Here is a 51728-nt window from a genome sequence, read left to right as displayed (position 1 = left end):
TAGGTCAGAGGAAACAAGTAGTTACAAAGACAAACATCACTGTCTCTCTTCAGGAGCTCTGCACAGGGGACCTCCATGTGGCCCAACTGCTGGCTGTTATTCATGCTCCGCACTGGGCCGCTGCCTCTCCTTTGGAGGTTGGGAGTGAAAGGCCAGGGCTGAGTCTTCAAGGCTGAGGGAAGGGCGAGCAGGGCAGACAAGGGGGAGAAATGGAGGAAATGAACAGGCAGAGTGGGTGAGCTCTGGATGGAGCGTCTTACTTTACTGCCATTACTGAAGCATAAAATTCTTACTTCTACATTCAATTTCCATTGTAGCAAAAGATAGCATTCCATTAGCCTTCTCTATTGCATGCTGTACCTGCACATTAACTTTTTGTGACTCATTCTAGAACACCTAAATCCCTCTGCACCTTAGACTTCCACAGTTATCCTCTGTACTCTGCTTTTTCAACTTCACGTTACATTTAATCTGCCAGAATGAATCTCCTGACGGGGGAGGCAATGGCCTAGTGGTGTTATCACTAGGTTGTTAATCCAGAGACCCCTGGTAATGTTCTGGGGCCCTGGGTTCAAATACCCCCACGGCAGATGGTGGAAGTTGAATTCAGTAAGAATTTGGAATTAAGTGTCTGATGATCGTCACAAAACCAGTGTTAGGAATACCCATTTTGTTCACTCATGTCCTTTTGGGAAGGAAACTGCCATCCTTACCTGGTCTGGCCGACATATGGCTCCAAACCCACAGCAATGTGGTTGACTCTTAACTGCCCTCTGGGCACTTAGGGATGAGCAATAAACACGTGCCCAGCTAGTGACACTCAGATCCCATGAATGAATTTTTAAAAATTAATTTTGGGGACGTGGACTGGTTGCACAGAAGGGTCTGTTTCCATGCGTATGACTATATACATTCCTCTGACAGTGCTAGCGGGGCTGTGGAATTAATTGGATAGACTTCCAAAGAGCGAGCCCAGGCATGACGGCCTGAAGGTTTTCTGATCTGTGCTGTATGGATCTGTACGACAATGGATAGTCATTACTTGGGGATGCAGAATGTACGAGAGAAGGAACGGCTAATGTGCAATTGAACACAATCAGAGTCAGCACTTACAGGGGTGGAGAGAGAGGCACCAATGGGAAATCTTTAAAGCTCAGCAGATTTCCATGGAAGACTAGTGGGTTGCAATCACTTTTAAGACATGAATCATTGTGGAGCATTCCTTCATTAGGATTCAAGTCTACTTTTAAAATTCATAGTATCACTAGTGTGGAAGCAAGGCACACAGCCCACCCCAGTCCACACCACCCCTCCGAAGAACATCCAACCCAAACCCACCCCCCTACCCTAACCCTGTAACCCTGCATTTCCCATGACTAATCCCCCTGGCCTGGCCTGCATATCCCTGGCCACAACGGGGCAATTTAGCGTAGCCAATCCACCTAACCTGCACATCTTTAGACTGTGGGAGGAAACCGTAGGGAACCCATGCGGATAGGGGGAGAGCATGCTAACTCCACACAAACAGTCGGCTGAGATGGGAATCAAACCTGGATTCCTGGCACTGAGAGGCAGCCATGCTAACCTGTGTGCTTCCCCATTCATTTATCTCAATTGAGTATCGAGGAAAGAGGGGAGGACTTACAGGTGGGGTGGGTGATGTAGTTTGTTTTTCCACTGAGACCATGGTGGGAATCTGAAAGAGTGGGAGAGGCAGGAACCCTCATAACATTTAAGAGGGACTTAGAAGCCAAAGGCTGTGGGACAAATGTTGGAAGAATGGGCTGAGAATAATTAGGTGCTAGTTTTTGACTCAATGGGCTGAATGGCCTTTTTTGGTGTTGTGGATCTCTCTGACTCTGTTTGATGCTCCAGTGGTGCTACTATGACCCAGCATTCCCCTTTGAGTATGAAGACCCTCAAACACAGAAATTGCAGGAGAAACTCAGCAGGTCTCGCAGCACCTGTGCAGCAAAAGGCAACGGAAATGCTTCGATAACAATGACCCTTCTTCACAACTGATGATAGCTCGGAAAAGGTGGGATACATGCCACAGATGGGGAGGGGTGTTGTGGAGAAGTGAGGAAATGGGCAGAAAGGGAGTACGGATTGAGTGAGACAGAGACAGATCGACAGGCAACGGGATGCTGAGGAGACAGAAAAGCCAATGACAGGGGAAACCATAAGAAAGTAAAAACAGGCTGGAAGCATTCCGTGCCATTGATCGGGCCTGGGGGTGTGGGTAAAAGTTGGAAGGAAGTGTTTGTGATGTAAAGTCACTGAACTCAGTATTGAGTTCTGAAGGCTGCAGGGACCCCAAGTCAGAAAGTGAGGATCTGTGAAATTTTACAGGACAGGAGGCCATCAGCTCATCATGTCTGTACTGGCACGCGAAAGAGCTACCCAGCTCCTCCCACTCTCCAGCCCTATCTCTGTAACCCTCTGAATTTGGCATTTTCAAATGTTTATCCAGCTCTTTCGAAACCTTCAATAGAACTCGCCAGCACCACTCTCCCAAGCAACGCACCGAAAATCCTAGCAACTCTCTCGGGAAAGAGGTTTCCCCTCATCTCACTCTTGGCTGTCTTCGCTGACGAAAGGGAAATCGTGAACCTCCTGCCCCCACTAGTTACTGACATACCAACTGGAGTCATACAGCACGGAAAAACACAACCTTGAGACAAATCAGTCCATGCTGGCTATACTCCCAAAATAAACTAGCCCATACTTGTAATCTTCCCTGTGTTCACTCACACTATGATCTTTGTATGTTATGATCTGCCTGTACTGTACCCAAAACAAAACTTCTCACTGTACTTAGGTATATGTGACAAGAACAGATCAACTCAAACTCAATATTCCTCCAAACATTTCTGATTCATGTACTGATCCAAATGTCTTTGAAACATTATAACTCTGATTGTAGAATTCCTCCAGTGTGGAAACAGGCATCCACCACTTCCTCTGGAAAGTCACTCCACACACTAACCACCTGCAGTGCAAATCAAAATGCCCCATGTCTTTACCAAAATCTTGCTCCTCTCACCTTAAAAATATGCTCTCGAGGTTTGAAATGCCCCACCCAAGGGAAAAGACACCTGCCGTTCACCTTGCCTATGCCGCTCCTGATTTTATTAATAGAATATAGAAATTATATTCTATTTATAAAATCTAGAGTGACACGGTGGCTCAGTGGTTAGCACTGCTGCCTCACAGCACCAGGCACCCAGGTTCAATTCCTGCCTCGGGCAACTGTCTGTGTGGAGTTTGCATGTTCTCCCCGTGTCCGTGTGGGTTTGCTCTGGTTTCCTCTCACAGCCACAAAGATATTCAGGTTAGGTGAATTGGCCATGCTATAGTGTTAGGGGGTAAATGTAGGGGAATGTGTCTGGGTGGGTTGTTCTTCGGAGGGTCGGTGTGGACTTGTTGGGCCGAAGAGCCTGTTTCCACACTGAAGGGAATCTAATTATAGAAACGATACATTCTTCAAAACTCTGTCAAAATTCTGAACACAGCAGTTCCGGCACCACTCTAATCTAGACTCTGGTTTCCAGCATCTGCAGTCATTGTTTTTACAACATTCTGAACACACCAGTGAGGTCATCTTTTCATCTCTGCTGCAATTTCTGTTTCTCTAATCCTGCCCTGTATCTGAAACTCTCCCGTTCCCACTGTCACTGCTGGTCAATCTCCTGTGCAGATCAGGAAAGTGGGGGGCGGGGGGGGGGGGGGGTGGTGAGGGAGGAAAGTGGGGTGGAGAGAGGAGGGGGAAAGCGGGGGGAGAGGGAGGAAAGTGGGGGGAGAGGGAGGGATGAAAGCGGGAGGGAGAGGGAGGGATGAAAGCGGGGGAGAGAGGGAGGAAAGTGGTGGGGAGAGGAAGGGAGGAAAGTGGGGGGAAGAGGGAAGAAAGTGGGGGGGAGAGGAAGGGAGGAAAGTGGGGGGAGGGAGGGAGGAAAGTGGGGGGAGGAAAGTGGGGGGGAGAGGCAGGGAGGAAAGTGGGGGAGGGAGGGAGGAAAGTAGGGGAAGAGGGAGGAAAGTGGGGGGAGAGAGAGGAAAGTGGGGGGGAGAGGGAGGGAGGAAAGCGGGGAGAGAGGGAGGAAAGTGGGGGGAGAGGGAGGGAGGAAAGCGGGGGAGAGAGGGAAGGAAGTGGTGGGGAGAGGGAGGGAGGAAAGTGGGGGGAGAGGGAGGGAGGAAAGTGGGGGGTGAGGGAGGGAGGAAAGTGGGGGGGAGGAAAGTGGGGGAAGAGGGAGGGAGGAAAGTGGGGGCGTGTGGGAGGGAGGAAAGTGGGGGGAGAGAGAGGAAAGTGGTGGGGAGAGGGAGGAAAGTGGGGGGAGAGGGAGGAAAGTTGGAGGGAGAGCAAGGGAGGAAAGTGGGGAGAGGGAGGAAAGTGGGGGGAGAGGGAGGGAGAAAAGTGGGGGGAGAGGGAGGGAGGGAGGAAAGTCGGGGGAGAGGGAGGAAAGTGGGGGGAGGGAGGGAGGAAAGCGGGGGAGAGGGTGAGGAAAGTGGTGGGAAAAGAGAGGGAGGAAAGCGGGGGAGAGGGAGGAAAGTGGGGGGGAGTGGGAGGAAAGTGGTGGGGAGAGAGAGGAAGGAAAGTGGTGGGGAGAGAGAGGGAGGAAAGCCGAGGGGAGAGGGAGGAAAGTTGGGGGGAGAGGGAGGAAAGTGGGGGGGGAGAGGGAGGGAGGAATGCGGGGGGAGAGGGAGGAAAGTGGTGGGGAGAGAGGGAGGAAAGCGGGGGGAGAGGGAGGAAAGCGGGGGGAGAGGGAGGAAAGTGGGGGGAGTGGGAGGAAAGTCGGGGGGAGAGGGAGGGAGGAAAGCGGGAGGAGGGAGGGAGGAAAGTGGGGGGAGAGGGAGGGAGGAAAGTGGGGGCGTGAGGAAAGTGGGGGGAGAGAGAGGAAAGTGGTGGGGAGAGGGAGGGAGGAAGGTGGGGGGAGAGGGAGGAAAGTTGGAGGGAGAGCGGGGGAGAGGGAGGGAGAAAAGTGGGGGAGAGGGAGGGAGGGAGGAAAGTGGGGGGAGAGAGAGGAAAGTGGGGGGAGGGAGGGAGGGAGGAAAGCGGGGAGAGGGTGAGGAAAGTGGTGGGGAGAGAGAGGGAGGAAAGCAGAGGAGAGGGAGGAAAGGGGGGGAGTGGGAGAAAAGTGGGTGGGAGAGAGAGGGAGGAAAGTGGTGGGGAGAGAGAGGGAGGAAAGCTGGGGGGAGAGGGAGGAAAGTTGGGGGGAGAGGGAGGAAAGTGGGGGGATTGAGGGAGGGAGGAATGCGGGGGGAGAGGGAGGAAAGTGGTGGGGAGAGAGGGATGAAAGCGGGAGAGAGAGGGAGGAAAGTGGGGGGAGAGGGAGGAAAGTGGGGGGAGTGGGAGGAAAGTCGGGGGGAGAGGGAGGGAGGAAAGCGGGAGGAGGGAGGGAGGAAAGTGGGGGGAGGAAAGTGGGGGGAGGGAGGGAGGAGAGAGAGGGTGGGGTGAAAAGAGGGGAAAGAGAGGGGTGGTAAGTGAGAAGGAGGGAAGGAAGGAGAGACGGGGAGGGAAGGAAGGAGAGATGGGGAGGGAAGGAATGAGAGAGGGGAAGGGAAGGAGAGAGTGAGGGAGAGAGAGAGGAAGGGAGAAGGTGAGGGTGGGGGAGAGTTTGGAAGGGACTGAGGAGGTAGTGAGAGCGAGGGAAGGGGAGGGGGTGGGGGAAGAGAGACAGGGAGGTGTGGAGAGAGAAAGGAGGGTGGGGGAGGGGTGAGACAGAGGGAGAAATAGGAACTGGAGGGGAGAGAGGAATAGAGGGTGAGGGAGAAAGGGGAGGGAGGGAGAGAGAAGGAGGGAGCGAGGTGGGGAGAGAAGGAGAAATGGGAAGGGGGAGACGGGAGGACAGTAGGGAGGGGGTTGAGAGAGAGGGAGGGTGAGGGAGAGAGGAGAATTGAGGCAGTTTTAGATGTGAGGCTGTTTCCCAGAAAGTCCCCGTGTACGTACTGCCTTTCCGTCCGGCTCATGTCGGGTGCAGGGGTTGTGAGGGACCAAGCTCTGAGGAGTTCTCAGGTCGCCGTCTGTCCCTGACGGCCCTTGAGTCAGTCTTGAATCACAAGGTGCAGGATGTGTGCGAGAGAAAGAGAAGGTGTGGGAGGGGGAGAGTTTGGAAGGGATGGAGGTAGGGAGAGGGTGGGGGAAGAGAGACAGGGAGCTCCATCCTCACGTTTACCGATCCACCTCACCCCCCCCTCCCTCCTCCAACTCTACCCTAGCCAATCTTTCAGCTCAACCCATTCTGTTTGTGGGTGTTCAATTCCTCCCTCTCTCTCTCTTTCTTTGTTTCTGAATCTGTTTGACAAGGTAATCGCAGACGGTGGGGGGGGGGGGGGGGGGGGATGTGAAGTTAACGAGGGCGGCTGGATATCTGGGCATGGAAAGAGCGAGCGTGGCTCACACCGGGGAGAGACCGTTCACCTGCGCCCGAGTGCGGCAAGGGCTTCGCTCAATCGTCCAGCCGGCTGAGGCACTGGCTGAGCCACACCGAGGACAGGCCGTTCGGCTGCCCGGACTGCGGCAAGGATTTCAAGAGCTCCGGGGAGCTGATACCTCCACCAGCGCGTCCACACCGTGGAGAGGCCGTTCCGGTGCCCCCCCCCCCGCTGCGGGACAGGGTTCAAGTGGTCTTCGGCGCTTGCCGAGCACCAGCGCATCCACACGGGCGAGAAGCCCTTCTCCTGCGCCGAGTCCGAGCACACGTTCACTCGCCTGTCCACCAAAGTGTGGTGCTGGAAAAGCCCAGCAGGTCAGGCAGCATCCGAGGAGCAGGAAAATCGACGTTTCGGGCAAAAGCCCTTCATCAGGAATAGAGACAGGGTGCCTGCAGAGTGGAGAGAGGGGGTTTGGGAGAAAGTAGCGAGGAGTTTTCTTAATCAGCTGCCCGTTGAGAGTCTGAAGCCTGAATGCAGGTTGAGTTAGAACAACTGCACAGGGAACCATTTTGTCTCTCGCTGCAATAGTCACACAGGGCATGGGTCTTGAGTCTCCATGTTCTAACTCAGCCTGAGTTCAGGTTTCAGACTCTCACCCGACACGTCACTCCAATGAGTTCACGTTGAGGAGGGGCCTTTGGCAACCCAAAGTAAGGGGAGTGATGTAGAAACCTCAGTGATTTCTGATTTCAGTTGGATGTGTTCTCACTGGGGAGAGACCGTTCAGGTGCTCTCTCTCTCTCTCTCTTTCTCTCTCTGTTCAGACTGAGTTCAGACAACCATCTGCCCTCACTGTAAATACCAGTGAGTTCATACCATGGAGAGGCTGTGTTCACCTGCTAGATGTCCCACTTTCTGAGACACCAATGAGTTCATTAGAGACTGCGAGAGTGGGATTCGCTGTTAATCACATCGTAGGCACATCCACGTTTCATTGGGCCTTCTGACTGATGTCAATAAATTTCAGACCAGCTTCGTGTGTGAACATTCAGAATAAAATTCCTGTAAATTAATTTCGTGTTACAGACAGTGTGTTGAGTCTGCTTAATATCTCTCACACAAGTGAGTCCCTTTTGAAGGAGAACATAGAACATAGAACATAACAGCACAGTCCAGGCCCTTCGGCCCTCAATGTTGCGCTGACCTGTGAATCCAATCTGAAGCCCATCGAACCTACATTATTCCATTATCATCCATGTTTATCCAATGACCATTTAAATCCCCTTAATGTTGGCGAGTCCACTTCTGTTGCAGGCAGGGCTTTCCATGCCTTAACTGCTACTCTCAGTAAAGAAACTACCTCTGACATTGCCCTATATCTATCACCCCTCAATTTAAAGTTATGTCCCCTCGTACTAGCCATCACCATCCAAGGAAAAAGGCTCTCACTGTCCACCCTAACTAATCCTCTGACTATCTTGTATGTCTCTGTTAAGTCACCTCTCAACCTTCTTCTCTCCAACGAAAACAGCCTCAAGTCCCTCAGCCTTTCCTCCTCGAACCTTCCCTCTATACCAGGCAACTTCCTGGTAAATCTCCTCGGAACCCTTTCCAAAGCTTCCACATCCTTCCTGGCTCTCCCTTGATTCCCTGACAACAGGTGTGAGGAGCTCTTTTACCCCAGGGTGGGGGAGCCCAAAACACGAGGGTGTGGGTTCAAGGCAAGAGGGGAAAGATTTAAAAGGGACCTGAGGGTGGTGCATTCATGGAATGAGCTGCCTGAGGAAGTGGCGGAGGCCGGTACAATTACAGCACTTGAAAGGCATCTGGATGAATTGGAAGGGTTTCGAGGGATCATGGGCCAAGTGCTGGCAAACGGGACTAGATTAATTTAGGCTATCTGGACAAGTTGGACCGAAGGGTCTGCTTCTGTGTTGCATGACTCCAGGCGCATCATCACCACCAAGATTGAGACAATATGATCAGCGGTCTCTGCTGCCCCCCCCCTCCCTTCCACTAGCTCACTGGGTCAAACTGCCTGTGAAGCTTTCTCCAGTTTATCTCCTGTCAGAGTTAACCGTTCACTCTTCTGATATTGTCCATTAAACCTTCATATTCACTGATCCTTTTAAAAAAGAAAACTGTGATTCCATGGTGTCTAAAATAGGTATCTCTCCAATGAGCTATCCTTAGTCCCTCCTATTTCTCATCGGCATACTGCCACTAGTGGACGTCAACCAGAGAGCAGTCTGTTAGTTTTCATGTTTTCCCTGTAAATGCCTCCAGGGCACTCCTACACTTCTCCTTGCCTCTGTCACCACCTCCAGTTTGTACATCCCTCCCGATCCCTGTAATCTGTTCCAGTCCTGACATGTCTCCCCATCTCAGTATCGTCTACCAGCAGCTACATCCCTCCCCATATGTGAAAACACTGTCACCTTTTCCAGCTTGTATATCCCTCCCTATCCCTGTAATTTGTTCCAGTCCTGACGTCTCCCTATCTCAGTATCGTCCTCCTGCAGCTACAACCCTCCCTATACGTGAAAACACTGCCACACTCTCCATCACTTAATATCTCTGTAATGTCTTGCATCCCCAACACCACTCTCTATCTCTGTCACCCCCCTCCAGCCCATACAGCCTTCTCTATCTCTGTAACCTGCTCCAGCTCTAACACCCCCTTAATCTACATAATCTTTTCCAGCCCTTCCCTATCTTTGTAATGTCCTCCAGGAACTACAAACCTCCCTTTTTTGGTACGCTCTGCCTTGTCTCTGTAAACTCTTCGAGTCCCTACATGCCTTCCTATCTCTGTCACCTCCTCCAGTTACCACATTCTTCCATATCCCTGTATCATCCTCCCATAGCTAAATTCCTCCCTTTATGTGAAACCGCCTCCGCCATCTACATCATTCAATATCTCTGTAACATCTTCCATCTCCTACACCAATCTATAGCTCAGAATACAACAGCAGAGACATACTGCTGAGGCTGTATAAGACTCTGGTCAGACCACATTTGAAACATTGTGAGCAGTTTTGGACTTTGTATCTCAGGATATACTGGCATTGGAGGGCGTCCAGAGGAGGTTCACAAAAATAGTCCCAGGGATGAAGGGCTGGTCACATGAGACGTGGATAAGGACTCTGGGTCTGTACTTGATCAAATTAGGATGGCGGGGTTGAGGAGGAGGGTGGTGGTAGGGGAGGATGGTATCACTGAAACGTGCAGGATACTGAGAGGCCTGGATTAAGTGGCTTTACAGAAGGTGATTCCACTAGTAGGAGACACTAAGACCTGAGGGCACAGCCTCAAAGTGATGGAACAGGCCTTTAGAAGTGAGGTGAGAAGGACTTTCTTCAGCCAGAGGGTGGTGAATCTGTGGTGAACTCATCGCCGCAGAGGAGAGCCAAGTCGTTGAGTATATTTAAGGCAGAGATCGATAAGCTCTTGATTTGTAAGGGGATCAAGGGTAACGGGGAGAAGCTAGGAGAATGGGGTTGAGAAACATATCAGCCATGATTGAATAGTGGAGCAGACTCGGTGGGCCCAAAGGCCTAACTCTGCTTCTATATCGTAGTGTGAGGCTGAACCATGCTGTTCGTAATTTCACTCACAGATCTAACCTCAAGATAAATTTCCAGCCACAAAACCACACTACCTCTGACACTGGATGTTTCAATCTCGATAATGTCAGCCATCTCAACCCCAGCTCATTTGTTGAAACTCTTGTCTTTGAACCTGACAATCCCAGTGCATTCCTGATGAGTTTTCACATTCACCCAGGCCCCATTCCAGAAATGTGAAATCCCCCAAACCTCTGTTGTCCAGTTCCTATTTAATATTCCCTTTGAGCTGTGTGTGTGCAGTACTTGGAGGTCTGCACAGCCGGAATGAAAATTAGAGGGGATGCTGGTCCTGTTCACTCATCACCCTCTTTGTTCCCTGACAGCAATCCTGCTCATTTCCTTTTGGGGCAATACTACAGCTTTATGAGTTCCCTTTTGTCTTGGTTTTCAGAAGAAAAGTTTTAAGACAGAGGTGTCAACATGTCTATTAAAAACCCATAACTCGTGAGGCCTTGGGGTTTTGTTTTTGGAACAATAGATGCAGCCTGGGTGGGTGTGGGTGTGGGTCCAGCTCTCACAGATCCAGAGATTTTCAATTTCTTAGTTTTTCAGTAGCAGTTCTTGTTGCGGTATATCTCTCCCAGTTTCACTCTCTCTGAGTTCTCCTGGGCTGCTGGAGGATGCCAGTCCATGGTTTCTGAATTTGACTTTTACTCGGGGTGTGTTTATTAGATTTTACTATATTGGAAGTTGATTAGTAACAGCGACTGTATTTATTATTCTCTTAAGTTTTCCAATAGAGTTGTTATTTTAACTATTGTGGACGAATAAAGCATGTTTTGCTTTGAATCCAGTAGTCTGACCAATTGAATGGAACTGGAATGCAACATTTACCTTTAAAATAAGAAAAAGAGAAGGCGACCTTCTTAAAATAACTTTGAGGTGGTGTGATCTGGCCCATAACACTTTCCCGTGCAGAACTCTGATGTCTGTTTGTGGGAGTCATTGATGATCGCAGAAACTTGGAAGTTTCATTGGGTTATTTTCACCTCTCCTTCCACTGAATCTGTAAATCTTAGCTCCACACATCCTAGTTCTTCCCTCAGCAGAAACGCGAGTGCTTAGTGCATTTAATCAATTGCATTCCTCCGCTCCCGAAGTCTTTCTACCCTCTATCCCGTCTGGGTTGGATTCTCCATACCTTGTGTGTGGACTGAGGCCAAAGTCAATGAGGTCAGAACTGCCTCTCATGCTCATGGGAATCTAGCAAAATGTGGAAGAATAGGTGAATGATTGCTCATGTGCATAACGTTTGGACACCCTTTCTCCAGCTGAACGTGCTGATCATGCAAGTAATCGTTTGAACTTTCAAAGTTTGTAGGTTTGGAAGAAGGAAAATTGAATAATTCCTTTTGCAGTCTCAACTATCAGAATGGCCTGTCTCCTGTTTGTACTGTTCTGTCGGGAAGTGGGGATGACCAAGCGAATCCCTTTCCACAATTAGCTAGAGTATTCTCTCCCAGTTGTGATTACACCCACGATAAGCAATAACTGTTGTTAAACTCGAAAGTATTCAGAAAAAAATTTACAAGCATGTTGCCAGGGTTGGAGGGCTTGAGATATACTGAGAGGTGACATTATAAAATCATGTGGGGCAAGGATAGGGTGAATAGATAAGGTCTCTTTTATTGCAGGTGAGGGGAATCCAAAAGTAGGAAACATAGGTTTAAGGTGAGGGAAAAATATGCAAGGGACCTAAGGAGCATCGTTTTCACACAGAGAGTGGTGTGGATATGGAATCAGCTGCCAGAGGAAGTGGTGGAGGCTGGTATAATCACAGCATTTAAAATAAAAAGAGGTGACCTTCTTAAAATAACTTTGAGGTGGTGTGATCTGGCCCGTAACACTTTCCCGTGCAGAACTCTGATGTCTGTTTGTGGGAGTCATTGATGATCGCAGATATATGAATAGAAAGGGGTTAGAGCAACATGGGCCAAATGGGACTAGATTAATTTAGGATAGCGATTGTTGAGAAGATTTGTAGCTCAGATTGATGATACATCTCTAAGTTAGTTCGCTGAGCTTGAAGGTTTGTTCTCAGACGTTTCATCACCATACATCATCAGTGAGAGTCTCTGGTGAAGTGCTGGTAGTATGTCCTGCCTCTCTATTTATAGGTTTTGATTTCTTAAGTTGGGTGACGGTCATTTCCGGTTCTTTTTCTCAAGGGTAGGTAGATAGGATCTAAGTCGATGTGCTTATTGACTGAGTTCTGGTTAGAGTGCCTGTCTGAGAATGTGTGCGTTACCCCAGTCAAAGTGGTGTCCCTCTTTGTCTGCATGTACGGAAACTAATGAGTGTGGGTCACGTCTTTTGGTGGCCAGTTGGTGTTCATGTATCCATTGGCAAGTTTCCTGCTAGTTTGTCCGATGTAGTGTGTTTAACTTATGGTTTTACATAAAAAAGTGGAAACTTAGGTGATCCCAGATAACCAAGGGGCTGTTGCCAGAAGAATCTCACCTCAGAATCACTGAGCTGGAAGCTGAAATACATCAGGGAGAAAGGTAGCTGCACGGTTAGTTGACAGTCACACCTCATGATGTATGGTCGTCTTATTTGGACAACATTCAGGGATGTGAAAATATGACTCCAAATGAGGAAGGTTTGGGGACATGTTTATGTTTCTAAGAATGGCATTTTAAATCTAAATACGTATGCAGGCTGAGCTGGATAAAGCAAACTGGGAAACAAGGTATAAAGTTTGACAGTAGCGGTACAATGGCAGAGCTTTAAGGGTATGTTTAATAATTCGTGGCAATGGTTTATCCTGGGAAGGAAAAAAAAAAGACTGACAGATACATTAACTGTGGGAAAACAATTAAGGACAGCATCAAGTTGAACAGAACAAAAGTGGCTCAGTGGTTAGCACTGCTGCCTCACAGTGCCAGGGAGCCAGGTTTGATTCCACCCTCGGGTGGGTGCCTGTGTAGAGTTTGTGCGGTCCCCCCCCCCCCCCCCCCCCATCTGCGTGGGTTTCCTCCCACAGTCCAAAAGTGCGCAGATTAAGTGGATCGGCTATGCTAAATTGCCCAGAGTGTCCCGGCTGGATGGATTTAGCCCTGGGAAATGCAGGGCTGGAAGGGTTGGGTGGGATGCTGTTCAGAGGGTCGGTGTGGAATCCATGGGCTGAATGGGCGCTTGAGGGATTCTGTGACTATATTGGAAGGTTAGTTACAGGTCAGAAGGTTGGACAGACTTTCGGGGACCAGCAAAGAATGACAATACAAAAGACGTTAGAGGGCATGAAAGCTTACTAGACAACAATAAGAAAACAGCAGGACCATTTATGAGTATTGATGTAACACACTTGAGGAAATGCACTGATTCTCAAGCTTCACTACTCCCTGGGTCACCACAAATATAAATGATCTAATCAAAGTACATAAAATCCCTGATTGTTTTGCTTTTATTCACTCATGGAACATGGGTGTTGCTGGCTGGCCAGCATTTATTGCTTGTCCCTCGTTGCCCTTGAGAAGGCAGTGGTGACCTGACTTCTTGAACCGCTGCAGTCCATGTGCTGTAGGTAGACTCACAAAGCCCACGACGGAGGGAATTCAATGTCGCTGTCTACTGGAATCAAGCGAACAGAAAAAAAAAAACCCAGGTCTGCACCGCATAAGAACTCCTGGTTATTACAAATAAATACTTTATAATCACCAGTAAACAGCTATGAATTATCAACATGCGGCTTCACTGTTTTAAACCCCCTTTCAAAACCCCTAAACACACACAGACAAACAAAACATTTTTTTCCCCCTCTCCATCCAAGAAAAAAGCAAACTGGAAAACACAATTCACCAGTTCATATGGTTCACTGAGATAATCCTTCTGGCTTGCCAAGAGTTTCTGTTAGTCATTTTTTTTTCTCCAGGTTCTTTCGCCTCTTCACAGGAGGCACACGGTAATTGGTATCCTAACCGCCAAGTCTCTTAGGCATTGATTAGAGGTAACAGCTTACAGCAATTGTGGGTGAAAATAATTGGTTTTCTTCAGGCTTCGGGTATTTTTGGTGCAGAGAGAGAGAGACACACACACACACAAAACCTGCCCTTCCAGATGTTCGAAGGCTTCCCAACATATCGTCCACGCCCACAAGCTGTTCAGCCACCCAGGAACCATTCAGAGAGTTGTCGTCATGATGATTTTGGCCATCCACAACTAGTCACATTTTCACCAACCAGTCAGCTACTTGTTGCCGGATGAATCTCAGCCTGCATTTGCTCCCTGGTGTCAGGCCACTAACAAAATGGCTTCTCCTCTCTGTTTGAACAAAGCAGCTGTGCAAACACCATACACAATGAGCTTCAGTGATCTGTTTTTGAAAGCACAATTCCTTCCACAATAAAAATATGGAATTAAGTCTATTAATGACATGAATCCATGGTTGATTGTCAGTTAAAGAAAAACCCAGCTTCATTAACATCCTTTAGGGAAGGAAACTGCCATCCTTACTTAGTCTGGCCTGCAAGTAACTCCTGACCCACAGAATTTTGGTTAACTCTTGTCACGGGGCAGCATGGTAGCTCAGTGGTAAGCACTGCTGCCTCACAGCGCCAGTGACCTGGATTCCATTCCAGCTTCTGGCAACTGTCTATGTGGAGTTTGCACATTCTCCCCATGTCTGAGTGGGGTTTCCTCCAGGTGTTCCGGCTTCTTCCCACAGTCCAAACTTGCACAGGCTAGATAGATTGGCCATGGGAAATGCAGGGTTACAGAGATAGGGGAGTGGCTCTGCTTGGGATGCTCTTTGGAGGGGGTGGTTTGGACTCGATGGGCTGCATGGCCTGTTTCCACTCTGTCGGGATTCTGAGTATAAGAGGGAAACATTCACAGGGATAAAGGATTGGATTTTTATCAAGAAAGCAGAAGTAAATGGATCTTTTGGGGATGAAAAGCTATAACGAGTGGATTGTCATAAGGTTCAGCAGTGGGCCTTCAACTAGTTATAATCTATATCAATGACTTGGATGTCGGGGACCAAATACACGACAGCTAAATAGGGCGCTGCGGCACAGTTGAGATCTAGAGTAGTTGGTGAGCACAAGTGGGTCTCTGGTGATGGATGGTGAGAGGGCATCACAGAGGAGACTGAACCCAGTATGGGAGTAAGATCGAGCCCTCGTGGGGAAATCTCAGTACAGAGATCTGCAGGTCCATGGCGAGAGAAGGAACGCGATGCTGAATTCTTAACTTTCTTTCCTTATTTTTCCGCTTTATATACCTAAGATTTTGCACCTGGGTACCTTTGTACCCAAAGGTGGCGCCGGGAATGCACACTTTTCACTGTACTCCTGCACTTGAGTACATGTCACGGTCAAACCTAATTCGAAACAAAACATTTGCTGATGACACCAAGACAGGTCGGAAAGTAAATTGTCAAGAGAGTCTGCCAAGAAGAGTAGGTAAGTGAAGTGCATGGCAAACATTGGGCAATGGGGTATAATTTAGGAAAACGTTGGTGGAAAAAACTCAGAGGTACAGGAGGAGCTGAGTGCCCGAGATCATAGAACCCTTACAGTATGGAAGTGGGCCATTCGGCCCATTGAGTCAAACACGGACCCGCTGAAGAGCATCCCAACCAGACCCACTCCCTAACCCCATATTTCCCCATTGGCTAGCCTGCACATCCCTGGGCATTGTGGGTAATTTAGCACGGCCAATCCCACCCTAACCTGCACATCCCTGGGCACTATGGGTAATTTAGCACAGCCAGTGCACCCTAACCAGCACATCCCTGGGCACTATGGGTAATTTAACACAGCCAATCCACCCTAACCTGCACATCCCTGGGCACTATGGGTAATTTAGCACGGCCAATCCCACCCTAACCTGCACATCCCTGGGCACTATGGGTAATTTAGCACAGCCAGTGCACCCTAACCAGCACATCCCTGGGCACTATGGGTAATTTAACACAGCCAATCCACCCTAACCTGCACATCTTTGGACACTGGGAGGAAACTGGAGTGCCCGGAGGCAACTTACACAGGCACCGGGGAAGAGGGGTGAAAGTGCAAACTCCACACAGTCACTTGAGAGCGGAATTGAACTCGGGTCCCTTGTGCTGTGAGGCAGCAGTGCTAACTACTGAGCCACCGTGCCGTCCCTAATACAAGCATAGGCTTAACAGACAATCAATTCTTCAATGTATAATTTCAGTTACATCACACTGCAAATTTTTGCTATAAATTCTGTGTTACGATCGAGCCCTCCACAATCACCTGATGAAGGAGCGTCGCTCCGAAAGCTAGCGCTTCCAATTAAACCTGTTGGACTATAACCTGGTGTTGTGTGATTTTTAACTTTGTACACCCCAGTCCAACACCGGCATCTCCAAATCATGACAAGCATTGTGAGCCTAGTTTGTTCAATCTTGTTGTTGAAGACTGGGCCCAGTTCGTGGAAAGAATGCGATTTTTTTTTTCCCTGGGCAAATGACACTGGGGCAGGTGATAAGCAAAACAAAAGGTACAAGAGTCATACAAAGTTAGTCTGCAGGTACAGCCGCTGATAGGTGGACAAATGTTGTCATTTATTGGAAGGGGATTGCAAGATAAATGCAGGGATGTTTCACTAAGTTGCATACAGCACTTGTGGGGCCACATCTTGTGTGCTGTGTACGGCTTTGGGTTTGGACGAATGCAAGGGGATTCATTGAACACGGTTCTGTTCTTGCGCAACCACACTTTATAGTAAATGATGCTTTTGAAACAGAGCGAAAAGTGTTGGTGATGTAATCGCTTTCTGCATTTCTTTTTTAAAAGTTTGCGCTTGAGAATCAGCGTTGCCAATTCATTTATCATGTCACAGCGAGTTCGCGTTGACGAAATGTGTGCGGCAGTGGAACGATCTGTCTAAGACTTTAAGGGAAAAAGGCGGCTGGCTTTCAGACAGAGGGTGAGGATCTTATTGAGTCGTGGTCCTCCCCTCCTGGAATTATTTGTGGACCCGCTGGTGCCTCAGCAGAGTGGACGACTGGGTGAAGGCCTTCCCGCACTCGGAGCAGGTGAACGGCCGCTCCCCGGTGTGCGTCCGCTGGTGTTCGACGAGGTCAGACGCTCTCCGGAAACCAGAGCCGCAGTGGGAGCACCGGAAGGGCCGCTCCTCGGTGTGGACGCGCTGGTGCAGCAGCAGCTCCCCGGAGCTCTTGAAGCGCTTCCCGCAGTCCGGGCAGCCGAAGGGCCGCTCCTGGGTGTGGACCCGCCGGTGGATCTGCAGGTGGGAGGACTGGCTGAAGGCCTTCCCGCACTCGGGGCAGCGGAACGGCCGCTCGCCGGTGTGGACCCGCCGGTGGACGGTGAGCTGCGAGGACTGCCTGAAGCCCGCCCCGCAGCGGGGGCAGGTGTACGGCCTCTCCCCGGTGTGCACCCGCTGGTGTTTGGCCAGGGCCGAGGACGCCTTGAAGCCTGCCCCGCAGCCGGGGCAGCGGAACGGCCGCTCGTCGGTGTGGACCCGCCGGTGCGAGCGCAGGTCCCGGGAGCTCTTCCAACGCTTCCCGCAGTCCGGGCAGCCAAAGGGCCGCTCCTCGGTGTGGACCCGCCTGTGCGAGAGCAGCACGGACGGGTCGGCGAAGGCCTTGCCGCACCGGCGGCAGGTGAACGGCCGCTCCCCACTGTGCGCTCTCCGGTGCCTCCGCAGGCTCGACGGCTCGGTGAAGCCCTTGCCGCACTCGGGGCAGGCGAACGGCCGCTCCCCGGTGTGGACCCGCCGGTGCCGCAGCAGGTGGGAGGACTCGGTGAAGCCCTTGCCGCACGCCGAGCAGCGGAACCGCCGCTCCCCGGTGTGCGCCCGCCGGTGCTTCTGCAAGCCGGCTGCCTGAGCGAAGCCCTTGCCGCACTCGGGGCAGGTGTGCTGCCTCTCCCCGGTGTGGCTGCGCCGGTGCGACTCCAGGTAGCACGGGTAAGGGAAGCTCTTGCCGCAGTCCCCGCATTCCCATGGCTTCTCCCGGACGAAGCCTCGTGCGGAGCTCTCCCCTTCCATCTTCGACAGCCGGGCCGCGACAAGGTTCACTCCCTTCGGCTTCCCGACTCCAGGTCTAGTCCCCTTTCTAGTCACCTGGAAAGTTCATCGAAACAGGGCAGAAAGGGAAAAAAAAAAAGGGAGTGAGAGCGAACCCAGAAAGGTGGTGGGTCGAAGACCCCTGATCTCCACCCCCCCCCCTTATGATTTTAGAAACCTCAACCTCCTCTGCTCCAGTGGGAAACGTCCTCGCTTAACGTGTAACTCCAGCCCTCCATTCCTGGCCACACCCTGGTAAATCTTTTCTGAACCCTTTCCAATTTAATAATATCCTTCCCATAACAGGGAATGGGGAGGGGATGGCCCAGTGGTATTATTGCTGGAGTCTGAAGCCAGAGATGAACGCATGGCGCTGGCAAAGCACAGCTGGCCAAGAAGCCGGTGTAGTGGCTAAAATGCTGAAGTCCATTTTGCAACAGTACCAGACCCGCCAACTTTAAGGGCATTTAAATGGTCATTGGATAGGCATATGGACAAGAACGGAGTAGTATAGGTTAAATGATCTTCAGATTGGTTTCACGGGTCCTTGATGTTGTGCCAATCTCAGGGTCTGTACTGCGCTGTAACGTTCTATGTTCATTGTAAAAGATTTAACTTTGATTACAAGAGCAGGAGAGGACAGAGACAGCAGGGAAAAGGAAATCATAGTTGACAATTCTACTGCAATATCTTGGGGATGTAACTAGTCGAGTTGATAAAGGGGGAACCAATGGGTGTGGTTTGCTTGGATTTTCAGAATAAGGTCACACATTAAAGGGATCAGCACATGGGAAGTATACTGACATGGACAGAGAACAGCAGACAAGAAACAAACAGTAGGAATAAACAGGTCATTTTTCGAGTGGCAACTAGTGACTAGTGAAGTATCACAGGTATCAACTTGAACAATATATATTTTGATGATTAAGATGAGATTAGTTACAGTGTGAAAACTGGACCTTCGGCCCAACAAGTCCACACCGACCCACCGAAGCGCAAACCACCCAGACCCATTCCCCTACATTTACCCCTTCACCTAACACTACGGGCAATCCACCCTGACCTGCACATTTTTGGACTGTGGGAGGAAACCGGAGCACCCGGAGGAAACCCACGCAGACAGGGGGAGAATGTGCAAACTCCACACAGACAGTCGCCTGAGGTGGGAATTGAACCCAGGTCTCTGGCGTAGTGAGGCAGCAGTGCTAACCACTGTGCCGCCCATGTGAGGAAACATATCTCCCAGTTTTCAGATGACACTAAGCTGGGCGGGAGGGTGAGCTTTGAGGTAGACGCTGAGATTTGTACAGGCTGAATGAGTGGGCGAATGCATGGCAGATGAAGCATAATGCGGTCAAATATGAGGGCAAAAACAGGAAGGGAGATTAGCTGAACAGTGATAGATTTGGAAACGGGATAGTACAATGAGACCTGGGAGTCCTTGTACACCAGCCACTGAAAGTATGCATGTGAAGAAAGCAAAAGGTTTATTGGCTTTCATAGTGAAAGGATTCGAGTACAGAAACAGGGATGCCTTGCTGCAATTGTTCAGGGGCCTTGGTAAGACAACACCTGGAGTATCATGTGCAACTCTGGTCTCCTTCACTAAGGATGGGCGTCCTGGCTGTAGATAAGGTGAATGGCAGGTGCTTTTTTTTCCCCTATGTTGGGGAATTTCAAAACTAGGGGGCACATTTTTAAGATGAGAGGAGAAAGATTTTAAAAAGACACAAGGGGCAAATTTTGTTTTTACACGGGCAATGGTTTGTGTGTGGAATGAATTTCCAGAGGAAGTGGTGGATGTGGGTACAGTTGCAATGTTGAAAAGGCATTTAGGGAGGTACATAAATAAGAAAAATTTGGAGGGATCACGCGCAGGTAGGTGGGACCAGTTTCGTTTGGGATTATGGCCAGCATGGGCTACTTTTGCTGAAGGGTCTGTTTCTGTGTTGTGCGACTCTATGGCTATGGAGGGATTGCAACAAAAGTTTACCGGACTTTACCAGATGCATGGGAGGAGTCATTTGGCTGGGTATATGAATAGGAAGGGTTTGGAGGGATGTGGGCCGGGTGCTGGCAGGTGGGACTAGATTGGGTTGGGATATCTCGTTGGCATGGACGGGTTGGACCGAAGGGTCTGTTACCATACTGTACATTTCTATGACTATGACTCTATGACAGGACTGACCCATGAAGTGAGACTGGATCAGTTAGGAGTAGATTCGCTGGAGTTTAGAAGAATGAGGGGGCCAATTCTGACAGGACGAGACAGGGAAAAGGAGAAAGTGCGGACTGCATTTCAGAGTGGAAAAGTGGCACTGGAAAAGCATAGCAGAGATCAGGCAGCATCCGAGAAACAGGAGATACGATGTTTCAGGCATAAGCCCTTCATCAGGAATATGGGGGGGGGGGGGGGGGGGAAGGTTGGAAGAGGGCGGAGAGATGAACAGGAGGGGCTGTGGGGCTGGGGAGAAGGTCACTGGGAAGGCGATAGGTGGATGCAGGTGGAGGTAGGGGTGATGGTGGGGAGGGGAGCAGATAGATGGGAAGGAAGATGGACAGGTCAAGAGTGCGGTACCGATTTGGAGGCATCTGGCATGAGTTGGGAGGGGAGGGGAGAGAAAGATGTTGTGAAACTTGAAAGGGTTCAGAAAAGATTTACAAGGATGTTGCCAGGGTTGGAGGATTTGAGCTTTCGGGAGCGGCTGAACAGGCTGGGGCTGTTTTCCCTGAAGCTTCGGAGGCTGAGAGGTGACCTTACAGAGGTTTACAAAATTATGAGGGGCATGGATAGGGTAAATAGGCTTTTCCCTGGGGTCGGGGAGTTCAGAACTAGAGGGCATAGGTTTAGGGTGAGAGGGGAAAGATGTAAGAGACCTAAGGGGCAACTTTTTCACACAGAGGGTGGTATGGGTATGGAATGAGCTGCCATAGGAAGTGGTGGAGGCTGGTACAATTGCAACATTTAAGAGGCATTTGGATGGGTATATGAAAAGGAAGGGTTTGGAGGGATATGGGCCGGGTGCTGGCAGATGGGAATAGATTGGGTTGGGATATCTGGTCGGCATGGACGGGTTTGACCAAAGGGTCTGTTTCCGTGCTGTACATCTCTGTGGCTCTATAAGGAAACTAGTGAAATCGACGCTGATGTTGTGTGTTTGGAGGGTCCCAAGGCAGACCATGAGGTGTTCTTCCTCCAGGAGTCAGGTGGCTCGGATTTAATGGTGGACGAGGCCCAGGACTTGAATGTCCTTATCAGGGTGGGAGGGGGAGTTGACGTAGACACGGAAAACAAAGGAAGGATGTCCCCAATGACGTGGGGAGTCCAGAACCAGGGGCTTACAGTCGAACGATACTGGGTAGGACGGGGCTGAGGAGATTTCTTCACCCAGAGGGTGGGCGAACCTGTGGTCATCTCTGTCACAGAAAGCGGTCGAAGCCAAAACATTAAATGATTTCAAAAAGGAGTTAGATACTGGGATCCAAGGGCACGGGGGTGTGGGAAGGTGAGGGACAGGGGGCTGACTTGGATGATCAGCCATGAATTGAAAGGTGGGACAGGCTCCTGCTGCTCATGTCCATGCACTTGCCAATCTGATTGAGGTCCCTCCCAGTCTCACTGGATGTTCCCCTACAAAGATGGCGGCGGCCGAACGCGCTCCCTTACAAAGATGGCGGCGGCGCACGCGCGCTCTCACTTCCCGGTTCCCAACAAGATGGCGGCCGTGAGCCCAGCGCCGGAAGCTCCGGGAACGATCCCGTCAATTCTTCTCAAAGCCTGCCCCTTTACACCCGGTTATTTTCCGCAGACTTTCCCCTTCCCCGTCCCGAGCTCCGCTCCGGCTCTCTCGGCCTCCGTCTCACCGGGTTTTGGATCCGAGCGAGAGCCGTCCGCCATCGCGGGCTCCCATTCCCGCGCGTGCGCCGTGTCCACCCCACCCCGCACTGCGCCTGCGCACCGCCCTTGCCCTGGTCTGAATGGGCCACATGCCCCCTTTGCAGGCACTGATTCAAGCCAGAGGGGGAATCCACCCTGAAACGTTCTGCACTTCAAGTCTATCTGCTGTGGGGTTTATGCAACATGCAGATCAAAAAACTGAAATTCAGCACCAGAGGCAGAGGCTCTGTGAACAGACATGGTCTTTTCCCCCAGGGTAGGGGAGTGCAAGTCAAGGTGAAGGTGAGAGGGTAAGGATTTTAAAAAGGGACCTGAGGGGCAACTATTTCACAAAGAGGGTGATGCATATATGGAACGAGCTGCTAGAGGCGGGTAGAATTACAACATTTAAAAGATATTTGGACTGGTGCTGGATTGGGAAGGTTTAGAGGGATATGGCAAAACCCGAAACATTGCTTTTCCTACTCCTCGGATACTGCCTGACCAGCTGTGCTTTTCCAGCACCACTGTAATCTAGACTTAGAGGGGTATGGGCAAAACGTTGGAAAACAGGACCAGTTCACTTGGAAAACCTGGTCGGTGCGGATGAGTTGGGCTTTAGGTCTGGCAGCATCTGTGGTGAGGAAGGGAGTCTGGTCACTTTTCATCAGAACTGTTGGCAGTTCGGAAAGAAAAGCCGTGCTTATGGCTAAATATGAGTCTGGGTGGTGGGGGAAGAGGTGAGTGGATAGGTGATGTTGGAGCTTGCCGGGGTGGGGGGGAATATGCAAAAGGGTAGCAGACTGATTATGTGACAACAAGAGCTAGGAATAAGCGGGAATGGGTGAGCTATACTAAAATCAACACATGATTTGAAGAAGGGCTCATGCCCGAAACGTCTATTCTCCTGCTCCTTGGATGGTGCCTGACCTGCTGCGCTTTTCCAGCAACATTTTCAGCTCTGATCTCCAGCATCTGCAGTCCTCACTTTCTCCCCTAAAATCAACACATGTAATGTGATGATTGCAGAGAACCTAGTCTTGAAGAAGGGTTAATACCTGAAATATTTACTTCTCCACCTCCTGATGCTGCCTGGCTTGCTGTGTTCTCCCCGCCTCCTGTGTGTCTACTAATGTGATATAGGCATAGGAGAGAATGGGTGCCTGTGCTAAAAAAAAAAACACTGTGGTTAGCACTGCTGACACACAGCACCTTGGACCCGGGTTCAATTCTAGCCTTGGGTGACTGTCTGTGTGGAGTTTGCACATTCTCCCCGTCCATGCATGGGTTTCCTCCCACAGTCTAAAGATGTACTGGTTAGGGTGGATTGGCTATGCTAAATTGCCCATAGTGTTCAGGGATGTGTATGTTAGGTACATTAGGCAGGGGTAAATGTAGGAGAAATGGGTCTGGGTGGGTTACTCTTCAGAAGGTCGGTGTGGACTTGTTGGGGCGAAGGGCCTGTTTCCACATTGTCGGGATTCTAGATTCTAGAACAACCGATGTCATAATGAGACAGGTGTGGGGTGGGTAAAAAGAACGTGGAAGGATGTAATATGACAATATCAACAGTGACAGAGCTCCAACTGCAAATCAATCTTTGGTGTTCAGGCTCTGAAGTTATTGAACTATTTAGTCCTAGAGGCTGTGGGGACATGAAGCAGAAATCGAGATGTTGTCCTTTGAATTTATGCGGAGGCTACAGCAGGCCAGCGACCGAAACGTTGGTCTGGGAACATGGTAGTGTGTCGAAGTGGCAGGCAGCGAGAAGCTTGGGGTCATTTTTGGAGTTAGAATGTAGGTGTTTGGCAAAGCAGTCGCTCAGTCAGCATTTTGTCACTCTGATGTAGAGGAGACCACATTGTGAACAGTAGACTAGATTGAATGAAGTACAGATGAATCACCTAGAAGGTATGCCATAGAGTCACACAGCACAGAAACAGACTGTTCGGTCCAACCAGTCCATGCCGACCATAATCCCAAACTAAACCTCTCCCACTTGTCTGCACTTGGCCCACATCGCTCCAAACATTTCTTATTCATTTACTTATCTAAATGCCTTTTCAATATTGCAACTGTACCCACATCAACCACTTTTTCTGGAAGTTCATTCCACACACATGTTCATTCTACACATTGTCTGTGTAAAAACAAAATTTGCCCCTTGTGTCTTTCAGAGAGAGGAGGTGAATAGGAAGGTATTAAACCACTGCGATTGCATGGGACGGTGCTGTGGGAGCTTGAGGAGATGTTGGGAATGGAGGTGGAGTGGACCAGAGTGTCCCAGAGGGAATGGTCCATGTGTAATGGTTACTAGGCAGGGGGAGGGGAATGGTCATGGCAACTCGTTGGGAGTGTCAGGAACGGCAGCTTCCAATCCGTTGGACATCGAGGTGGGTAGGTGAGGAACTGGGGGTCCTGTCATTGTTGTGAGAGTGAGAGGGAGAGGAAGGAGGGAGAGCGGATATGTGGGAACACATGTTTTATAAATTCTCAAGGATCGGGTTCGCAGGAGAGTAGTCTGACACAGACCAGGAGAAAAGAACTGAGAGACGAGTTTGCTAGAATATAAGTATTTTATTCCCCGCAGTGTCGCCTCAACCAGGTCTCGTACTTACAACGGGTCTGGTTTATACTCACTCTACATGTTACCGGAACTGGGAGCTGTCAGTTCTCGTAGAGCGGTTGCCAACAACCCACGCTCGGCGGTTAAATGTAACCCGGAGCAGACTCTACCGAACTGGGGACTTTCCCAGCTTATATACTCTTTCGAGATCTAAACATTCATGCGAACAACAGGGCAAGACTCTTTACGAGTTTCAGCTGGAACCAATTAAGCTTGCAACATCCTGGTTGACAGTATCTGTTCCTTATCAAGGCTGGTAGCATAAACACCATAAGCAACACCTTCCATTCCGGTAACATATTCATGATAAGATTCACACATGTATTGGGACATAATTTTAACCCTTTCACCACATTCCACTGATTGGCCCAATACATGTGTTACATCATGCCCATATATATTTTTTCCAACAAGCGTCTACGTACACGCCAAATATACAAGCAAGTCAGGATATTACAGCATGTTACGATCACCAGGACTCCTACCAGGATCGATGAGGGTGGGAATAGGAACTTCCCCGCAGTGGAGGACATACCACTCAACATATCCCACCAATGATGAGCTGACTCTACTTCCACTACATGGGCAGCGTGTACTACCTCCTGTCCATGTATAAAGGTAGACACTGTAACCTTGGTGACATTGGTTTGATGCTTTCGTAATATCTGCTTAAGCTCCTCGGATCGGTCCAATGCTTGCTTAAACCGATCCAGGGAAATGTTCCAAGGATTCATCAGCACTTTCCACTGCACCTTGGTAAAGTGGTGAGCACTGCTATAATTGGTTAACAGATAGGTCTGATTCTGCCATTGCCACTGATAGACATTTGAGAGGCATCCCGAGAACGGTACTGTGGGAAGCGTAGGATGTGGGTTATTGGTAGCCACACAGAGCGTGTGTGGCCCAATCTGCCACATCATGTCCCTTGGAGTTTCAACAGTCCATTCGCACAGGGCCGTTCCCTTAGTCAAGCAAGGGTCCCGATATCTGTCCATCAGTAGGCAAGTTTTTCCCTGATCAGTCTGTTCACAAGCGGACAGATCATAGGTAATATTGGTATCTGGGCTAAACCACTGCCCCTTTGTTTTCAGGAAATAGTATCCAGAAGACGTACTCACCGGTAATACATAATATTGACAGACCGTAACAGTTCGAGTTACATTCATGGTAACAAAATGCCCTCTACACATAGTTGTATTACACCATGTTTTCTCTGAATGTGTCATCATCCACAGTTTCTCGGATACATTCCATATTCCCCTCCAAGCTTGTACATTAGGGGATGTTACCGTGCGCAAGAATCGTTCTTTCTGCATCTGTGCATGCAACATGTTAATATGACAGGCAGTCCAATTTAACTGAGCTGTAATGTTCTCAAACAGTTCCTGGGTGGCACCCCAGACATCTAGTTCCCATTGCAGGGATTGTATCAATATTTTAGCTGTTTCTCCTTGAGTCATCATTACGGATGGCATCCATCTTCCAATAGTGTGTAGTCCTTGTGAGGTGGCTTGTCCCGTGTTAGAGAATTTAGTACGGGTTACCTCAGAGTCAATAGCATTAGAGATACCCATAACAGTTCCTGCACCTCCCAGCAGAGTGTCATACCATGCATGCCGCCTCCTCTTATGTTGGCATTCTGGGATAGCCGGCAGCCGCACCTGCCAGTGAACATCAGTGTGCAGTACTGCCTGGGCCATCTGCTGACAAGTTGACATAATGGGAGCCAACTGTGTGCGGTGCGCGTCAGAGACGTTAGGGCGCACCAAGATCAGCCATAACATTCGAGTCCGGTTTTGAATAACTGTTCCATTGCTGATCCAGATGTCCTCATCTCCAGTCGTGATGTTCCATCGTGTCCCGTTTGAGCTTTCACATTCACGAGCGGTTATATTCCAATGACACATATTCACCGTTGCATTCAACATCAATGTACAGTTAGGGGTTATCAAAGTTACATTTCTCCCCTTATAACATCGTACACAAGTATACATTTGACAATCACTCGTGAGATCTAAAATTGTACACCATTGATTTGCCGCGCACTTAAAATCATCTTGCTGTCGTTCCTCACTACTAATTTTCCAACCTACATTTTGTTTCGATAAGGGTACCAACGACTGAGCTGGCACACTCCTCCAGACTGATTCCCCAGGATACATAATGGTGACCAGACTGTCTTTTCCTTGGGCTATGATCTCTGCTGGTTTGGGGGGACCAGTTGTCTGGCGTACCCATACCTTGGCACCCTTAGTGTCAGTAGACCCAAATCCCCCCGTCCCACGCTCAGTAACCTTAACGGGAGCTCCCGTCTCTTCCACCGTTGTAAGGTTACATGGTTTAATAACTAATTGTGCTATTCTGCCTCCCTTCTGTATCACATAAGGTTCAGATGTGATGTTGACCGGGACTACTCCCAATTCTCCTTGGTAGTCCGCGTCAATTACTCCTGCCATTACATCAATCCCCTTTAGTGACAATCCCGATCGCGGGAGGATATGCCCATAGGTTCCAGGGGGACAAATCAATCCTAATCCGGTCTTAATCACCGTAGGTTTTTTTTGGACCAAAGTCTGTGTAGTTAACGCTCGTAAGTCCAGTCCAGCCGAAGCCGGTGTGGCCCTTACGGGAATATTAGCTTCCTTAGCAAATTTCCACATTTTAATAGGCCTGTGCCTTTGGGGTATCACACACCCGTATCATCCGATTCAAGGGCGTCACCCCGTTTCCCAATGGGCGGTTATTAATTTGCTTTACTACCCGAATCAATTGTTTCTTCCAACCTGTTAAATTATTACATCCTCCTGCCTTTCGCAGGGAGGATTTTAGAAGCCCGTTCATTCGTTCAATAAGTCCCGCAGCTTGCGGATGGTAGGGCACGTGATAAATCCACTCCACATGGTTATCATGACACCACTGCTTCACCATCCCTCCTGTGAAATGGGAGCCATTGTCACTCTGGACCTGTATGGGCAATCCATAAAATTGTTCGATCAAATCTAAACACCGTAAGGTAGCCTGTTGGTTGTTATGTCGACAGGGATGGGCTACCAAAACCCCAGACATAGTGTCCACAGCTGTACATATATGGTTACATCCTTGTGAGGAAGGTAATGGACCCACAAAGTCCATTTGCCAGCTCTGTCCCGGTCCCTCTCCCCGGTGTATATGTCCCATCATATGTTGGGGCACTCCCTGCCGTTGATGCTGACACTGCTCGCATTGATTTACTGCAGTCTTGACATCATCTACCATAAGATCTATTCCCCGATCTCGAGCCCACTGCAAGGTTCCTTGCACTCCCCAGTGTCCGGCCTTAAGGTGTGCCCATCTAGCCAAGTCCACTGAGGTGCCCCTTTGTACACTCATGGCTCGGACAATGCCGTCTACATATCGGTTATGTAAAGCTTCCGCATCATTTCGGGATGTATGAACGTCTACATGGGTAATATATATATCTAGATGTCGAGCCTTCTCCCATACATCTTCCCATAATTGTTTACCCCATACCTCCCTATTCTGAATCATCCACTGATTGGCCTGCCAAGTTGGCATCCATTGGGTCATGCCATTAACCACTGACCAGGAGTCAGAAAACAAATAAACTCCCATGACCCCCGCTTGCATGACCACCATATGTACTGCTTTTAATTCTGCCCACTGACTACTTTTCCCCTCGCCTAGTTCTTCTAGGGTTATACCTTGTTTCGGATTAAAAGCGGCAGCTTTCCATCTACGTTGTCCTGCCTTCCATTGGGCTGACCCATCTACAAACCAAGCCGTGGTTTGTTCATCCAGGGTCAGTTCATCATACCGTTTGCCCATCTTGACGGGTGATTCTTTATACTCAATCACCTCAAACTGCTTTTCCCCTTCCTCAGGGGCCTCCGCCACTTGCTCATGCAGGACTGACACTCCCTTTTGTCCAGTCCGCACTCTTTCTGACACGTACCATTTCCATTTGATAATGCTGCTCTCTTGGGCGGTTCCTATCCTGTGGGTAGTGGGGTCACTGAGTACCCACGGGAGGATAGGAATAGCTGTTCTCATGATCACTTCATGTCCAATAGTTAGAGCTTCAGTTTCCACCAAGCTCCAGTAACATGATAACAATTGTTTCTCAAAGGGGGTGTATCGTTCCCCTGCCGGGGGCAATTTCCGGGACCAAAATCCCAATTCCGCAGGAGGCTGAGCCCGCGGTAATTCATGCATAATTGCCTCCCCCTGTTCATTCCGTATGGGATTCCCTTCCCCATCTAACATTACTTCCCGCTGCACCGGGAGGCGTCTCTGGACTTGTTTTCTCCTAACTACTGGTTTAGCCTGGAGTACGGGTGGGTCATCTTCATACTGATCATCTGAATCTCCCCAAATGTTTCCATCCCAATGATCGATATCCCACCGATCCCCGTTATTTACTGGGTCCGGGGTTCGAGGGACCTTCCTTTTCTCTTTCCGTTTCTTAGCAGACAGATACATAATAGTTCGTCCTGCTAGTTCAGTTAATGCTGTCAATTCAGCCTTTAACTTCATAATTTCCTGCCTCAACATAGAGGCATCTCCCGAACTGAGTCCCTGCTCATGTTTCAGGAGGGCTAATTCTGCTTCAGCTTTTTGGCGCTTGTCTGACTGTTGTCTACAAGCCGCCGCACATGCCCACATCCTCCGCTGTACCTCAGGCAAGGGGTTCTTCGGCAGGACTGAGATCTTCTCAAGGGTGGACAGCAGCGACACTGGGGTTCCTACGCCCTCGGCTTCCCAGTTTTCCGGTCGCCCCCCACCATTTGCCCACATCCTCCGCTGTACCCCAGGCAAGGGGTTCTTCGGCAGGACTGGGATCCTCTCAAGGGTGGACAGCAGCGACACTGGGGTTCCTATGCCCTCGGCTTCCCAGTTTTCCGGTCGCCCCCCACCATTCCTCAAACAAACTGCCACGTCATGCCACGGTCCCTGCCATCCCGGGACGGTTGGGACCTCCACAGTTTGTTCTTCTGGTTTCTTAGTCCTTTTCCCAAACATTGTTCTGTATCAAAATCTCTCCCCAATTGCGATTGATCCTGCCGACTACGCCAAAATGTTTTATAAATTCTCAAGGATCGGGTTCGCAGGAGAGTAGTCTGACACAGACCAGGAGAAAAGAACTGAGAGACGAGTTTGCTAGAATATAAGTATTTTATTCCCCGCAGTGTCGCCTCAACCAGGTCTCGTACTTACAACGGGTCTGGTTTATACTCACTCTACATGTTACCGGAACTGGGAGCCGTCAGTTCTCGTAGAGCGGTTGCCAACAACCCACGCTCGGCGGTTAAACGTAACCCGGAGCAGACTCTACCGAACTGGGGACTTTCCCAGCTTATATACTCTTTCGAGATCTAAACATTCATGCGAACAACAGGGCAAGACTCTTTACGAGTTTCAGCTGGAACCAATTAAGCTTGCAACATCCTGGTTGACAGTATCTGTTCCTTATCAAGGCTGGTAGCATAAACACCATAAGCAACACCTTCCATTCCGGTAACATATTCATGATAAGATTCACACATGTATTGGGACATAATTTTAACCCTTTCACCACAACACAGCTAAGGGCCCTGTTATCCACACCACTTACATCCTCAGATGAAGAAGAATCTGCAGTGAATTTCAAGTTGATTAATGTTTCTTTCCGAGATACCTGTCATTAAAAACCCCAAAAGGCATGGTTAATAAATTTGTGGATGACATCAAAATTGATAGTATACTGGACACTGAGGAAGGACATCGAAGATTACAAAAACATCTTGGTCAATTGGGTCAATGGGCTGAGGGGTGATAGATGGAGTTTAATCGAGATAAACATGATTTATTGTATTTTGGTAAAACAAACAAGGACCTTGCGTAGTGTTGTCGAACAGAGAGACCTGGGGTTCAGGTACATTAGTCTCTGAAGTTTGCATTAGATATAGACAGGATGGTTAAGGAGGCATCTAGCACGCTTGCTTTCATTGCTCAGGCGTTTGGGGAGACGGGTTAGGACGTCATGTTGAGGTTGTACAAGATTTTCTTTTTATTCATTCACAGAATGAGGATGTTGCTGGCTGGGTCAGTAATTTATTGCCCATTCCTAATTGCCCAGAGAGCAATTGAGAGTCAACTATATTACTATAGGTCTGGAATCAAATGTAGGCCAGACCAGGTCAGGATGGAAGATTTCCTTCCCTATAGGGCATTAGTGAACCAGATGGGTTTTCCTGATAATTGGCAATGGATTTATCTCCTATACATTGGGGAGACAGGCCGCCTACTTGCGGAACGTTTCAGAGAACACCTCTGGGACACCCGCACCAACCAACCCAACCGCTCTGTGGCTGAACACTTCAACTCCCCCTCCCACTCCGCCAAGGACATGCAGGTCCTTGGCCTCCTCCATCGCCAGACCATGGCAACGCGACGCCTGAGGAAGAGCGACTCATCTTCTGCCTAGGAACCCTCCAGCCACAAGGGATGAATGCAGATTTCTCCAGCTTCCTCATTTCCCCTCCCCCCACCTTTTCTCAGTCCCAGCCCTCCGACTCAGCACCGCCTTCTTGACCTGCAATCTTCTTCACGACCTCTCCGCCCCCACCCCCTCTCCGGCCTATCACCCTCACCTTAACCTTCTTCCAACTATCGCATTCCCAACACCCCTCCCCCAAGTCCCTCCTCCCTACCTTTTATCTTAGCCTGTTTGGCACACCCTCCTCATTCTTGAAGAAGGGCTTACGCCTGACACGTCGATTCTCCTGCTCCTTGGATGCTGCCTGACCTGCTGCACTTTTCCAGCAACACATTTTTAAGCTCTGATCTCCAGCATCTGCAGTTCTCACTTTCTCCTAAGTAATGGATTTATTGTAGTCATTACGGGCAGCACGGTGGCACAGTGGTTAGCACTGTTGCCTCACAGCGCCACAGACCTGGGTTCACTTCCCGCCTCAGGCAACTGTCTGTGTGGAGTTTGCACGTTCTCCCCGTGTCTGCGGGGGTTTCCTCCCACAGTCCAAAACAAATGTGCAGGTTAGGTGAATTGACCGTGCTAAATTGCCCGTAATGTTAGGTGAAGGGGTAAATGTAGGGGGACAGGTCTGGGTGGCTTGCTTTTCGGAGTGTCGGTGTGCACTTGTTGGACCGAAGGGCCTGTTTCCACACTGTAAGTAATCTAATCTAATTAATTTCAGATATTTATTGAATTCAAATTCCACCATCTGCCATGGTGGGATTTGAACCCAAGTTCCCAGAACGTTATCTGGATCTCTGGATTAACGTTGAAGAGTGTGGTGCTGGAAAAGCACAACCGGTTAGACAGCATCCAAGGATTAGGAGGATCGACGTTTCGAGAATAAGCCCTTCATCAGGAAGGAGGCTTGTGGCCCAAGGGGGCTGGGAGTTAAATGGGAGTGGGGTAAGGTAACTGGGAATGCGATAGGTAGATGAAGGTGGGGATAAAGGTGAAGCCCTGATGAAGGGCCTATGCTCGGAACGTCGATTCTCCTGCTCCTCGGATGCTGCCTGACTGGCCGTGCTTTTCCAGCATCACACTCTTCGGCTCGGATTTCCAGCATCCGCAGCCCTCACTTTCTCCACTCTGGATTAACAGTTGAGCGATAATATCACTGGGCCTTCATCTCCTCATGTGGTACTGTGTCCAGTTCCGGGTTGCCCTGTTCTAGGAAGGTTATTATTAAGCTGGAGAGTACTCAGAAAAACTTTGCCAGAATGTGGCCAGGAGTGGAAGGCTCGAGTTACAAGGAGAGGTTGGGCCTTTTTTTTCCACACAGTTGAGTGGTGAACTTATAGAGGTTCATAAAATCATGAGGGGTGAATGGCAGGGTGATACGGTGAATGGCAGGTGTCTTTTCTCCAGGCGAGGGATTTCAAGACTCGGGGGCATATTGCTAAGGTGAAAAGGGCAAGATTTTATAAAAGGCATGAGGGGAAAGTCTTTTTACACAGAGATTAGTTCGTATGTGCATTGAACCTCCAGAGGAAGTGGTGGATGCGGGCACAGTTACAACATTTAAAAGACATTTGGGTAAGTGCATGAATAGGCAAGGTTTGTAAGGGTATGGGCCAAACGCAGACAGGTGGGGCTACTTGAGTTTGGCATTATGGTTGGCATGGACTGGTTGGACCGAAAGGTCTGTTTCTGTGCTGCATGACTGTGACAGCGATGGAGAAACTCAAGTGTCGCAGTACCTGTGGAATGAGAGGAACAGAGTTGACATTTTGAGTCCAAATTTTTTTTATTATGCACTCTTTTTGTGCTTTGACAGAGCAGACATTGACTCAAGCCTCACCCACTTTCCCCGTTGTAATCCGAGGTAACCTTCAATTGTTTTAAAAAATTCTCAAGGTCAGGTTCGTAGGAGAGTAGTCTGACACAGAACAAACGACCAAGAGGCAAGTCTGCTAGAATATGGGCATTTTATTCCCCGCAGGGTCGCCACAACCAACGGGTCTGGCTTATACTCACTCTACATGACCGGAACTGGGAGCCGTCAGTTCTCGTAGAGCGGTTGCCAACAACCCACGCTCGGCGGTTAAACGTAACCCCGGAGCAGACTCACCGAACTGGAGACTTTTCCAGCTGATATACTCTTTTCCAGATATAAACATTCATGTGAACAGCAGAGCAAGGCTAAAAAACACATTCCATTCTGGTTACATACAGATAAGAAGATTCACACGGGGAGGTGTGTAATAAGATTCACACGGGACTAAGCAACACCTCCATTCCGGTTAGATTCACACATGTATTGGGACATAATTTTTAACCGTTTCACCACATTCCACTGCTTGGCCCAATACATGTGTTACATTATGATTCACACATGTATTGGGACATAATTTTACACCACATTCCACTGCTTGGCCCAATACATGTGTTACATTATGCTTAATTCAGTTCAATTCGTTTCAGTTAATTTCAGTTCAGTCAATTCAGTGTAGTTCAATTCAGCTCAGTTCCATTTTGTTCCGTTCAATTTGATTCACTTCAGTTCCACTCAGTTCAGTTCAGTTCAATCCCATTCAATTCTGTTAACTCCGCTTCAGCTTTTTGGACATGCCCACATCCTCCGCTGTACCCCAGGCAAGGGGTTCTTCGGCAGGACTGGGATCCTCTCTCAAACAAAGTGCCACGTACATGCCCACATCCATGCCATCCCGGGACGGTCGGGACCTCCACAGTTTGTTCTTCTGGTTTCTTAGTCTTTTTCCAAAACATTGTTCTGTATCAAAATCTCTCCTCAATTGCGATTGACCCTGCTCGACTACGCCAAATGTTTTAAAAAATTCTCAAGGTCAGGTTCGTAGGAGAGTAGTCTGACACAGAACAAACGACCAAGAGGCGAGTCTGCTAGAATATGGGCATTTTATTCCCCGCAGCGTCGCCACAACCAACGGGTCTGGCTTATACTCACTCTACATGACCGGAACTGGGAGCCGTCAGTTCTCGTAGAGCGGTTGCCAACAACCCACGCTCGGCGGTTAAACGTAACCCCGGAGCAGACTCACCGAACTGGAGACTTTTCCAGCTGATATACTCTTTTCCAGATATAAACATTCATGTGAACAGCAGAGCAAGGCTAAAAAACACATTCCATTCTGGTTACATACAGATAAGAAGATTCACACGGGGAGGTGTGTAATAAGATTCACACAGGACTAAGCAACACCTCCATTCCGGTTAGATTCACACATGTATTGGGACATAATTTTTAACCGTTTCACCACACAATGCTATCCACTAGATCTCCAATTTTGGTATCATCTGCAAACTTACTACCTATACCTTCTATGTTCATACCAAATCATTTATATAAATGACGAAAAGTAATGGACCCAGCACCGATCCTGGTGGCATTCCACTGGTCACAGGCCTCCAGTCTGAAAAGCAACCTTCCACCATCACCCTCTGTCTTCTACCTTTGAGCCAGTTCTGTATCCAAATGGCTCGTTCTCCCTGTATTCCATGAGCTCTAACCTTGCTAACCAGTCTCCCATGGGGAACCTTGTCGAACGCCTTACTGAAGTCTGTATGGATCACATCCACTGCTCTATCCTCATCAATCCTCTGTTAGTTCTTCAAAAAACTCAGTCAAATCAGTGAGACATGACTTTCCACGCGCAAAGTCACGTTGACTATCTCTAATCAGTCCTTGCCTTTCCAAATACATGTACATCCTGTCCCTCAGGATTCCCTCCAACAACTTGCCCACCACTGACGTCAGCCTCCGTAGTTCCCTGGCTTGTCCTTACCACCCTTCCTTAACAATGGCACCACGTTAGCCAACCTCCAGTCTTCCACACCTCCCTGTAACTATTAATGATACAATTATCTTAGCAAGGGGCCCAGCAATCACTTCCCTAGCTTCCCAGAGTTCTAGGGTAACCTGATCAGGTCCGAGGGATTTATCCACTTTATGCATTAAGACATCCAGCACCATCTCCTCTGTAATATGGACATTTTTAAAGCTGCCACCATCTATAACCCTGCATTGTGTTTCTTCCATGTGTTTTCTCCACAGCAAACACTAATGTAAAATACTCATTTAGTACCTCCACCATCTCCTGCGGCTCCACACAAAGGCTGCATTTGTATCCTGAAACATGAAGCTGCCAGTCCTTTCCATCCCTGAGCCACGTTTCCGTAATTACTATGACATCCCAGTCCCATTCCTAACCATGCCCTGAGTTCCCTGTTAGGCCTCTTGCATTGAAGTGCACGCAGTTTATCAGTCCAGCCTTGTTCTCTGCTTTGTCCCTACCTGCTCTGACTATTTGACTTGCTTCTTTTCTCTACTGTACCATTCTCAGATTTGATGTCTTTCCTCACTATCTTCTGGGTCCTACCACCACCACCCCAATCTACTCTATCCTCCTGTTCCTACCCTCACTAAATCGTAGCACCAGGAATAGTCCAGATATTACTACCTTCAAGGACCTCCTTTTAAATTCCTGCCTAACTTTCTATATTCTCCCTATAGTCTCTCTCTTCTATAGTCTCATCCTTTTCCCTTATGTTGTTGCTTCCAATAACCTCCTGCTGGTCCCTCTCCACTTTGAGACCATTCTGCACCCTCTCTGAGACATCCTTGATCCTGGCACCAGGGAGGTAACGTACCATTCTTGTTTTTTGCTGCTGGCCACAGAAACATGTGTTTGTGCTTCTGACTAGAGAGCCCCCCTAACACAATCGATCACTTGGAATCTGGCAGACCCCTCATTCCGCTCGACCCTGTCTTGATACCAGAAACTTGGCTGTTCATGCTACATTCCCCTGAGTGTCCATCACCCCCGAAATCTTCCAAAACGTGTTTGAAATGGGGATAGCCACAGAAGACTCCTGCACTACCTGCCTACCTCTCCCATCTTCCCTGGAGTTAAGTCATCTACCTGACTGTATCTGCAGCTTTTCTCCTTTCCTATGACTGCCATCCATCACGTCCCCTTGCTCTTGTAAATTCCTCATTGCCTCTAACTGTTGCTCCAACTGATCTATTCAATCTGATAGGATTCACAATCAAAGTCATTTATTGCAGACTTAATCCTCAGTAACACCTAACCTCTCTGTAACTTCCAACGAGAAGGCCATATCACTCTATTAAAGGACGTTTTTGTTCCTTCACAATCTATAGACTGAGGAAATAGCACCGTCTTATTGCTCAAAAAACATTACCCCAGGCTAATTTAATAATTGTTGTTTATATTGTTACAATTTAATCAAGAGAGTGATCTCAATAGAACATATAATCAGGAAAGAATCTACTCTTACTCACTGTTGTGTTAAGAAATAAGTTTAATAATTCCTTCAGTGTTGCTGGATCAAAGTCCTGGACCTCTCAGTGGATTGACCTGCAGCAGATGGACTACACTAACTCATGGGCAATAAATGCTGGCACAACTTGCGCATGCTCCAGATCGCAATGGGTGGCGGGGGGGGGGTGGGATCCGGTTGATTGACGGCACGTCCTGGCCGATAGGAAGAGGGGCTGGCGCTGTAACCCCGCCCTCCGCCGGCGAGTGTGATCCTCTAACCAATCAGAGCGAGGGGGCCGTACCAGGTTGACTGACCGCCGCTGGGGACCAATAGGAAGCTGGGGAACGCCGCTGGAGGACCAACCTCCCGGTCCTCCAAACCAATGGGAGCGAGGGGGCGGGCCCCGGCGCGGGCACGCGACCCGGACCTGGCGCACGCGCAGTATCGCGGTGACCGCGCAGCGCTCGGGAGTGCCGCTGCTGAAGGATGAAAAGGAGACGGTGGAAGGTGAGGTAACGGCGAGCTGAGGATTGACTGGAGCGTGACCGTGCCCGTGCGGATTTCGTAAACGTTTGAGGCAGGTGTGTAGCTGTGGATCAGAAGCTCGCATTCCCCTATTCGGACCCTCCCGGTGGATGGGCTGCGGGCCTTGAGCGGGGCTGGGCCCAGGCTGAGCGTCGCCATCTTTGTCGGGGGCGCTGTTCGACCGAGCGTGTGCTGGGCAGCCATCTTTGTAGGGGGCAAAGGGCACTGGGGGCTGGTGGATTCCCAAAGAGCAAACTCAGAAAGTGAGGGCAAAGAGGGGTTCGAGGTGGACTGTCTTTGGGACCAGTTTGCGAACAAGTGAACAAAAAAGAAAACTTGCTGCTGCTAAACTTTAAATGCTCAAGTGTTGTTATTCCTGGACAGGCGACTTTTGTAAAAACCCTTTTTGTTGGTTTTTGAAAAGGAACAACTTTTATACACGGAAAATTCAAATCGAACTTCACATCCAGACCTGACCGAGTCGGTCCATTCATCTGGACCCAATAATCTTGGAACTTTCTGGAAGTAGAAATATATCCTTCTGGTTCTTCTTCTTCGAGAAATCCAGCGCATCAGGCGAACCGTCGATACGCTCACACCCAACACTGACTGTGATAAGAGCTTTCAACAGTTGCATGGCCTAAGAAAATCATCACAGCACTTACACTGCGGAAGAAGCGCTGCATTGCAGACGAGTGTTCAATTTGATTATCTAACATGGAAAGACAAAAGGACACAGGCGCTACAGAGAAACCGTGGAAATGCGGGGACTGTGGGAAGGGATTCAGTTACCCGTCCAAGCTGGAAGCTCATCGACGTAGTCACACCGGGGAGAGGCCATTCACCTGCTCCGACTGCGGGAAGGGGTTCACTCAGCTCTCCACTCTGCTGTCACATCAGCGAGTTCACACTGGGGCTCGACCGTTCACCTGCTCTGTGTGTGGGAAGGGTTTCGCCAAGTCCTCCACCCTCACTGAGCACCAGCGAGTTCACACCGGGGAGAGGCCGTTCAGTTGCTCTCACTGCGGGAAGAGATTCGGACGATCGTCCAACCTCACTGAGCATCTCCGCATTCACACAGGGGACAGGCCGTTCACCTGCCCTGTGTGCGGTAAAGGATTCACTTGTTTAACCAACCTGACGTCACACCAACTTATTCACACCAATAAGCGACCCTTTCAATGTTCTGACTGTGACTCCAGCTTTAAAAGCACCAGGGACCTGCTGACTCACCAACGCAGTCACACTGGGGAGAAGCCCTTCATCTGCTCCGAGTGTGGGAAGGGATTCACTCATACGTCCAACCTGCTGGCTCACCAGCGACGCCACACTGGAGAGAGGCCGTTCAGTTGCTCCAAGTGCGAAAAACGGTTTCGTCGCTCGTCTGACGTGCTGAGTCACCAGCGAGCTCACATGGGCAGGATGCGTTCAGCTTCTCTGTTTGTGGGAGGGGAGTCATTGAGTCAGCCCACCTCCTGACCTACCCATGAGTTCCGAAGCTATTATCCTGCTCCGTGCGTGGGAAAGGATCCACTGATTCATCCAACCCACCAGAGTATTCACACCGGAGGCACAATGCTCCTGCTCTGAATGTGGGAGAGAATTTACTTAATTGATGTACCAGTGAGTTCACACTGAAGGGAGATGCTTCACTTGCTCATTGTTTTGGATGGGATTCACTCAGTCATCACACCTGAGACACTAGCACGTTCACGATAAAAAAGACAAACAGCGACTTGCACTTTGCTCTTGGTCACATCCAGGACTGAATTATCTTAGAATCCCAACAGTGTGGAAGTAGGCCATTTGGCCCATCAAGTCCACACTGACCGTCCAAAGAGCATCCCACCAGACCCATCCCCTATCTCTAACCCTGCATTTTCTATGGGTAATACACCTAACCTTCACATCCCTGGATGCTGTGGGCAATTTAGCATAGCCAATCCACCCTAACGTGCACATCCCTGGGTACTATGGGTAATTTAGCATAGCCAATCCACCTAACCTGCACATCCCTGGGCACTATGGCCAATCCACCTTAATCCGCACATCTATGGACTGTGGGAGGAAACCCACGCAGACATAGGGAGATGTGCAAACTGCACACAGACAGTCGCCCGAGGCTGGAATCGAACCTGGGTCTCTAGCGTCGCGAGGCAATGGTGCTAATCACTGAGCCATTGTGCTGCCCAATTGAGCCACATGCTGTGAATTATGTTATTGGGGTTTATTTCTGCTGTTTTGAAGGAACTCCAGCCCCAGGTGCGGGTGTTAGTTTTCTGGAAGACATTTCCTCTCATCAGTTTTGTGTTAAATACAGTGTGCCTATTCTTTTTCCTAAAGGTCTCTAAAACCTGTCCATATCCAAATGCAGACGATATCTCTGCTTGGGATGATAAGTGACAAGTAACATTTGTGCCACACAAATGCCTGGCAGTGACCATCTACGACAAGAGACAATCTGACCATTGCGTGCAAAGGCATGAGGGTTATGACCTTGCTGAATTCCCCCACTGTTGAGATGTCAGGAATTACCATTGACCAGACACTAAAACTGGACTTGCCATAGATGTACGGGAACTGGTCAGAGGCTGGGAATCTTGCAGTGAGTAACTTGTTCTCCACAGCTCATCCGCGATCTACAAGGCGTATTTCAGGAGTGTAATGGAATGCTCTTCACTTTTCTGCATGCATGCAGCTCCATCAACACTGAAGAGGCTTGTACCATGTAGGACAAAATGTCTTGCTTGATTGGCACCACATTCCATTCACTCCACTGGCGCGCAACAGCAGCAGTGTGTGCAATATGCACTGCCTAAATTCCCCAAGGCTCCTTTAAACAGCACCTTCCAAACCCACGGTGACAATTACCTGGAAGGACACGGTCATCCAGTACGCCACCTGCAAGTTCCCCCATCCAAGCCACTCCCCGTGCTTCGGTGTCACTGGGTCAAAGACCTGGAGCTCCTTCCTGTTTAGCATTATGGGTTAATACACCCTCCAGAATTGACTACCACGGTTCAAAAAAAGACAGCTCACCATCGTTTTCTGATGAGCAATAAATGGACCTCCTCGAAATTTCAATTTAACGTTGATCTCGCTGTTTGCCCACCTTCACTGCAGTCATGACATTGTATTCGTTACTGTGTTCAATGACTCTAATGCGTTTTGTATGGTGCAGTCTACCTGTACTGCACACAAAACAAAACTTTTCACTGTACCTAGGTACATGTGACAACAACAAATCAAACAAAAAAAAAAAAATGCTGACCCAGCCAATGAAGCCCACATGTAACGAGTGAATTTAAAAAATTTAAAAAAAAGTTGTTGAATCCATTGAAATGGAAATGGCGCGCTGAGGAAATTTTAAGAAAAGTCTCGAGGTATCTAAAGAGACTTGAGGTTGCTGCTTTTCCAAGATAACTGGTAGGCTGCGTGCCGCCCAGCCTGGACTCAGCAGATTCTGCAGAGGTGTGCTGTCGTGGTGCCACCCTCGCAACCCAGATCGGATTTGTGCCGTTGTTGGCCGGAGATCAGGCCGGTTCCGAGAAGGAGAGGAGCTTAAATTTCTGCTGAGGCCATACAGCACAGGAACAGACCCTTGGGTCCAACACGTCCGTGCCAACCAGACATCCTGAATTAATCTAGCCAGCATTTGGTCCATTTCCCTTTAAACCCTGAGGAAGACACCGTTTCAAGGACCTTGTGCCTGAGAATGCTCACTAAAATCTGAACGGACTGTTGGGCCAATACATTGACTCTGTTGTATCTGCCATTCAGTGGGTAATTTAGTTTGTAACTGACCACGATTTGCCTGTTCATGTGTTTACCAGATGCTAATTCTTAGTGTTTTTTTTTATTGAGGGATTTTTAGTGTTTGTCTTATTGGTTCTTGTGTATAGTTAAAAAGAAACACATTGGTTTAAAACCCATGGAATCTTGTAGCTGCTTTATCGTATTTAATAGTAAATAGCCTGGATTTCACGTTTGTCTGTGTTAAAAGATGCTATTGATATTTACCAGGATCGTAATACTGTGTAAGAATCAAAAGGACTGGGTGATGCTGCCAAACAGGAACCAGCACAAAGTGCAGGGAAGTTCAGCATCTGTGGGGAGAAATCAGAGTTTATGTTAAGTCAGTTTCTGAGGAGAGGTCACTGGACCAGAAACGTTAACTCTGCTTTCTCTCCACGAATGCTGCCAGATCAGCTGAGCCTTTCCAGTAATTTCTGTGTTTATTCATAATACTATCTAATTGCTTAGCGCAGTAAGTGCACTGGGACACATTTTCTTCGGTTTGTGTCTGTGTCTATTTATCTGCCCGGACGGCCCGGTGGCTCAGTGGTTAGCACTGATGCCTCACAGCGCCGGAACCCAGGTTCGATTCCAGCCTCGGGTGACTGTGTGGGTTTCCTCTGGGTTCTCCGGTTTTCCCCCTCAATCCAAAGACGTGCAGGTCAGGGTGAATTGGCCGTGCTAAATTGCCCGTGGTGTTAGGTGCATTAGTCAGAGGGAAATGGGTCTGTGTGGGTTACTCTTCGGAGGGTCGGTGTGGACTTGTTGGGCCGAAGGGCCTGTTTCCACACTGTAGGCGATGTAACCTTATCTGTTGTTCCATTCGCACTGAGGTGTAAAGTCCTTTCTTTCAGATGGAACAGACAATCATTCTCCTGATGATTGTCAGATCCCAGGTGAATCAAGTAACTCTGTCAGATCCTGACATGCTGTTTGGTTTGGATTTTGGGTAGTTAAAAGCACAATGAAAGTTGCCAATGACTGGGAATCCAGACCAGGTTAAAAAGTTTAAGGATACAAGGTGTCGGCTGTTTAGGATAGCGATGAGAGGAAATTTAGGGTCACCGAGATGTACAACACGGAAACAGACCCTTCGGTCCGTGTCGTCCATGCCAACCACTTATCCGAAAATAATCTTGTCCCGTTTGCCAGCATTTATCCCATATCCCTCTAAATCCTACCCGTTCATGTATGCAGCCAGATACCTTCTAAATGTTCTAATTGTATCAGCCTTGATCACCTACTCTGGTAGTTTGTTCCATACACAGCAGCAGCTTCTGCGTGAAAAAGTTGCCACTTAACTCCCTTTTTTTAAATCTTTCCCCTCTCACCTGAAACCTGTGCCCTCTAGTTTTGGACTCCCCTACCCTGGGGAAAAAAAAGATCTTGGTTACTCACCCTATCTATGCCTCTCATGATTTTATAAGCCTCAGTAAGGTCAGCACGGTGGCTCAGTGGGTTAGCACGGCTGCCTCACAGCACCAGGGACCCAGGTTCGATTCCAGCCTCGGGCAATTGTCTGTGAGGGGTTTGCACATTCTGCCCGTGTCTCCGGTTTCCTCTCACAGTCCAAAGATGTGCAGTTCAGGTGAACTGGCCACGCTAAATTGCCCATTAAGTGCATTAGTCCGAGGGAAATGGGTCTGGGTGGGTTACTCTTCAGAGAGTCTGTGTGGACCTGTTGGGCCAAATGGCCTGTTTCCACACTGTAGGGAATCTAATCTAAAGGTCACCCCTCAGCCTCCTATGCTCCAGTGAAAATAGCCCCAGCCCTTTATAGCTTTTCCCTCTCTCTCAACCCCTCCAACCCTGGCAACACCATTGTAAATCTTTTTTGAACCCTTTCAAGTTTCACAACATTTTCTCTATAGCAGGAAGACCAGAATTGAATGCAGTATTCAAAAAGTGGCCTAAACAATGTCTTCTGTAGCTGCAGCATGACCTCCTTACTCCTATTCTCACCCTCATCCCAATATAACCCTGGGTCAACGAATTCTGTACGCATTGCGACATTGAACTTTTCTTCCTCCACCTCTGTGAGGCTTCCACCCACCCTCTGAAGACCCCTTCTCCCAGCTCCAACATACTCCATCCTCTGCGACACCCCATGCTGGCCTCTTACCGTTTCTTGACCTCTTTGTCTCCAACTGCCATTGTGACATTGACTGCCTCAACCTGTCTACCCCGCTCACTCACCGCAACCTTTCACTCTCACAACATGTAGCCCTCCGCTCCAACCCCAACTTCAGAGGGGGGGGGGGGCGCTGTGGTAGTTTGGCGCACCAACCTCTACCTTGCTGAAGCCAGACACCAACTCACGGACACCTCCTCCTACTGCTCCCTCGACCACGACCCTACCTCTCATCACCAAACTATCATCTCCAGGGCCGTCCACAACCTCATCAGATCAGGGGATTTCCCATCCACAGCCTCCAACCTCCCCAACCCTGCACTGCCCTGTTTCACCTCTTACCCAAAATCCACAGATCTGACTTCCCCGGTCGACCTATTGTCTCCCTCTGCTCCTGCCCCAATGAACTCATCTCCTTATAGTTCAACTCCATCCTATCTCCCTTGGTCCAGCACATCCCCACATATGTTCGGGACACCACCCACATCCTCCATGACTTTCGATTCTCCGGTCCTCATCTTCACCATGGATATCCATGTCCGATACATGTCCAACCACCATGGCGAAAGCCTCCAAGCCCTCTCCTGCCAATCAGTACCCCTCCACCGATACACTCATTCAATTGGCAGAACTGGTCCTCCCCCTCAACAGCTTCTCCTTCAAATCCTCCCACTGCCTTCAGACCAAAGGGGCAACCATGGCCACCTGTGTGGGACCCAGCTACACCTGCCTCTTCTACAGTTACCGTCGGCAGCATCCTGCACCTTTTCCTCGGCTATATCGATGACTGTGTTGGCACCTCTGACTGTGCTCTCAGAAAGAGGTTGAACAGATCATCAACTTCACCAACACCTTCCACTCTGACCTTAAGTTGACGTGGACCATTCAAGAGACCTCCCTCCCCTTCCTGGACATCTCCGGTCACCGACTCGACATGGACATCAATTTCAAACCCGCCGACTCCCACAGCCACCTTGACTACACCTCCTTCCACCCTCTTCCCCCCCTCCCCCCCCTTCTGTAAAAATGTGATTCCTTATTCCCAATTCCTCTGCTTCCATTGTAATTCCACTCTAGGACATTCCAGATGTCCTGCTAATTCAGGGACCAAAGTTTCCCCTCCCACATGATCAGCAATACCCTCCAGCAGCGTATCTCCTTCACTTCCCGCATCTCTGCCCTCGAACTGCCCCACCCAACCACAACTAGGATAGAACCCTCTTGGTCTTCACCTTCCAGCCCACTCTTCTCTGGATACAGCACATGCATGTCCACCATTTCCACCACCTATAATCAGACCCCACCACCAAGGATATATTTCCCTCCCCACCCTTAATGGCGTTCCTCAGAGACCATTTCCCCGGCAAGTCCCTTGTTAGGTTCACACCCCTCCCCCAAACCACCCTCCACACCCAGCACCTAACTGCCGCACAAGGTGTAAAACCTGCGCCCACATCCAAGGCCCCCAAATGATCTTTTCACATCCAGTAGAGATTTTCCTGTACATACACCCATCTCATCTACTGTGGCTGTAGCTCTCGATGTGGTCTCCTTTACATCAGGGAGACAGGGCGCCAACTCGCGGAACGTTTCAGAGAACACCTTTGGGACACAAACACCAAACAACCCCACCTGTGGCCAACAACGTCAACTCCCCCCTCCCACTCTGCCAAGGGCATGCAAGTCCTGGGCCGCCTCCACCGCCAAATCAAAGCCACCTGCCAACTGGAGGAAAAACGCCTCATCTTCCGCCTTGGGATCCTCCAACCACACGGCATCAACATCGATCGACCTCACCAGTTTCCAAATCTTCCCCTCCCCCCCACCCACCACTTCCCGGATCCAACACTCCAACTCGGCACCGCCCCCTTGACGTGTCCTACCCGTCGAGCTTCCTTCCCACCTATCCACTTCACCCTCCCCACTAACTTATCACAATTAACTCCCACCTGCATTCACCTATCGCCTTACCCCCCCACCCCCACCCTCACCCTCTTATTTATCCCTCAGCTCCTTCGCCCTCCATATTCCTGATGAAGGGGTGGTGCAGGAAATGTCGACTCTCCTGCTCCTTGGATGCTGCCTGACCTGTTTTGCTTTTCCAGCACCACCCTTTTTGACTCTGCCTCTCCAGCATCTGCAGTCCTCATTTTCTCTTGTATGGAGTGCACTGATCAGTAAAGGCAAGCATTCCAACTGCCTCCGTCACTACCCTGTTTAACAATGGCTCCACTTTCAAGGAACAATGAACCTGCACCCCAAGGTCTCTTTGTTCAGCAACACTCCCAAAGACCTTCCCATTAAGTTTATAAGTCCTGCCCTGATTTGTCTTTCCAAAATGCAACACCTCACATTTATCTAAATTAAACTCCAACTGCCACTCCTCGGCCCATTTGCCCATATGATTGAGATCTCGTTGTACTCTGAGGTAACCATCTTCTCTGTCCACTACTCCTCCAAGTTTGGTGTAATCTGCAAAATTACTAACCATACCTCCTATAGCTCTTGACACAGCAACTGATAAGCCTGTGGAGTTTCTGTCGCAGGAAGTGGTTGAGTCCAAAATATTGAATGTTTTCTGGAGGTGTTAATTATAGATCTTGGGGTTAAAGAGATCAAAAGTCATAGGAAGAAAACAAGAACGCTGTACTCAGTTGGTTGATCAGCTATGATCATCTTGAATGGCTTATTTCTACAGTGAAAGTAGTATACAGAGCTTACTCCTTTGGAATGGTGTTCTGCAAAGTGCAGACTGGGACCCCAATTGTGATTGTGTGTTCCAAGGCAGCATTAACCACGATGGAGGTTGGAGCCAGCTCCCGAACAACCAAGCTCAGATGGACAGGCACAGAGGCCACCACCTCCACCACTATCCGTGTACCTTTCGTCACTTTTTCAACTGACCGGTAGCACCCTCCTTATCTTCTCCTGTTTTTTTTTCCCTCCAGTTCTCCAGCTCAGAAAGCTTCAGTTTCACAGTCCTGCATTGCTGTCATCAATATGTCAGCCAGGCTCATCCTTTATGACTGGAGTTAACAAACTCTTTTGTCAAGTGCGGCATCCCTCACACACCAATCCAGTGACTACTTGTCCATTTTTTTTCTTTTTTTTTCTTTTTAAAAAAATCTTTACTACCCCCATGCTACTATCTAACTGCGGTAGTGCTTATATTTTCCCCAGCACCCCAGTTGTGTGTGTGCAGGTGTGAGACACAGTGAAAGACAACAGGTGTACAAATATTTATTCAATATCCACCCCCTCGAAGAAAGGAAACACTCAAGTGGCCAGTGACGAGCAATGCACTTCACAGAGGGCATTGCTGCATGATTAAACAGTGAAGGGGAGGGCAGGGATTAAATCAAAATAGAGTTGGAGGGGAAAGTAACACACTCCAATACGTACGTCCTTTAGTGGGTGACTGCGCACTGCGTTTCCATATTTCGTCCTTGACTCGTTACCTGTTGGACTGTCATCCAGGGTAGTGTGATTTTTGAACGTGTGTGTCACCTCTTGCATAATATGGCCGTAGCACCCACAAGACACCGCGCCAGTGAAACCGCTCTATGCGGCACCCAGGCGGTGGCCCGGAATTGCGCATGTCGCAGTGGGGTGAAGCGCGGCGTCTCTCAGTTGACGGGTTGCGTCGCTGCCCAACAGGAAACCTTGGAGGACCGGAAGCAAGCCGGTCCTCCAGCCAATCAGGATGCCGCTATTGTCTGAATGCGGACATTGGATGATGAGTTACTGGTGGTAAGGCTTTTGGTTCCTCTGTGACTGAAAGCGCATTGAGCTTCACCCAGACCGAAAATTCTTCCTTTGTCCATCATCTGTGAGCATTAACATTATTTTCTTTTTCTACTTCTCATTTTTTTTCTCCCTCTCATTCCGGGATTAAATTGTTGATTTGCAAGAATTGAAGAGTGGGAAAGTGAACCCAGAGAGGGTGCAGACTCTGAAAGGGTTGGCCCAAATCTCCCATCCTTGAGAAGACCTCCTTTTGCTCCCTCAGCTTGACACGTTTGTTGGTCTGGCTAACAGAATGGGGTCTTTTTTTTTTAATGTTCACAATTAAAAGGGGTGGTTTCCTAGAAACGAGATGACATGTTACATGAAAATGACATTAAGATATGTGTCATTGTACTATATTGTACACATTTGATATCATTCAGTTATAACATTCGTGTTATTGTTTCTACTCCTGAATGAGAATTGTTTTGAAATTCTCTATTTTAATGATGGACTTGTTATGGCACTAGAATCCATGCTGACTCTTAAGCTATCCAGTCACTCTTATTCCCTCTCTATATCCCTCTCACCCTGCACGTTCATGTCCCTCAACTACTCGTCAAACTTAATTTTGAAGTCATTGTTGAATTTTTTTTAAAATTTTGAATCGATTGTTTGAAATAATTGCCAATTTTGCCAACCTCATGTAGATTTATAACCACAGAGGCATACAGCATGGAAACAGTCCCGTTCATCTAATCAGTCCATACTGAACGTAATCCCAAAATAAAGTAGTCTCACCTGCCTTCTCCTGGCCCCTATCCCTCCATGTATTCCTGTTCATGTACTTTATCTTTTAAACATTGTCACTTGGCCCACACCACTTCCTCAGGAAGTTCATCCTATATGTGAACCACCCTCTGTGTGAAAAAAAAAAGCCCTTCGTGTTTTTTCAAAATCTCTCTCCTCTCACTTTAAAAATGCACACCCTGGTCTTGATATCTCTCATCCTAGGGAAAAGACACTTACTGGGGTTACCCCTTATGATTTTACAAACCTCGATGCAATCACCCCTCAACCTCCTGCAGTCCAGTGAAAAATGTCCCAGTCTATCCAAGTCTTTCTTTACAACTCAGACCTTCCATACCCGACAATATCCTGGTAAATCTATTCTGAACCTCCTCCAGCTTAATAATATCCTTTCTGTGACAGGGTGATCAGAACTGGACAAGTGCTCCAGAAGAGGTCTCACCAATGTCATGTAAAACCTCAACATGATGTGCCATGTTTCTTATGCTCAAAGGGACAGAGCAATGAAGGCAAGTGTGCTAAAGCACCCGGTCTATATGTGTTGCAAACTGGTGCGGTGTCTTGTGTGTGTGACAACCATATTATACATGTGAAGGCAAGCATGGCAAATACCTTTTTAACCACCCTGTCTATATGTGATGTAAACTTTAAAGAATTATGCACTTGTACCCCTTGGTCCTTCTGTTATACAACACTACTCAAGGCCCTACCATTAATCAAATAAGTCCTACCTATTTTTCTTGTACCAAAATCCAATAACTGTCATTTATCAAAATTGAAGCCATCTGCCATTTTTCAGCTCAATAAACCTTTGAGCAAGATACCGTTGTTATCTTAGACAATCGTTTTCACTATGTAATGAGTTCCAATTGATGCCTAAACTTCTCCCTGATGTCCCACCAGCTCGGTTTTCCCTGGAGCGTCGGAGGCTGAGGGGTGACTTTATAGAGGTTTACAACATTATGAGGGGCATGGATAGGGTAGATAGGCAAAGTCTTTTCCCTGGGGTTGGGGAGTCCAGAACTAGAGGGCATAGGTTTAGGGTGAGAGGGGAAAGATATAAAAGAGACCTATGGGGCAACTTTTTCACACAGAGGGTGGTACGTGTATGGAATGAGCTGCCATAGGAAGTGGTGGAGGCTGGTACAATTGAAACATTTCAGAGGCATTTGGATGGATATATGAGTAGGAAGGATTTGAAGGGATATGGGCCGGGTGCTGGCAGATGGGACTAGATTGGGTTAGGATATCTGGTTGGCATGGATGGGTTGGACCAAAGGATCTGTTTCCATGCTGTACATCTCTAGGACTCTATTACTCTGGTACAATCCAATAAATTGTGTATTTTTAGTCCAGTAATCTGCATGTTAATCTTGGAGAACAATCTATAGTGTTGGGCTTAACCCTGTTGGGGTGTATCGATAATATTAATTCATGTAAGTATTAAGCATTTAACTCAATAAATTAGTTACATATTGAAAGACTCAGGGCTTCTTGTAATCTTGATCAGACCTTAAAGAACCTGTTAGGTATTTGCAGCCTGATAGGAAGCAAACATAAAATCACACAATATAGAGGAGGGCCTTTAGCTCATCGAGAGCACACTACAAGTGAGCAGAAATCTGTCAGCATGAAATGGAAGATTTTGTTTGTTTTTAATCCTGCACTGATAGTGATGATTTTTTAAAACTGCTTTTTCCAGGAAATTAAAGGGGAGGATTTGTCAGAAGAAATCCGAAACTAACATCATGGCAAGATCTGATGGAATCGTGATTCACTGTTCTGTCTACACCAAAAGGTTTTAAAAATCAATGTGACCGGAGACGGAATTCTGAGACACACTTGAGGGAGAGTGTTTGAGTGCACCAACAGTGACAAACACTTTAACTAGTTAAACAGCCTGAAAAAATCTCACACAATTCACAGCACAGAAGAAACCAGACGTATGTTCTGTGTGTGCACAAACCTGCGCCTGATTGTTAAGCCTGGAGAGGCATTCTCAACATGAATAAATCCTGGAAATGTGCGGACTGCGGGAAGGCATTCTGTTCCCCATCTGCAGTCGAGATTCATCAGCGCAGTCACACTGGGGAGAGGCCATTCACCTGTTCGGTGTGTGAGAAAGGATTCAGTGCTCTGTCCAACCTGCTGAGACACCGGCAAGTCCACGCCGTGGAAAGGCCGTTCACCTGTTCCGAGTGTGGGAAGGGATTCACTGATATATCCACCCTGCTGACTCACCAGCGAGTTCACACCCAAGAGAGGCCATTCCCCTGCTCTGAATGTGGGAAGGGGTTCACCGATTCGACCAGTCTGCTGAGACACAAGCGGGTTCACACCGGGGAGCGTCCGTTCACTTGCTGTGAGTGTGGGAAAGGATTTACTCAGTCGTCCACCCTGCTCACTCACCAGCGTATTCACACTGGGGAGCGGCCGTTCATTTGTTCTAAGTGTGGGAAGCGATTCACCCGGCTATTCAACCTGCAAACGCACCAGCGAGTTCACACCGGGGAGAGGCCGTTCACCTGCACTGACTGTGGGAAGGAATTCACTCAATCGTCCAACCTGCTGCTCCACCAAAGAATTCACAGTGGGGCGAGACCATTCACCTGCTCTCAATGTGGGAAGGAATTCACTCGATTGTCCAGCCTGCAGAGACACCAGCGAGTTCACAAGTGATCGCAGCAGTGCATTATGCTGTTCTTGCTGTGGCTCATCACATCCAGGAATGAACCACATTCATTCTGACAGTTGGTGAAGTGGGAGGTTCAGAGCTTCCCTTTCTGCGGTACTGGCCGCTCACACCACTTCGTCTCCAGTGAAGTGATGGGTCGAATTTCATCTGGATCACTGAATGGAGTGAAGGTTTGGAAAGTGAAAGGTATTCAGTTTGCGTTTCATTTTCTCCAGTAGTTGGCACGGAGACGGTCAGATTGTTTTGTTATATTCATGTGAGCGCTTCTCACAGCAAGTGCGCAACGAATTGTGAAGTCTGCAGCTCGTTTGGTGACGCTGAGGAGCGAAGAAGCTGGAAAATTTGCTGTGCCCGGAGCTGAACGAGGAAATCTCCAGTGACCCTCTCAGTGAAGGGCAAAGGGACTTGCGATGGTAGAAAGCTGCCATTCCTCGGAAAAGTGAACGAGGAGGAGGAGGGCCGTTTGAACATTTCGGAGTACACGCCACCATGTGATACATCGTGACAGATCTGATTGTAATTTCCACTCCACGGTCCTGTCTTAAAAGCGAGTGCAGAAGATGGAGCTGAGTCAGTAGAACTGATATGTTTTCACTGTTATAGGGTGGGACGTTTAAAGTCAAATTGCTGGAGATCTAAAAGGAACAGGACTTTAAAAGAAAAATGAGGGGCAATCTTTTCACACAGTGGGTGGATTGCATTTGGAATGAACGTCCTGAGGGTGTGGTGGATGTAAGTGCAGTTGCAATGATGAAAAGAGACTTAGATAAGTACATGAATAGGACAGGTTTGGAGGGATGTGGACCAGGGGCTGGCATGGGGGGCTAGTTTGGGGTTATGTTTGTCATGGACTGGTTGGACCAAAGCAGCTGTTTCCGTGCTGTATGATTCGATAAAGTAAAAAAAAAACGAGAACTGAAATCGCTGGAAAAGCTCAGCAGGTCTGGCAGCAGCTGTGGAGAGAAATCAATTAACATTTCGGGTCAAGTGACCGTTCCTCAGAAACTGCTGAGGTTTTCCAGCGATTTCTGCGTTTGTTTTCTGACTAATAGTATCCAAGTTTCTTTTGGTTTGTTTGTCCTATAAGTCGATCAGTGTTGGTAAAATTGGCTAGTGTTTCTCCAGGGAATGTTGGACCAAAGAGGGAAAATCGTGAGAATGCAATACCTCCGAATGCATTTACCATGAGTAAAAATCGATTCTGATGAATTTACATTTCCGGGGAAGTCACTCCAGTTTATTCAAGGAATCTAAGAAAGATTTTTAAAAAAATTCTGAATTGCTTGTTCAGCTACAATCTTATTTGTAATACCGTTGGCCCTTTCTCCAAAAAAGTTGATTATATTAACACAGATTATTTTTAGAAAGTGTCAAAGTTACTCGTCAGACTGTAGCTGGAATGTAGTGAACAGCTTTGGGCCCCTTTTCTAAGGAAAGATATACTGGCATTGGAGACAGTTTCCGAAGCACAGTACAGCAGGGGGACAGGCCCTTCGGCCCACCAAGCCTGTGGTACCACAGTTTGCACTTCCATATTAAAACTGTCTTCACTCACAGGATCTGTATATCCCTCTACTCCTGTCCTATTCATGTATTCATCCAGGGGCTTCTTGAATGCTGCTACTGCCTCTGCTTCCATCACCTTCTCTGTCAGCGTATTCCAAGCACTCAGCACCCTGTGAGTGAAAAGATGCTTCGCACATCTCTCTTCAATCTCCCCTCGCACCTTGAACATGTGTGCCCCTATTAATTGAGCCCTTCACCCTGG

At 48.8% G+C, this 51728-nt stretch overlaps 4 protein-coding genes across 8 annotated transcripts; 1 reads left to right on the top strand and 3 right to left on the bottom strand.

Moving 5' to 3' along the window:
- Window positions 1–13386: 13386 nt before the first annotated feature.
- Window positions 13387–21922, bottom strand: LOC122543587 (uncharacterized). Of its 2 annotated transcripts, none has more exons than XM_087974851.1 (2): window positions 21864–21922; window positions 13387–18056 (listed from the first exon to the last, which is right to left on the bottom strand). In XM_087974851.1, exon 2 carries the CDS (start codon window positions 17979–17981, stop codon window positions 16938–16940), a length of 1044 nt encoding a protein of 347 aa, XP_087830977.1. In that variant the 5' UTR covers window positions 17982–18056; window positions 21864–21922; the 3' UTR covers window positions 13387–16937. The 2 variants fall into 2 exon arrangements, with proteins under 2 accessions (XP_087830977.1, XP_043538338.2); XM_043682403.2 differs by having other exon boundaries at window positions 21667–21913.
- Window positions 21923–24843: 2921 nt separating this feature from the next.
- On the bottom strand, window positions 24844–26076 carry LOC148144565 (uncharacterized). Its single transcript, XM_087975413.1, has one exon. It carries the CDS (start codon window positions 26074–26076, stop codon window positions 24883–24885), a length of 1194 nt encoding a protein of 397 aa, XP_087831539.1. The 3' UTR covers window positions 24844–24882.
- A 1087-nt stretch (window positions 26077–27163) lies between these two features.
- Window positions 27164–28906, bottom strand: LOC148144564 (uncharacterized). Its single transcript, XM_087975412.1, has one exon. The coding sequence runs from the start codon at window positions 28763–28765 to the stop codon at window positions 27164–27166; it is 1602 nt and encodes a 533-aa protein (XP_087831538.1). The 5' UTR covers window positions 28766–28906.
- A 7809-nt stretch (window positions 28907–36715) lies between these two features.
- LOC122543756 (uncharacterized) lies at window positions 36716–51314 on the top strand. 4 transcript variants are annotated; one of them, XM_087974856.1, is made up of 3 exons: window positions 46232–46558; window positions 47668–47774; window positions 48968–51314. In XM_087974856.1, exon 3 carries the CDS (start codon window positions 49270–49272, stop codon window positions 49942–49944), a length of 675 nt encoding a protein of 224 aa, XP_087830982.1. In that variant the 5' UTR covers window positions 46232–46558; window positions 47668–47774; window positions 48968–49269; the 3' UTR covers window positions 49945–51314. The 4 variants fall into 4 exon arrangements, with proteins under 4 accessions (XP_087830986.1, XP_087830984.1, XP_087830982.1 ...); XM_087974860.1 differs by lacking the exons at window positions 46232–46558; window positions 47668–47774 and adding an exon at window positions 36716–38229 and having other exon boundaries at window positions 49280–51314; XM_087974858.1 differs by lacking the exons at window positions 46232–46558; window positions 47668–47774 and adding an exon at window positions 41450–41596.
- The last annotated feature ends 414 nt before the right edge of the window (window positions 51315–51728 follow it).

This window comes from Chiloscyllium plagiosum, unplaced genomic scaffold (assembly GCF_037043375.1).
Source record: "Chiloscyllium plagiosum isolate Xiang-an unplaced genomic scaffold, Cpla_swu_hap1 HiC_scaffold_27, whole genome shotgun sequence".
NCBI classification, from domain to species: Eukaryota; Metazoa; Chordata; class Chondrichthyes; order Orectolobiformes; family Hemiscylliidae; genus Chiloscyllium; species Chiloscyllium plagiosum.
Note: the sequence above shows the minus strand (reverse complement) of the source record. Positions and strands in the feature narration are given on the sequence as shown.

What these genes read in the sequence shown, in the direction of transcription:
- LOC122543587 (XM_087974851.1), bottom strand. Translation starts at nt 17,981, where the DNA reads ATGGAAGGGGAGAGCTCCGCACGAGGCTTCGTCCGGGAGAAGCCATGG.
- LOC148144565 (XM_087975413.1), bottom strand. Translation starts at nt 26,076, where the DNA reads ATGGGTATCTCTAATGCTATTGACTCTGAGGTAACCCGTACTAAATTC.
- LOC122543756 (XM_087974860.1), top strand. Translation starts at nt 37,521, where the DNA reads ATGGAAAGACAAAAGGACACAGGCGCTACAGAGAAACCGTGGAAATGC. An exon ending in AGCTCACATGGGCAGGATGC is followed by an intron (nt 38,230 to 49,279) that starts GTTCAGCTTCTC and finishes ACATGAATAAAT; the next exon opens with CCTGGAAATGTGCGGACTGC.
- LOC148144564 (XM_087975412.1), bottom strand. Translation starts at nt 28,765, where the DNA reads ATGTTAGATGGGGAAGGGAATCCCATACGGAATGAACAGGGGGAGGCA.